This window comes from Pistacia vera, unplaced genomic scaffold (genome assembly GCF_008641045.1).
Source record: "Pistacia vera cultivar Batoury unplaced genomic scaffold, PisVer_v2 Contig124, whole genome shotgun sequence".
Classification (NCBI taxonomy): Eukaryota; Viridiplantae; Streptophyta; class Magnoliopsida; order Sapindales; family Anacardiaceae; genus Pistacia; species Pistacia vera.
The window spans coordinates 328,816-400,904 of record NW_022195293.1 but is presented as its reverse complement, the minus strand read 5'-3'; the positions used below and the strand labels follow the sequence as shown (position 1 = coordinate 400,904).

The 72,089-nt window shown below is 37.3% G+C and overlaps 3 protein-coding genes and 1 non-coding gene across 4 annotated transcripts; 3 read left to right on the top strand and 1 right to left on the bottom strand.

The window, feature by feature from the left end:
- Positions 1-30,236: 30,236 nt before the first annotated feature.
- On the top strand, positions 30,237-33,181 carry LOC116118335 (serine carboxypeptidase-like 31). Its single transcript, XM_031404321.1, has 10 exons — positions 30,237-30,585; positions 31,115-31,222; positions 31,388-31,483; positions 31,578-31,670; positions 31,758-31,840; positions 31,930-32,217; positions 32,302-32,432; positions 32,521-32,616; positions 32,724-32,829; positions 32,935-33,181. Exons 1-10 carry the CDS (start codon positions 30,279-30,281, stop codon positions 33,085-33,087), a joined length of 1,461 nt encoding a protein of 486 aa, XP_031260181.1. The 5' UTR covers positions 30,237-30,278; the 3' UTR covers positions 33,088-33,181.
- A 2,177-nt stretch (positions 33,182-35,358) lies between these two features.
- On the top strand, positions 35,359-36,489 carry LOC116118176 (reticulon-like protein B17). Its single transcript, XM_031404144.1, has 6 exons — positions 35,359-35,385; positions 35,519-35,672; positions 35,771-35,845; positions 35,933-36,074; positions 36,167-36,237; positions 36,338-36,489. The coding sequence occupies exons 2-6, from the start codon at positions 35,521-35,523 to the stop codon at positions 36,441-36,443; spliced, it is 546 nt and encodes a 181-aa protein (XP_031260004.1). The 5' UTR covers positions 35,359-35,385; positions 35,519-35,520; the 3' UTR covers positions 36,444-36,489.
- Positions 36,490-44,860: 8,371 nt separating this feature from the next.
- Positions 44,861-45,241, bottom strand: LOC116117878. The gene has a single exon (XM_031403887.1). The coding sequence runs from the start codon at positions 45,239-45,241 to the stop codon at positions 44,861-44,863; it is 381 nt and encodes a 126-aa protein (XP_031259747.1).
- Positions 45,242-49,662: 4,421 nt separating this feature from the next.
- Positions 49,663-49,769, top strand: LOC116118497. Its single transcript, XR_004126162.1, has one exon. It is a non-coding gene; the product is annotated as a small nucleolar RNA R71 (small nucleolar RNA).
- The last annotated feature ends 22,320 nt before the right edge of the window (positions 49,770-72,089 follow it).

Below are 72,089 nucleotides of genomic sequence, written 5' to 3'. Positions count from 1 at the left end.
GGAAAGGTTGTTTGCTTCCATTGTTGCAAGCCTGGCTACTGGAGGAAACATTGCAAGGCTTTCCTGGCAAGCAAGAAGAAGAATTTTGCATCTTCTTCCAAAGGTATGTATATGATTGAAATTAATCTTTCTCCTATTACATCTTGGGTCATTGACACTAGATGCGGTTCTCATATTTGCACTTTTGTGCAGGGTCTGAGTAAGTGACCGAATTCACGTAGCGAAAAAACGTAATATTTAAAATGAATCGATCAATTACACGAACCAAGATCCGAGTACAGATTATAACGTTTTCATGCATAAACTGGAACGTAAAATAAAAATGTATTAAAAACAAATCCATACAAGGATTTAGTTCATACCGATGTTTGGAGGCTCCTCCAAATATCTTTAATTTCGAACACGAACACTGTTAACTGGTTACTGTTCACCGTCTACTATTCATGTGATTCTTCGCTAATCGATCCAATGTAGGATCGCACTGACGGAAGTCCACACGAAGATAATCTGAAGAACCGACAATTGTTTTGCTAGAACAATTGCTGACATTAAGAATCAAGAAAAATCAAAATCGAAAAATTTTTCTTCTTCACTTGAAGAAGAAAACGTGAGAGAGAGAGAACCTTTTGGGTGGCTAGGGTTTTTAATTGAATGAATAATTCCCCTTGTTTTAATTTTAAGTTGCACGTCTATAGTGCAACAATTAAAACCCTATTCCACTTAGGAATAGCCATGGGCTCCAACCCTAGTTCACCCTTGCAACCAAACACACCTTTATGGTATTTTAATTAATTAATTATTATTATAATTAAAATCAATTAATATATAATAATATATTAACATTTAACTAATAATAATAATAATTCATTTAAATATATAAATAGATATATTTAAATATAATCTCACTAATTGAATTTTAATATTAAAATAAAATACAGCAACAACCTTAGCAAATTTAATTGCACTGTAAGATAACCATTTTTCATCCTAAAAGAGGAGAATACCCTTCTCACAAATTGATTCTTAAATTATCTTCTAAGTGTGTGACCCATAGGCTCCTCATCATATCGGTAGTGTCTAGTATCGCGATTAACACCAATTAATCGTCTCACTACATACAGACCAAGATTGGCCCCTAGCAACGCATCATGGCCATCCGATAGATTCGGATTCAGCGAAACCGCAGCCTGTCAATGGTATATGGTTACGGTGCAACCCAATCCTTTCATCATCTTTTATCTCATCGAGACTGAGGTACATAAATAGTGTCAACCTCACATATCCTTAACATGTTTGTATTCAGTTACTGGACCAATGATAGGAATATTAAATTGGATTGAGCATCAACTCAATCCCACTGTGGCCACAAATTTAGTGCCATTGCCATTTACTGAATTACACAGTGAGATAACTTCTCTCGTACCCAAGAGTGATGAATCCTTTGTCGATCCCCATAGTCTCGATACATTTCTCAATGTAGCCAATCACTACCATATTGATAGCTATGAATAGAACTATGTTGGGCTAGTGTCAAACTACACCAATTGGTGCACAAGGCGCTCCAGTGATCTCAAGTCTAAGGATCACATGCACCACCATCTGTTAGAGGGTTTATTCCATAGACACTGGGGTTACCATCCATATGGAATCCTCTGGCGGGTCTGTCCAGTAAACTTGCCTCTAGCAAGCACCTATGCATTATACCAGGTTGTCGGCAAACAACCTTGACAAGCGAGATTAGTCACCGCCTTTTGACAGGGTCGTTCAACGCTATGATAGCCTTATCGCATTATCTGTGTCCTTGGTTAAAATAATACTGGGGCTACGAACATTTCTAGAATGGCCACCATATGTGATCATAGGGTTCTCACTATCAAGATTTAAAACATTTGATACCCTCGTCATGGTTTTACCATCCTAAGGACATATATCAATACATATAATATGATTTACGTGATATAATGGATAATGCCTTTTATTGATTAATAAACATTATTACAAAGAGTCAATTCCACAATAATTGATTGGCTCTAGGGCACCTACTCCAACACAGGGACTATGGTAGAGTAAATCGCTCGGTCGAGGAGAGGTGGACCTACAAGTTGGAAATGGAGTGCGAGTTGCTGCATTAGTCATAGGAATTTATTATTTATCTTTACCTTCGAACCTTATTTTAGAACTCTCAGATTGTTATTATGTTTCTTCAGTTTCTAAGAATATTATTTACGTGCCGCTTTGGACAATGTTGGATATTAGTTTTTCATAACTAATGGGTCAATATCTTTTAGTTTGGATGGTATTCAAAATGGAACTGCTAGATTACATAATGGTCTATATATTCTAGATTTAAGTAATAATGAAATATTCAATCTTGAAAATAAGAAAGCCAAGAACATGGCTTTAATCAAACGTATCTATGGCATTGTAGGCTGGGTCATGTGAACCAGACTCTCATCACAAAACTCTATAAGGATGGAGTTTTGGACCCATTTGACTTCCAGTCTTATGAGGTATGCAAGTCGTGCCTATTGTTGAGTAGGTGCCCTAGAGCCAATCAATTATAGTAGAATTGACTCTTTGTAATAATGTTCATTGATCAATAAAAGGCATTTTATTCTATATCGTGTAGATCATATCTGTATGTATTGATATATGTCCTTAGGATGGTAGAACTGTGACAAGGGTATCAAGTGTTTCAAATCTTGATAGTGAGAACCCTATGATCACATACAGTGGCCATTTTAGAAATGTCCGTAGCCCTAGTATTATTCTGACCAAGGAGACAGATAATACGATAAGGCTATCATAGTGTTGAACGACCCTATCGAAAGGCAGTGACTAATCTCACTTGTCAAGGTTGTTTGCCGACAACCTGGTGTAACACATGGGTGCTTACTATAGGCAAGTTCACTAGACTGACCCACTAGCGGATTCCATATAGATGGTAACCTTAGTGTCTCTGGAACAAATCCTCTAACGAATGGTGGTGCATTTGATCCTTAGACTTGAGAATACTAAAGCGCCTTGTGCACCAATTGGTGTAGTTTGACACTAGCCCAACACAGTTATATTCAAAGCTGTCAATATAGTAGTGATTAGCTGCATCGAGGAGTGTATCAAGATTATGGTGGATTAACAGAGGATTCATCACTTCAGGGTACGGAAGAAGTTATCTCACTGCGCAATTTAGTAAATGGCAATGACACTAAAGTTGTGGCCACAGTGGGATTGAGTTGTTGCTCAATCTAATTTATTATTCTATTCATTGGTCCAGTAACTGAATACAATCATATCGAGAGTAACTGAGGTTGACACTATTTCTATACCTCAGTCTTGTTGAGATAATAGATGATGAAATGATTTGATTGCACGGTAACCATATCGTTGATAGGTAGCTATTTCGCTGAATCTGAATCTATCAGATGACCATGATGCCTTGCTAGGGGCCAATCTTGGTCTATGTGTAGTGAGACGATTAATTAGTGTTAATCGCGATACTACTCAGTGCTGGTATGATGAGCCTACGGGTCACACAAATAGAAGATAATTTGAGAATCAGTTTGTGCAAGGGGTATTTTTGTATTTTAGGATGAAAAGGTATTTTGGTAATCTCATAGTACAATTAGATTTGCTAAGGTTGTTGCTTGGATTTAATATTAAATCAAGTATATTTAAATATATGTATGCATATAATTAAATGAATTCCTATTATTATTATTAAATGTTAATACATTTGATAAATATATTAATTGATTTTAATTTCAATAATAATAATTAAAATAAAATACAAATTGAGAGTGTTTGGACACAAGGGCTAATTTGAGTTGGAGCCCAATCCTATTCCTAAGAGGATTAGGGTTTTCACAAATGCATTATTTAAGTGCATGTGTGTTGAGAGAAAAGACATATCTCATCATTATTGTAACATCTACTGAAAACTAGTACAATGCATGCATAATAACAATAGAAAATTGGGCCCAAAGTTTTCTTTTCATTACAATACATGTGTCTTTTATACATAAAGAGTACTATTTACAAAAATGTATTTTAAAAGACAAAACAGGGGAACAGTGTAGCTATTGCTCCTCGCTCGCCGACGCCCCTCCAACCGCATCAACACCTAGAAACTGCATCCACAAAGGAAAATAACGGGGTGAGCACAAATAATGCTCAGTAAGTAAAACCCTCTAACTGTCTGTCCCCGTGTGTGACTCTTAATTCTTTCCTTTTCTAATTCTGTTTCTATTTCTGTTTCTACTAAATACCATGACCTCATCTTACCGGAGGTACGGCCGGATGGCGTTCACACAGCACCATCTCACTCTCCATAACTATCGGGTGGAATTCACATAGTACCAACCCGTTCTTAGTGACTACCAAGTGGGGATCACAAAGCTCCTACTCGGTTTTCCTAACTATCGGGTGGAGACCACTTAGCACCTACCCGTTCCTCATGACCTTTGGGTAAACCACACCAAGCATTAACCGTCTCTAGTCACTGTCGGATGATCACGCATCAGCCCACTTCTACTAACTGTTGATGATGATCACAAAGCATCACCCACTTATCTAATACTAATCGGATAGTGTCACAAAGCATTTACCCCGTTTCTATTGCTCATTGGGTGACGATCACAAAGCATCGACCCATCTCTCTAAGGCTATTCGATGATGATCACAAAGCATCAATCCGATCCCATAACGGTCGGGTGATGATCACAAAGCATCATCCCAACTATCTACTCTTCTAATTCATTCTATTGTAGAATTTTCAATGCTCTCTACCTTAGAGCATTTTACCCACTAAGCTCTCTACTCATAGGGTAATTGCAACACAATTTCCTTACACTTTCTTAGGTCCTTTTCCATATACAACTAGTGCCTATGGTTTTTCATCTTCACCAATGCACTTATGAGATGCCAATATGCATGTTGCAAGAATTAAGGTTCATTACTCACACCAAACCTTATTAGCATTTCATCAAACAACTCATGTGCACTATAAACTCTATCATAGCCATGAGTCTCAACTTTTCCTAACCATCCAAAATGGGGAAAAACCCCTTCACAAAGCCATAATAACCTGTCAAACAAACACTTCCCAAAAGGGTCCATAACACCCCTTCAAATCCATCTCAACTACCTTGCCAATCCAACAACCCATTTCTCATATTTGCAATGAATAAACTCACAAGGCATAAAAATCTCTATTTAATCCTTCATACATACATATTACTGCACACACATACATACATCAAGTCTATCAAAACCCTAATCAAGAAATTTCATAAATCTCAACTTGGGTGGGTTTTACTTACTTTGTTATAGAGAGCTCACCAAATCTTCCTTTCACTGGTTTGCTTGACTTTTTCTCTACTCTTAACCAAAAGAATAAAAACTCTCAAACTTCATATAAACCAAACTCACTATCACACAACTTAAGAAGGAATCCTTACCTTAGGAAGCCTTAGGTTGAATTTCCACCCCAAAACACTCCAAAAACCCCTTGAAACCCTTGATCAAAAGAAAGAGAAGTTGAGAGGAGTAAGAGGAGAGTGCGTTTGAGAAGAAGAAGAGAGGGTTTCTTTGATTCTAATCCTTTTAATGAAATATAAACACCTCATTCCCATTTTGCTCTATTCTTCTTTGGGAATCCATCCATATCCTTGATTCATTGCAAACTCACCCCTACATCAACATATTCTCCATGAAAAATCCTTACAAATACCTCCCCACTTTTCCTGCTAATTAGGGGTAGAATGGTCAAATTGTCCTTAGGAAGAAATATCTAAAACTCAACAACATTTTTTCGCTTCGCCGCGGCGAAGAAACTTTTGTCGCCGCGGCAAAATGTCCAGCAGCTCCCCCGTGGCTTCAACACCTCTTTGCCGCGGCGAAGATTCTTCTCGCCCCGGCGAAGACCGATACTAAACTTCTTCTATTTTCAACCATTTTTCAGGGCAAACATTGAACATAACACTCAACAACAAATAACAAAAACCAACTCGATTAAGGCGAAGAGGAAACAATACACGTACCTCAATGGGGGCGTTATTCATCTCTCCCCCCCTTAAAGAATTAGTCCCCAAAATTCCTGCAATAACTCTGGGAAACGATTCTGCATGTCTCGTTCTACTTCCTAAGTGGCCTCTTCCACTTTGTGATTCCTCCAAAGACCTTCACTACGGAACACTCTTGTTCCGAATTTCTTTGACCCTTCGATCTAAAATCTGAACTGGACGTTCTTCATAATCAGATTCTCTGCTACTTCAACGTCTTCTACGCTCAGGATGTGGAGGGGATCCTACATACTTCCGTAGCATCGAGACATGAGACATCATGCACCCTGTCCATACTAGGTGTTAGTGCCAATCTGTAGCCACTTTCCTACTCGTTGTAAACCTCAAAAGGACCTATATACCTCGTGCTAACTTCCCTTTGCTTCCGAAGCGCATTACTCGCTTGTAGGGGGAACTTTCAGAAACACTTTGTCGCCCACTTGGAATTCTACCTCTTTCCTCTTCAGATCGGCATAACTCTTCTGTCGATCTTGGCTGCTTTCATTCTATTTCTGATTAACTTCACATCTTCTACTGTTTCTGAGTCATCTCTGGCCCAAGAGCGGTACTCAACTCATCTCTTCGCCTACTTCATCACCAATGAAGCGGAGACCTACACCGTCTACCATATAAAGCCTCGTAAGGCGCCATTCTAATTGTAGACTGATAACTGTTGTTGTAGGCAAATTCCACTAAGGGTAACTCTCATGCCAGGATACCTATAATCCATGGCAACAGGCTCTCAACATATCCTCGAGCACCTGATTCGTTCTCTCGTGGTTTGGCCATCTGTCTGAGGTGTAGGCAGTATTGAATCTAAACGGGTACCCAAATTCCTCTGTAAACTTGTCCAGAAGGCTGAAACAAATCTGGAATCTCTATCTGACACTATGTCTTGGGCACCCATGCAATCTGACATCTCTCCTTGAGGTAAATCTGAGCCAACTGATCTGTAATGGTACTTTCCTTTACTGGGAGAAAATAGGCTGACTTGGTTAATCTATCCACAATCCCCATATTGCATTACACCCTTCTGCACTCTGGGAAGACCCGTGATAAATCCATTGAAATGCTCTCCCATTTCCACTCTGGGATATCAATGGTTGAAGCAATCCTGACGGCCGTTTATGTTCTGCTTCACTGCTGGCAAGTTGACATTTAGCCACAAACTCTGCAATGTCTTTCTCATACCTGACCACCAATAGCCTTTCTTATATCCTGATACATCTTGGTTGCTCCCGGATGAGCGGTGTACGGTGTGTCATGAGCCTCCATAAGAATTTTCTGTTTTAACTCCTCATTTGGAGGAATGCACAACCGATTCTGAAATAGAGGACATCATTTCTCACAAAGAACTCTGCTGTCTTGCCCTCATGCATTTGCTGAACTGTCTTCTGACACCCTCATCAACCATTTGCTTTTCTCTAATCTCCTCTAGTAAAGAGGACTGTACCTCAGGCTGGCAATTCTTCCCGAACCACCTCATCTGTTCCTTAGACATTCTTCTATTAACTCTTTCTGTCTGGTAAGCCGGAAATATGGGCTTTTCTACTCAAAGCATCGGCTACTACATGGCTTTCCCTGTTGTACTGATCTCACAATCATAATCCTTGACCAGCTCTAACCACCTTCTCTGCCTCATATTCAACTCCTTTTGGGTGAAGAAGTACTTTAGACTCTATGATCGTGTAGATATTCCTCTCACGCCATAAAGGTAATGCCTCCAAATCTTTAAGGCAAAGACCACGCTGCTAATTCAAGTCATGCATAGGGTATCTGGTTCTCGTACTCTTTCATTACGAGAAGCATAAGCTATAACCCTACCTAACTGCATCAACACAGCACCAAGTCCTGCAAAAAGGTGCTGATAAATGTCATAATCTACACCCTCCTGCGGTAACACTAGTACAGGAGCTGATGTTAACCTCTCCTTCAACTCTTGAAAGCTTCTTCTTCACATGCTGCTGACCAGACAAAGGAGTTTTCTGCTTAGTAAGAGTTGTCAACGGTTTAGCCACTGGGGGAATCCCGCTACAAATCGCCGTAGTAGCCTGCTAAGCCTAAGAAACTCCTGATTTCTTTCACTGTTCTCGGCTTCTGCCATTCCAGGATTGCTGCACTTTACTCGGATTTACCGAAATCCCTTCCTTTGATACGGTATGACCCAGGATATCACTTGGTTCAGCCAAAACTCACACTTGGAAAATTTAGCACACAACTCTTTCTCTCAGCCGTTGTAATACTAATCTCAAGTGTTTCTCATGTTCTTCTCTTGACTTTGAGTAAATCAATTGTCATCGATGAAGACAACAATGAACTGATCCAAGTACTCATGAATACCCTGTTCATCAGGTCCATAAAAACTGCTGGGCATTAGTCAAACCAAAGGCATCACTACAATTCATAATGCCCGTATCTTGTACGAAGGCAGTCTTAGCCACATCTGGCTCAACCACTCTTACCTGATGGTACCCGGACCTCAAATCATTTTGGAGAACACTGCCGCTCCTTTCAACTGATCGAAAAGTTCATCTATCCGGGGTAGCGGTACTTATTCTTCACTGTAACTTTATTCAGCTCCCTATAATCGATACACATCCTTAGTGATCCATCCTTCTTTTTCACAAACAGGATTGGAGCTCCCCAAGGGGAATGACTCTTGGTCGATAAAGCCTTTATCTAAAAGCTCTTGGAGTGCTCTTTTATTCTTAGAGCTCACTGGGGCCATTCGATAAGGGGCTTTGGTATTGGTGCTGTCCCTGGTGCTAGTTCGATACTAAATTCTACCTCCCTCTCTAGAGGCAAACCCGTAACTCTTCGGAAACACATCTAGAAAGTCTCGAACTATGGCACCCTTTGAATCTCTAACTTGTGACAATCACCACTCTGTACTACATGGGCAATATAACCCGAACACCCCTTTCTCAACATCTTCCTGCTTTCACATTACTAATCAGCATGCTCAACTGATGGCCTTCTCCAAAACTAAACTTATCTCCACATCAAGGTTAAACCTCGCCTTCTTTTTCCGACAGTCAATCTCTACTCCATACCTTCCTAAGAAGTCCATACCCAGAATCACACATCAAATCGGGCATGTCGAAACTATTAAGTCAACGTAACTCTCTACCCTGGATCACTAAGGACTCTCTTAACAAAGTTTCTTGGTCACGACACTAACCCATCGGTAGTTCATTTTATTGGGTTGTGTCGTTCTAGTAGGTTTCAAACCTAATCTCTCAAGCACCCATAAGATATAAACGAATGGGTAGCACCTGAATCAATTAAAGCATATAAAGGGACTCATGAAATAATAACTGACCAGTAACGGCTGATGGACTGCCTTTGCTTCCCCTTGTGCCACAGTAAAAACTCTGGCATTCGCAGTGCCCCTGAACCCGAGTGGTTGTGGAAGAGGAGCTTTCCAATCTCTCATCATGTGCCCTGGCTGCCGGCACCTATAGCACACTCTCTGATCCCTCAGACACTCTCCCGGGTGATTCTTCCCACTTATTGCAAGGAGGAAACCCCTCTGTCCGAGGTCGTTTATTCTTCCACCTTTTCTATTCTGTTTATACTGAAACTTCTCTTCTGGTTCTTCATTTCTTTGCCTCTTACACCCTCATGCTTCTCTATTGGAGTAGAGGGTAGCCCTTTGGTCCTCCTGTCGAGGATCCTACGGGAAGATTTTATTCTCAAAAATCTCCCCCTTTATTGCCCGCCTCAAAGCCTCACTATAATTCCGAGAGGGTTGGAGCTTGTCATAATATCCGCTATCTCCGGCTTCAATCCATGCACGACTTATCCCTTCCAAGCGCGAAGTACTAACTATTCCCGGTGCAAACCTCGCAAGGGCGTTGAATTTCACTGTACGTCCTTTCACAGCGCTCGTCCCTTGCGTAAACTGATAATTCTTGGACCTTCTCATAAACTTGGTCCTCTGTTCTATACTCAGCCTCAAACTCTTGCCTGAACCTTCCAACGTCATTACTGTCACATCATGAGTTTCTTCCATTAATTCCCACCAAATTCGGGCATCACCCCGAAACAAGAAACTCGCATACCGGATCTTCTCCCGGTCTGACATGGGAAATAAACCTGGGCTCGTTCTACTGCACCAAGCCACTCTTCTGCTATCACTGGATCTGTAGTACCCTTAAAATCTAGGGTTGATGCTGACTAAAAGACCGTAATCGGTTCCACTCTGTTCGGTACTGGGGGGGGTACCGTTTGCCCTCTTTCGACAGGCGTAACTGCGGTGTCTGTACGGGGGGTACAACTCTCCCCTGAGTTTCAGCCATAACTGGCTGTATAATTCCCCGGATTCTAGCTTCATCCAAGGAGGGGGCGTAGACTCTGGTGGGTTAGAAGTTTCTCCTTCATTCCCCCACCTTTACCGCGGTTTCGATAACTACGCCCTCACTACAAAATAATCACACTAATGAACTAAAGAAACAATTACTGTAAGGAAAGAATTACTCACACGTCGGTTAGAGGACGTCGTGGCGATGAGAATAGTACACTGTTCAATCCCAAAATCTTTGCTCTGATACCAAAAATGTAACATCTACTGAAACTAGTACAATGCATGCATAATAACAATAGAAAATTGGGCCCAAAGTTTTCTTTTCATTACAATACAGTGTCCTTTATACATAAAGAGTACTATTTACAAAAATGTATTTTAAAAGACAAAACAGGGGAACAGTGTAGCTATTGCTCCCGCTCGCCGACGCCCCTCCAACCGCATCAACACCTAGAACCTCATCCACAAAGGAAAATAACGGGGTGAGCACAAATAATGCTCAGTAAGTAAAACCCTCTAACTGTCTGTCCCCGTGTGTGACCTCTAATTCCATCCTTTTCTAATTCTGTTTCATTTCTGTTTCTACTAAATACCATGACCTCATCTTACCGGGTACGGCCGGATGGCGTTCACACAGCACCATCTCACTCTCCATAACTATCGGGTGAATTCACTATTACCAACCCGTTCTTAGTGACTACCAAGTGGGGATCCAAAAGCTCCTACTCGGTTTTCCTAACTATCGTGGAGACCACTTGCACCTACCCGTTCCTCATGACTTTTGGGTAATGATCCAAGCAAGCATTAACCCTCTCTAGTCACTGTCGGTGATGATCACAAAGCATCAGCCCGCTTCTACTAACTGTTGGATGATGATCACAAAGCATCAACCCACTTATCTAATAACTAATCGGATAGTGATCACAAGCATCTACCCCGTTTCTATTGCTCATTGGGTGACGATCACAAGCATCGACCCATTCCTCTAAGGGCTATTCGGATGATGATCACAAAGCATCATCCGATTCCCATAACGGTCGGGTGATGATCACAAAGCATCATCCCAACTATACTACTCTTCTAATTCATTCTATTGTAGCATTTTTCAATGCTCTCTACCCTTAGAGCAATTTTACCCACTAACTCTCTACTCATAGGGTAATTGCATACACCTTTCCTTACACTTTCTTAGGTCACTTTTCCATGTACAACTAGTGCCTATGGATGGTTCATCTTCACCAATCACTTATGAGATGCCAATATGCAATGTTGCAAGAATTAAGGTTCATTACTCACACTCAAACCTCATTAGCTTTCATCAAACAACTCTGTGCACTATAAAACTCTATCATAGCCATGAGTCTCAAACTTTTCCTAACCATCCAAAATGGGAAAAAACCCTTCACAAGCCTAATAACCTGTCAAACAAACACTTCCAAAAAGGGTTCCATAACACCCCTTCAAATCCATCTCAACTACCTTGCCAATCCAACAACCCATTCTCATATTTGCAATGAATAAACATCACAAGGCATAAAAATCTCTATTATCCTTCATATGACATATTACATGCACATCACATACATACATCAAGTCTACAAACCCTAATCAGAAATTTCATAAATCCTAACTTGTTTGGTTTTACTTACTTTGTTATAGAGAAACTTCACCAAATCTTCCTTTCACTTGGTTTGCTTGACTTTTTCTCTACTCTTAACCAAAAGAATAAAAACTCTCAAACTTCAATATAACCAAAACTCACTAATCACACAACTTAAGAAGGAATCCTTACCTTAGGAAGCCTTATTTTGATTTCCACCCCAAAACACTCCAAAAATGAAAAACCCCTTGAAAACCCTTGATCAAAAGAAAGAAGTTGAGAGGAGTGGATGGAGAGTTGCGTTTGAGAAGAAAAATGAGGGGTTTCTTTGATTCTTCTAATTTCCTTTTAATGAAATATAAACACACTCATTCCCATTTTGCCCTTATTCTTCTTTGGGAATTCCATCCATATCCTTTGATTCATTGCAAACTCACCCCTACATCAACATATTCTCCATGAAAAATCCTTACAAATAACTCCCCACTTTTCCTGCTAATTAGGGGTAGAATGGTCAAATTGTCCTTAGGGAAGAAAATATCTAAAACTTTATCAACATTTTATTCGGCCTGTCGCCGCGGCGAAACTGTCCAGCAGCTCCCCCGTGGCTTCAACACCTCTTCGCCGCTGCGAAGATTCTTCTTCGCCCCGGCGAAGACCGAAATACTAAACTTCTTCTATTTTCAACCAATTTTCAGGGCAAACATTCAACATAACACTCAAACAAACAATAATAACAAAAACCAACTCGATTAAGGGCGAAAGAGGAAACAATAACAACGTACCTCAAGTGGGGCGTTACAATTATTCAATCATTGAAAAGCAAAAGGCTGCCCTCTATCTCCCTTTTACCCTCTCACACCACCCTTGGTTATTGAATCAAATATTTCCTTTGATTCAATAACCAAGTGATGTATGTGGACCACTAACAGTACAAGCCAGAGGTCGATATCCTTACTTTATCACTTTATACTGATGACTTCAGTAGATTTGGTTATGTCTATTTAATGAGACATAAATTTAAGTCATTTGACAAGTTCAAAGAATTCAAGAATAACGTATAGAATCAATTGGGCAAGAATATCAAGGTTCTTCGATCCGATAGGAGAGGAGAATACTTAAGCTCAGAGTTTGATGCATACCTAAAGGATTGTGGGATAGTATCTCAACTCACACCTCCCTATACACCTTAACACAATGGAGTGTCTAAAACTAGGAACCGTACCTCGTTGGATATGGTTCGGTCTATGATGTGTTTTACTGATCTACCTATATCATTCTAAGACTATGCCCTAGAGGCTGCCACTTATACACTAAATTGTGTACCATCTATCTATAGATAAGACACCATATGAACTATGGAATAGACAAAAGCCCATTTTATCTTATCTAAGAGTTTAGGGTTGTGACACTTTTGTTAAGAAATTGACTTCAAACAAGCTTGCCTCAAAATATGAGAAATGTAATTTTGTAAGGTATCCTAAGGAAACTAGAGGATACTATTTCTACCATCTAGTTGAGCAAAAAGTTTTCATTGCTCAAACTAGGGTCTTCTTGGAGAAGGAATTCCTTCTAAAGGAGATAGTGGGAGGAAGATAGAACTCAATGAAGTTCTAAGTTCACAAGATACATTAGATGATAGACAAGATGATGTGCCAAGCAAAATGGTTGAACATCGTGAAGAGGTTACTCCACACATAGTTGAACAAAGTGTACCACTTCAAACAACACAAGAGCTTTCGTAGATTTGGAAGAGTACGTCATGAGCCCGAGAGATATGGTTTTCTTGTGACTTAGCATAGCGACGTACTAGTCTATCAAGACAATGAACCTAGAACTTACGACGACATTATGTTGGATCCAAATTCTGCAAAATGGTTAGAAGCCATGAAATCCAAGATGGACTCCATGTACTAGAACTAAGTATGGGCTCTGATGGATCCACCTGAAGGGGTAAAACTCATAGGGTATAAATGGGTCTTCAAGAAGAAGACTAACATGGATGGTAACATGCAAACCTATAAAGCACAATTGGTTGCTAAAGGTTTTAGACAAAAACATGGCATTGACTATGATGAAACCTGTTCTCCAATTGCAATGTTAAAGTCCATCCAGATTATGCTAGCGATTGTTGCATACCACGATTATGAGATTTGGCAGATGGATGTCAAAACTACTTTTCTAAATAGAAACCTTGAAAAGGACACCTATATGACGCAACCTGATGGTTTTGTTCTTGATGGACAAACAGAAAAGGTGTGCAAGTTGAAGAGATCCATTTGTGGACTCAAACAAGCATCAAGGAGCTGGAATATTCATTTTGATGAAGCATAAAGGAATTTGGATTCATCTAGAACGAAACGAGCCTTGTGTATACATGAAATTTAGTAGGAGCGTAGTAGCATTCCTAATATTAAATGTTGATGACATATTAATCATTGGAAATGACATACCAAACTTGCAAATAGTAAAGACTTGGTTATCCAAGTGATTCTCCATGGAGGACTTAGGAGAAGCAACCTATATCATCGGTATAAAGATTTATCGTGATGGATCTCGTGGATTGCTTGGCCTAAGTTAGAGTATGTATATAGACAAAGTGCTGAAAAGATTCAATATGGAAGAATCCAAGAAAGGGTTTCTTCCAATGTCACATGGCATATTTCGCTCAAAGAATATGTGTCCAAGGACATAAGATGAGAGAGATAAGATGAGTAAGATTCCATATGCCTCGACAATATGATCTATCATGCATGCCATTTTGTGTGCTATGATTGATGTCTCATGTGCCTTGAGCATTTGTAGTAGACATCAATCAGATCGACATAGGCAATACTAGACAGTTGCCAAGAATATCCTCAAGTACTGAAAAGGACTAAGGATGCATTCTTGGTTTATGGAGGAGAAGATGAGCTCACTGTAAGAGGATACAGTGATGCTAGTTTCCAGACCAACAAAGATGATTTTTTATCACAGTCAAGATATTTTATCTGTCTAAATGGAGCTGCAGTGAGTTGGAAAAGTTCAAAACAAAGCATTGTGGCATATTCTATAACAAAAGCTGAGTACATAGCATTATTTGATGTAGCCAAAGAGGATGTTTGGATCAACAAGTTCGTTACTGAACTTGTAGTGGTTCCAAGCATTATTGATCTAGTCGAGCTATTCTGCGACAACAATGGTGCCATTGCTCAGGCTAAGGAACCACGGTCTCACTAGCGATCTAATCATATACTTAGAAGTTATCACCTGATTAGACAAATCATTCAGAAAGGTGATGTGCAAATTAGCATAGTACCTACCGATGACAATATAGCAGACTCACTAACGAAATCTCCATCACAGCATAAGCATGAATTTAGCATCATTTGGTATTAAATATATGAATGATTGACTATAGTGCAAGTGGGAGATTGTTAGGATAGGTGCACTAGAGCCAATAATATTAGGACATTTGTAATAAAATTATTGAATATCAATAAAGGCATAACTTCTATATCATAGCATTCATTTATATATGTGTGTGTGTGTGTGTGTGTGTGTGTGTTTAGAAGGGTTGAACTATGACGAGGAAATTAAGTGTTTTAAATCTTAATTGTGAGGACTCTATGATCAAATATAGTGGCCATTCCAGAATTGTCCGTAGCCTCAGTACTAATTTGACCAAGGACACAGATTATACGGTAAGGTTATCATAGCGTTGAACGACCCTACTGAAAGGTAGTGACAATTCTCACATGTCAAGGTTGTTAGGTGACAACCTGGTGCAATGCATTGGTGCTTGTTAATGACAAGTTCACTAGATCGACCCACCGGAGGGTTCCACACAAGATGGTAACGCTAGTGTCTATGGAATACATTCTCCAACAGATGGTGGTGCATGTGATCCCTTGACTTGAGATCACCAGAGAGCAGTGTGTAATTATTGACGTAATTTGACACTAGCCTAACGTGATCCTATTTAGGGTTATTAGTTCGATAATCGTTGGTTACATCAAGAAGTACACTATGGCTATGGTGGATCAACAATGGATTCATCACTCTACAAGAGAAATTATCTCGCTAAGATATTAGGTTAGGAACTACGACAACAAAATCGGTGGTCACAGTGGAATCGAGTCGGTACTCGAATCCAATTTATATGGTCATTGATTTGACAATCGAATATAAACACATCAAGGTACATTCATTGAAGTTGACACTACTTCTGTACTTCAAACCTTGATGAGATAAATGATAATGAAATGATTGGAATTGCACGGTAACCATATTGTTGAAAGGTAGCTACTTTAATGAATCTTTATTTGTTGGGTAATCATGATGTCTTGCTAGAGGTCAATCTTGATTGGTGTACGAAACACTAATTAGTTGATGCTTACTTATAAATCTGGTTACTGCCAACATAACAAAGAGCATACGGGTCATACACATTAAAGGAAATTTTATTGAGAATGAAAATGAAGGGTAATTTCATCTTTTAGATGAAAAGGGTATTTTGGTAATTTTGTTGTGCGATTAAATTCGCTGAAGGTCATTGCTAACATTCAATATTTATATTGAATTTAATTTAGCAAAGTTGTAATTATATTAATATTAATATAAAACATTATAATGTGGATTAAATATATGGAATAAATATATCTAATATATTTAAATATCCTATTAACTAAATATATGGATAAATAAATATTCATATTTATTTATTAGGAATATATATTTAATAGGGAAATATCCTATTGAAAAATAGGAAGGTATATTTAATTGGGAAATGTCCTATTGCAAAATAGGAAGGTGTATTTAATTGGAAACATCCCATTCCAAAAGAAGGAATAGACATATTCCTATTCTTAATGGGGAATATTTTATACTCCACTATATAAGAAAAGGAATGGGACAATTAAATAACAAGAAGTTCATTATTTTCTCCCAAGCAAAAACCCTAGCCGCCTATTAGTTTTTGAGAGAGAATTCATTCTCTCAATTGCGTGTTCTTTCTTCTTGCACCCAAGGATTCTAGCAAACTTCCTTGCGTGTGGATTAGCCTCCCTACCTTTTTGTGGACTTCTTAGGAGTGATTCCATCTTGAATCGACTAGCGAAAAGCAAATCAAATAAACCCGAAGGAGCCTCCAAACACAGGCAATAACAACAAACCTTGTGCGAGTTGTTTTGTTTTATAAACGGATTGCATATATCAATCTTGATCGTGGGATTAATGGGTTAATTGAATAAAAATTTTGTTTTATATTCCGCATATTATTTAGCCATAACCTAACATCTTTTGGGACCCTTCGATTGCAGACCGATGGGCTTGGGTAAAGCTCATCACAACCTATACTATTTGGAGCCATTTTCTGATTTTTCCTGTAAAAATTAAAGAGTTCATTACTTGTATTACACAAAATAAACAATATCTTTGTAATACAAACATTAATACGTGCTCATTTATTTTTCATCAAAGAATGGGTCACAATGCCTCCATACCTATTCCTAATTGTCCAGTTTGCCCTATTGCAAAACAAGCCAGGGTCAAATTGCTCACCAACACTTCCTCCAAAAACATCCCATTTGCCTTGATTCACATTGATATTTGGGGACCCTATCCCATTCCTAATCATGGTGGATCAAGGTATTTCCTCACCATAGTTGATAACTTCTCTTGGGGAACATGGGTATTTCTTATGCACTCAAAATCTCAAGCATTTTCCCATATTCAACATTTTTTATCCATGGTCCAAACACAATTTCACAAAAAGGTTCAATGAGTCTGCACTGATAATGCCCTAGATTTTTTCAATAATCAGTGTTCCTCTCTATTCCTTTCTAATGGGGTTCTTCTTGAGAGTTTCTGTACCTACATGTAAGTAAATCGATCGGTTAAATGCAACCAAAAATGAAATTTTTTCCATCGATTAATTTGTTGAACCCAAGATCAGGGTCTGTTATGTATATATTTTATATGCTTAAATTGAAATAACACAAATCCAAGCAAGGATCAGATCATACCAGCGTTTGGAGGCTCCAACAATATCTCTAAACGTGATCTCGCTACCAATCCAAGTGTAGGATCGAATTCACGTCGTCTGCACGAAGACAGTACAACAAAGACCAGAGATTGGTTTTGCTAGAACCAATCCTTGGCTTTAAGGATTCAAGGTTTGGAAGGATGAAGTGAAGAGAAGAGAGAAAAATTCTCTCTCAAAAACTCCTACGGCTGAATAATGAAATTCCATGTGAAAACCTATTTTGTTTTTCTTTATATAGAAAGCCAAATATCAATTTCACCCCCAAAGTTTAGCAACAATCGAACTTAAGTGGAATCGCACATAGGTCCCTGTTAATTATTTAATTAAGTATTAATATTAACTTCAATAATTAAACTCATAATAAATAAAATTGGACACAGATAACAACCTCAATAAATTTAATTACACAGCAAAATTACTAATATGCTCTTTTGTCCAAAAGATGAAAATACCCTTCCATAGTTAACCACCCTTAAATTATCTCCTTAGTGTGTGACCCATAGGCTCCTTATCATACCGGTAGTGAGTGGTATCGCGATTGACACCAATCAATCATCTCACTACACACAGACCAAGATTAGCCCCTAGCAAAGCATCATGGTCACCCGATAGATTCGGATTCAGCGAAATAGCTACCTGTCAATGATATAGTTACTGTGCAATTAAATCCTTTCATCATCTGTTATCTCATCGAGACTAAGGCATAGAAATAGTGTCAGCCTCAATTATCCTTGATATATTATATTTAGTTACTAGACTAATGACCAGAATAATAAATTATATGATCATAAGTTTACTGTCATTGTCATTAACTGAATTACGCCGTGAGATAACTTCTCCCATAACCGGGAGTGATGAATCCTCTGTTAATCTACCATAGTCTTGATACACTCTTCGATCCAGCCATCATTACCGTATTAACAGCTCTGAATAAAACTGCATTGGGCAAGTGTCAAACTACACCAATCGATGCATAGGGTGCTCTGATGATCTTAAGTCTAAGGATCACATGCACCACCATTCGTTAGAGGATTTTTTCCATAGACACTGAGGTTACCATCTATATGGAATCTTCTGGTGGGTCAGTCCAGTGAACTTGCCTACATCAATCACCCATGTGTTGCACTAGGTTGTTGGCAAACAATCTTGACAAGTGAATCAATCACTGCCTTTCGACAAGGTCATTCAACACTATGATAGCCTTACCGTATTATCTGTGTCCTTAGTCAGAATAATACTGTAACAACTGCTTGAAAACTAGTATAATGCATGCATAATAACAATATAAAATTGGGCCCCAAAATTTTCTTTTCATTATAATTCATATGTCTTTTATACACAAAGAGTACTGTTTACAAAAATTCGTTTTAAAAGACAAAACAGGGGAAACAGTGTAGCTATTTCTCTTCACTTGCCGACGGCCCTCCGACTGCATCATCACCTAGATCCTGCATCCACAAAGGAAAATAACGGGGTGAGCACAAAATAATGCTCAGTAAGTAAAACCCTCTATCTGTCTGTCCCCGTATGAATAACTCTTAATTCTTTCCTTATACCATTTCTGATTCTATTTCTGTTTCTACTAACATCACGGCCTCATCTTACCGGAGGTACGGCCGGATGGCGTTCACACAGCACCATCTCACTCTCCATGACTATCGGGTGGAATTCACACAGTACCAACCCGTTCTTAGTGACTACCGAGTGGGGACCACAAAGCACCAACTCGGTTTTTTCCTAACTATCGGGTGGAGATCACCTAGCACCTACCCGTTCCTCATGACTTTTGGGTAACGATCACCAGGCATTAACCAGTCTCTAGTCACTATCGGGTGATGGTCACAAAGCATCAACCCACTTCTACTAAATGTCGGATGATGATCACAAAGCATCAACCTACTTATCTATTAACTAACCGGGTGGGGATCACAAAGCATCCACCCGTTTCTACTACTTATCGGGTGACGATCACAAAGCATCGACCCATCTCTAAGGGCTATTCGGGTGGTGATCACAAAGCATCAACCCGATTCCCATAACTGTCGGGTGATGATCACAAAGCATCAACCCATCACTTCTACTCTTCTAAACCACTCTATTCTAGCATTTTTATTCTCTCTACCCTTAGAGTAGTTGCATTCACCAAGCTCTCTACTCATAGAGTAATTGTATACACAAAGTTTCCTACTCTTTCTTAGGTCACTTTTCAATGCATATAATAATGCATATGGATGGTTCATCTCCACTAATGCACTTATGAAATGCCAACATGCAATGTTGCAAGAATTAAGGTTCACTACTCAAACTCAAACCTCTATTAGGCATTTCATCAAACAACTCAAGTGCATCATAAAACTCTACTATAGCAATGATTCTAAATCTTTCTCTAACCATCCAAAATGGGGAGAAACCCCTTCACATAACCATAAAACCTGTCAAAGAAAGCACTTCCAAAAAGGGGATCCATACACCCCTTCAATTCCATCTCAAACTACCTTTCCAACCCAACAACTCATTTCTCATATTTGCAAGATATTAACATTCACAAAGCATAGAAATCTCTATTTAAACTTCCATACATGGCATATCACATGTATATCACATACATACATCATTTCTATCAAAACCCTAATCAAGAAAATTCTTAAATCTCAACTTGGGTTGGGATTTACTTACCTTGTTATGGAGAGACTTCACCAACTCTTCCTTTCACTTGTTTTGCTTGACTTTTTCTCTACTCTTAACCAAAAGAACAAAAACCCTCAAACTTCAATATAAACTAAAACTCACAAATCACACAACTTAAGTAGGAATCCTTACCTTAGGAAGCCTTAGGTTGATTTTCTACCCCAAATCACTTCAAAAACCCCTTGGAACTCCTTGATCAAAAGAAAGAAAAGTTGAGAGGAGCAAGGATGGAGAGTTGCGTTTTTGAGAAGAAGAATGAGGGGTTTGCTAACTCTTAATTCCTTTTAATGAGATTTATACACAATCATTCCCATTTTGCCCTTACTCTTCTTTGGGAATTCCATCTATATCCTTTGATTCATTACAAACTCACCCCCATATCAACATATTCTCTATGAAAAATCCTTACAATTAACTCCCCACTTTTCCTGCTAATTAGGGGTAGAAAGGACAAATTGCCCTTAGGGAAGAAAATATCTAAAACTCAACAAACATTTTAAACGGCCTGTCGCCGCGGCGAAACTGTCCAGAGAGTTTCCCCGTGGTTTCAACACATCTTCGCCGCGGCGAAGATTCTTCTTCGCCCCGGCGAAGCTTAGTACACTAAACTTCTTCTATTTTCAACCAATTTCAGGGCAAGCATTCAACACAACACTCAGTCACACTATAATACCAAAAACCAACGCAAATAAGAGCGAAAGAGGAAACAATAGCTACGTACCTCAAGTGGGGCGTTACACATACTAGGGCTACAGACATTTATAGAATGGCCACCATATGTGCTCATAAGGTTCTTACTATCAAGATTTGAAACACTTAATACCCTCGTCACGGTTCTACCATCCTAAGGACATATATCAATACATATAACTATGATTTACATGAACAGTAGATAATGCCTTTTATTGATTAATAAACATTATTACAAAGAGTCAATTCCATAATAATTGATTGGTTTTAGGGCATCTACTCCAACACTACAATCCACAACAAAATGAGGTTATAGAACGTAAACACCGTCATCTTGTAGAAGTAGCCCGAGCCCTTAAACACTAAGCCAATATACCCTTAACCTTTCGAGGAGATTGTGTGATCACTACTACCTATTTAGCCAATCATATGCCTACACAAGTCCTTGGGGAAAAAACACCCTATGAGCTACTTTTTGGGAAGAAACTCGACAACACCCACTTGCGGGTTTTTGAGTGTCTTTGCTATTCCACCATAGTTGGTCCACATGACATATTTGACCCAAGGGCCACTAAATGCATCTTTATGGGATATCCAATGTTGAAAAAGGGGTGCCGCTTATATGATCCCAAGTAACGCAAATTCTTGATTAGTTAAGATGTCATATTTCATGAAGAGATCTTCCTATTCATTGATCTAGAAAAAGAATCTTCTTCAAGTTTGCTCACACCCACACGTGCTCCACCTTATCTTGAACCATCAAACGGACTCCTTTTACAGTAGTTTCCATTCCAAACACTCAGTTATCTTCAACAACAGACAACATAGTCAATGTTCCTTTGACAACAACAAGGGAAACTGAAAATGGTCCAATATCTAAGACATCTCCATCCAATTCAGAAAATGTTCCAACCAATGATGGTGTCATTGAATCTCCGACCACTCACAGACCTAAACCACTCAGACGCCGACCACTCACAGACCTAAACCACTCAGACGCTCCTCCCGGATTTCAAAACCACCTGTGTGGACTATAAATTACATTTGTTCCAACACCACAAGTATCCTATACCCCACATCTAATTATATCAGTTTAGATCGTTTATCTTCAGAACACAGGGCATTTATGAGCAAAATTTCAGTAGACCGTGAACTCTACTCTTGCTCTGACACCATCAAACATCCATAATGGCATCTTGCTATGAGGTCGAACTTAATGCTCTTGCTTCAAATGAAACTTGGGATTTGGTTCCTCGACCCATTCATTGTAGACCCATTGGCTGTAAATGGGTGTACAAAATAAAATATCGCGCTAATAGATCAATGGATCGCTACAAAGTCTGTCTTGTCACCAAAGGCTTCATTCAGTGAGAAGGTTTTGACTATCAAGAAACTTTTTCTCTCGTTACCAAACATATCACAGTTCATGCCTTTCTTTCTAAAGCATCACATTGCAATTGACACCTCCATCAAATAGACATCCATGATGCATTTCTTCACTGAGACCTTGAGGAAGAAATATATATGGACCTTCCACCTGGTCTTCACAATCAGGGGGAGAATCTTGTTTTTAGATTGCAAGAGTCTTTATATGGTCTGAAACAAGCATCTCAACAATGGAATGCTAAATTCATCGAGGCCCTCACTGCCATAAGCTTCTCTCAGTCAAAACATGATTATGCTCTTTTTACTCGACATCAAGGTGAGTCTTTCATCAGTTTGATAGTATATGTCGATGACATACTTATTACAGGAAACAATGAAATTTCCATTAAGACATTAAAAGAGCAATTACACAAATCATTCCACATCAAGGCCTTAGGAGCACCAAAATATTTTTTGGGAATTGAGATTGCAAGATCTCCAGTTGGCATTTCTCTCAGTTAGTGGAAATACGTGTTAGAACTTATCTCAGATTTAGGATTGTCTGCCTACAAACCAAGCATTATCCTTGTGGAACAGAATGCAAAACTTACTGTGCAAGACTTAGAAGCATATCCACTCTTAGAAGATAGTTCTAGTTATCAATGCCTTGTCGGTCGACTCATCTACCCGACAATGACACGACCTAACATATGCTACACAGTTCAAATTCTCAACTAATTTATGCATGCACCAAAACAATCCCGTAAGGAAGCAACAGTTAAAGTTCTCAAGTACTTAAAGGAATGTCTAGGGCTAGGACTTCTCTTGCCTAGAGAAGAAAACTTGAGTCTCACAGCATATTGCGATTCAGATTGGGAATCATGTCCCATGATGAGAAGGTCACTCACGGGTTTTTGCATCAAAGTAGGAGGATCATTAATATCATGGAAAACAAAAAAGCAGTCAACAGTATCCCTTTCATTGACAGTGGCAGAATACAGAGCTATGGCCAAGACTACATGTGAAATCACCTGGATTCTTAGGTTGTTAAAGGATCTTGATATTCGAGTAGAGAGGCTAGTCAAATTATACTATGACAACAAAGCGGCAAATGACATTGCAGCTAATCTAGTATTCCATGAAAGGACAAAACACATAGAAATCAATTGCCACTTCATTAGAGACAAGATACAAGATGGGTTGATCAAAACTAAACACATTCAAACCATGGATTAACCCACTGATTTCTTTATGAAACCACTATGTTTCAAACAACATTCACATCTCTTAAGCAAGCTCGGAGTTTATGACGTATACAAACCTCTAGCTTGAGGGAGAGTGTTGACATATGAAGATTATTAGCATTTATCATAGGATATGATTGAGCTCAATCACAATGATTGAGCTCTATTACGGGACTAATTCTGCTCTCTAATTGATGAGATTATTACATTACAGCTGAAATCATGTAATTAAATACTTTCCTTGCATACTTTATTTTTTCTGTATAAATTGATGTAATTATGTACAAACATAATCAATGAAATATACGTTTCCTCTCAAAGTCTTCTTTCTCTCTCGCGCTTTCTTTGGCAGCTTGGTTGCCTCTTTTGCCTCTTTCTGACAACGCCTACTTATTAGTGATTGGGACGAGGGAAAATTTATTTTTCAATGAGAAGTTGTGAGGAAAAGATGAAAAAAGTAGTCAGCTAGAGACGGGTGGCTATACTTTTGGCCCGAAAATCTTAAGTGTACTTAAATTATGTTTTGATGCAAAACGTGGAATAAAAGATGCACATACAGCACGAGCCCTATGGATATCTTCCATAAGCAATAAAGTGAGAATAGTTTTTTCATTTCTTTGTTGTGACAGATTGAATTATATGGATTATGTTGAAGGGGCGAAAAATAAAACATGTTGAAGATCAGAAAAATACGCAACTCTAGATAAAGAGCTTCTTGCTGAGTCTGCCTACAGGAAAAAGTTTATAATTAGGCAGTTAACAATGTCTCCCTTTAGCAGAAAGAAAAAGAAAGATCACATATAAATATCACTTGGCTCAAAAATATAATTAATAAACCTTTAGCTTGCTTGACTAGATAATTGAGAAGGGAAGATTTTTCGCCAGTTTTTGTTCGTATGAGTGTGAAATTAGGATTTGTTATGACCCATATTTCACTTTAGTTAGTGGCGACAGAACTAAGAACCTTTAAGAAAACAAAAGGAACATAATTAGGCCAGGTTCCGATATGGTATCATTTCAATTATACCGGTAATTAAATTATCAATTTACTCTTTCTAAAAAAACAATCTTCAGCTTCCTTAATACATATAGGTCAAGGTTAATGGTGATGAGAAAGAGATTCTTCTGGTACATATACATATATTAGACTTCATACTTATCTATGATCATGAAAACTTCTTTAGATTACAGTGAAAGTTATGGTGTATATATCTAACCGTAGATTAAAAATCTCGTTCTAATGTTAGAAGCCAAAATGCGGGTAAGCTAACTTTAAATAGTTATAACTTTTGATTCGAAAAGAGTTATAAGGCTCATAATACATCAACGGAAAGTTCGTTTCAAGCTCTATGAAGTGACAATTGGTTCTCTAGTTGGAGGTCTTTTTCAGTCCCAAAATCCACCGTTTTAGTGTGTTTCGAAGCCGTTTTAGTTTTCTATGCGTTTTTTTCCTATTTTATTTAGGGTTTTCTTTTTTAATTAATTTGGATTTTTAGTTCCTTGTTTATCGGGAGTCTTGTTAGAGTTGGTTACCACCCTATATAAACATATTATTCGTTTTTGGATATATTCAATGATTATTTAGATTTTACTTCAAACTTTATGATCTAAATTTCTGTAATTGATCAGACTTGTTTATCAATTTTAAAGGTATAGTCGAGTGTTATCCTTATTATTACACTAACTCGCTACGTCACAATTAACTTAGGAATTAAAAACCTTCTTTTAAAACAAAATTAATACATGACATTTCTTGATTTCTCAAATTTATGTATTAAATATTAAATATTATTATCATAATCTTGACGGAGTGTATATGATATACATTAAAATTTTCTCGAATTTTATGGAGCATAATATGCGGATTTCACCTTAATTTTCCTGTAAGATATATATACATTGTTATTTCCATTTAGTAGCACACAGCCAATTCTTGTATGGCAAATTTAATTGTCTTTGTATCAAATACTCCTACCAGTTGTCTTTTCTTGATGAAGTACCTAATTCAAAACGAAGATGATAATTCTTGCACCCACCAAAACGAGAAGGAACTTCGAAAATTCGGTGCTCTTTATTTCAATTTAAAGGTCACAGGTTCAATCAGTAGGTGCAAATTTTTCAAAGGATAAACATAAGCAAAGATCAATCAAGGTGATGAGATGAGGCTTATCAGAATCTGGTTTTTGGTCAATGCGGAATTTATTCACAGTGTGTTCCACATGCTAATGTGTCTTTTCATGCCTCCGATTGGTCAGACAACTTCCACTGAAAAACATACAAACGCCAATGTCACTGATCCTCTTGACTCTTGTAAGTGCCTTCTTGGCAAATTATGGATTATAGATTAATTGGATATGAATGGCTGAACCACTTACCATTATATTAATATAGTTTAACCATAATCCTTATATGTTCCATCCAGAGGGTTTTATATTATTTGATGAATAATTAATTCATTTAAGCAATCATTAGGTTTAAGATAAATATATATGTATATGGATTATTCGTTCCAACTTCTAACAGAGATTTTGAATGTGAGTCATTAATTATGCCTTCTCTTTCTTTCTTCAATGGAATTAATAGCTCCCGATAAGATAAGTTTCTTCTCTACCAAAGAAAATAAGACAACAAGAATATCGATCAAGTCGTTGCTCTTTGTCGTTGCTCTTTCTTTATTTCTTCAATTCCCAATAGCGGATGAGTAGATAATAATTTGGTTAATTATCCTCGTAACTGTGGCATTTTGGATTCCTTAGTTGCACTTAAGTGACGATGTTTTACATCATTCGTTAGACATGGAATAATGCTATTTCTCTTTGCTTTAATCATGTATTGGTACTTTGACAGTGTGTTTTGTATAGTTGGAATACATTCAAAAGTTTAGTTAGCATACATATGCTTTTTAACATAGACCACTCTAGGAAAATTCCATGGAAAATTTAAGTATTTTTAAATACCTAGATTTATCAGAACAAATGACCCTAATTAATAACGAGATTTTACAACAACGGCATGCCACATTCTTTTTAAGGCCTATCCATTCAGTATATTATATATGTTTATTCCAGAGGCATCTTCTGTGACGTCTCACTGATATACACTTTTTCTGGAATTAATGAATTCTAACAATTATCAATTTATGTTACAGGAGGACTTAATTATTTCTCAATTATAAGGGGTATTAGTATACATCTAATTAAAATATTAATGGATCGAGTAACATGTTAGATTAATAATCCGTGATTCAATATTCCCCCGTGGAGATGCGAACCCTCGTACGCCTGAACCTGAAATTCAAGGCCGACGACGGATGACTGAAAAACTGTACTGAGATTCCTCTACTATTTGGCTGCATGGAACTTTTCTACTGGTGAATTGAAGCTGATTTGATACTTTGACTCTTCATTTGCAGCTTTCTTTAGTGGTGCGCTCTATCTTAATTCTAATGATCATGTTATTGACTTGATACTTTCTTACCAATTAAAGTACAAAAGTGAAAAGAGTTGAAGATGAGGAAGATGGAGTTTATCACATTTCAGTAAGTTTTGTCTTGGCACAAAAAGCTACACAGTAAAGCCTTGATGCTCGATTTGTCACATAAGCTAACGTGTCTCCTTGCAGTTCAGATGAATTGCGCAACAACCAAAATGGAGCACCAAAGTCAGAAATCGAACATGGACTTGCTGTGTTACACAGTAGATGAAATGTAAACTATATATTAAATATTAAGCTATATCCTAACAAATATTGGCACGTAGATATATAAATTTTGCACTTTACTTAAGTTCTATCATTAAAATTGTAGAGAATCCTACTTAGTGGCAGTGAATCAAACAATAAAAGGAATGACCTAAGGAGTTAACTAAGTGAATGGGTGGAAATCTATTGGCCAATACAAAGTTTGTTTTGTTGAAGACAAGAAAGATGTGGTGGGCAGTTTCCCAGTTGAGTGCAATTTTTATTTTCTGGTGCTAAAACGATGACGCATATTGATACTTTAGAGCATAGTCTTAGTCACTAAGAGAATACTATAACATGTGAATGGAGACAAGAAGAACTTTTTTCTTTCTTTCTTTCCTTAATTTTTTATTTTTTTATTTTATTTTTCATTCCCTTTATATTGTCTAAAAATCCTGGATCATCCAAGTGACATATACGGTCCACAAGAACCGATTAATTTCGTCATGTAATGCCCATACATTGTACCCTACCAAGACGTACCCACCATCTTCATAACTAGATAAATATTTGTATACATATAATTAACATGTTTAATTATGTGTATACTAATAATCTTTAAAACTAATTAAATAAAGCATCATATGACTCTAGCAATCAACTCCAAGGAAGATATTCATATTCTAGAGTAAACATAAATGATGTATTGATGTTAGATAAGTTCGCGCATATTATATCCAGTAAGAAATAAACTAAAGTAAGCTTCTCTTAACATCAGCTTATAGGAAACGAAAGAATTCCTTTCTATCAAGATATCAAATATGTTCTGGTTAATTATTGAGAAGAATATTTTAGTTTAAAGATATACGTAAAATAATCCAAATAGAAATAACTAATAAATATACTGAATGATGAATAGGCGATTTCCAATTCATTATTCAACTATTAAAGCTGGAATCCAAGTCATTGTTCAACAACCAAGTTGGTTGGGTTTGTTTGTTTTAGCATTTGATAACCTTTTCTGGAGGTCATCAGATTGTCACAACCCACAAGGTTCGCCACAAAACTCCATCTTTCAACTTTGTGATGATGAGATTCCTAAAAACAGTTTCCTTTTTGTATATTATAGAGGAGCCACCAATTTCGAATATATACCCAAAATTAATATTGCCTTCCCACCTTGTAACTTTATTTATTGACATTGACAATTGACTGTCCACATTATGGTCAATCTCTACAAAATTATCGCCACGTGTTGCACCTTGTTCAACCTTTCTTCTTATAATCATGGAAAATATTTCTGTGGAATTTCGGATGGTGGACTTTGTAACAGTAGATTTGATGATTCAAATCAAATGATGTAATTGTCTTTAGTTCAGGATAGTGATGTCGGCCCTAGTTATTCGAGATTTCAGGGCATTCCAATTAGATAATGTATTTTTGTAGATCTCACTAATTATCTTCCAATTCTACAAAATTGACTAACGGATACCAGGTATTCAGCTTTTAGATAAAAAAAACCACCTCCTGATATTCTTTTTAAATTGATCACGAGTGCCTTTATGTTTTATGACTGGTGCACGTTATCTTAATAGCTATAACTAGTAATAGATTTGTCCATTTGTCTATTGAGATGTACGCTAAATCTAATAATTACCGAAGACATGTAAACTTCTACGTTAGCAAGCACATAATATATTATCTTTGGTAATTACTTGATCAATAAATATTCTTTACTTAATATATATATATATATATATATTCTTTACTTAATATTACATTGATAAGGGTGCGCATTTCCTTTATATTTCAACATTTTTACTTGCTGACGTAAATTCAAAAAGCCACATGCTAACTAAACGAGTATCTTTAGAAATCAAACTTTATTGCATTTGTATTCAATATATGACTGACAAAATGGAACCCAAGTTCATTTAAAAATTAGAGAAACATATCAACATGGTCAAATCAAATCAGATTCTTCCGACTTTTTTACCAAAATTCTTAAACTCTGCCTTAAATATATTTGATTAGATATATGGTTATCAGTATATATATATATATATATTCTCTTTCATTTTAAATGCTTCCTTAGTCGGTTGGTTCTCTTCTTGTTTCCCCATTAGTAATAAAGAAATCTTTAAAATAAGCCCAAATTAAGCAATCTGTTCGACTTTATGTCCATAATTTATCTAGATATGGAATTTAAAAAATATATGATCAACCAAGAATCAAGAAAATATATATGTGAAAGGACATGATCATGATATAGATAGTAATCAAAATATAATATAGAGATTAATATGAATGAGCAACGTAGTTCATGTGACTATGAATCAACAACAATTATCGCAATTGGAGGCTCCACCAAGCCTTAATGTTCATGCAAGAATTGTCTACAAGCTGCCTAATATCCATGTCAGATGCCATAAAGTTGCCAACCGATCGAAATCAAGGTGCCACGTAGGACCTTTTACCAATACCTCTCAATAATATTCTAATTTTATCTTAATTAATTACTCTTCTATGAGTATAAATACACAAGTGATGTTTCTTGAATTCCATCCTGTTTTGTATTGAAAATTAAGGCTGTGTTCAACCATATACGGTTTCTTGTTTCAGTATGGATTTTGCATTGAAGGCAACAGTGTATGGTTCTTTGCTACTTAACATTCTAGTATCCGCGGCGGCTGAGCCTCCAGTTCTGGGTAGACGTTGGCGAGGGGACAGTGGTAAGCCATCAATGAACTCGTTGAAAAATGGGGATGGTGATCTTGTGACTAACTTGCCTGGTCAGCCCGATGTGGACTTCCGCCACTATGCTGGCTATGTCACTGTGAATGAAAAGAATGGAAGAGCTCTCTTTTACTGGTTCTATGAGGCCACGACTCGCCCTGAAGAAAAACCATTGGTGCTGTGGCTTAATGGAGGTAAAAGCTTACATATTATGATCGTTTTTAATTATTTGGATATTCATGACGTTTAAAGCTTGTTACAAATTTCTTTTGGGGATTGACCGGAAAAAAGAAATTGACGTCTATTGGAGGAGCTTTTGCCGGAATTATGTGACAGGATTGAAGAAATTTTGATTTAACATGTTGTAGGGTTTTCTAAAACAAGCACCTTCCACTATTTTTTATGCCATTCGGATTCTGATCTAACCAATAGGGAAGAGAGAAGACCAACTACAAATTGCTCACTATTGATTTCAATATTGGCCGTTCCCTAGAGCGAACCTACCACTCTATATGGACAGACTTTTGCTAATAAAAAAATTAATTAATGGTGTCCTTTAAGGATGTATATGATCATCCCTTTTCCTTATCTCTTAATCGATGCCATTTTATTTTTAATCATTTGCAAGGCATCCAACTAAATCTCATTCAATTGCTCATGATAGTAGTTAATTTCTTATATTCAATGTTGTCTTCTAAGGTGACAAGATTTTTTATGTTTCAGGTCCCGGGTGTTCTTCTGTGGGATATGGAGCAACACAGGAGATTGGTCCTTTTATAGTGGACACTGACGGGCAGGGACTTAAATTTAATCCTTATTCATGGAATAAAGGTATTAGCTATTTATTTATTTTTTTTAGATTTTTCACACGTCATAAAGAATAGTGCATCTATGCTCTTGATTATTGTTCCCAATTACAAGATCAGTGATGCTTAGCATATAATAATTATTAGATTGTATTAACAATAATTCCTAATAATGTCCATGATGATGCAGAAGCCAACATGATATTCTTGGAGTCACCAATTGGAGTTGGTTTTTCTTACTCCAATACAATTAGTGATTACCATAATTTGGGAGATGACTTAACAGGTGAGCTTGCGCAGACTATGTATGAAAACTACTGTCCTTTCTCTGATGAGATAAATTAAAATTTTGAATCTAATGTTTTGCAATTTTTTTTTAGCAAATGATGCTTATACCTTTCTGCACAAGTGGTTCCTGAAGTTCCCATCATACAGAAAGAGAACCTTTTACATTGCCGGGGAGAGCTATGCAGGTATATATATTCAACCTTAGTAACCTTTTTGTTTTCAATTATATTGATTATTGAATTGCCATCTATACAATGTATATATATTTACAGGAAAATATGTCCCACAGCTAGCTGAGCTTATCAATGACAAGAACAATGACCCTTCCCTTCATATTGATCTCAAGGGTATTTTGGTATGTTGAAAAAAAAAATCTAAAAACAGTGCTACCGTATGTTTATGAATTCAGTAAAAAACAGTGCTAATTAACTGTTGTCTATAAAGTTGGGAAATCCTGAAACATCTTTTGCTGAGGACTGGAAAGGTCTGGTGGATTATGCTTGGAGCCACGCGGTGATTTCAGATGAAACACACGGAATAATCAGAAGAAGCTGTGATTTTGACAGCAATAATACATGGAGCAACGATGATTGTTGTGAAGCGGTGGATGAAGTACTCAAACAATACAAGGAGATTGATATCTATAGCCTCTACACCTCAGTTTGCTTCAGCAATTCGGCGGATTCAGATGACAAATCATTTCAAGTTATGATGTCCCGTACTTCTAACACGGTAAGCAAATCTTCATATTAATTCTCCAAATTTAGCCTCCCTTGAACTTTTACTATTGATACTCATGGATTTTGTTTTCTGCAGATGCCTAGGATCCTTGGTGGTTACGATCCATGCCTGGATGATTATGCAAAAGCTTTCTACAACAGACTGGATGTTCAAAAGGCCTTACATGTTAGTGATGGTCATCAGCTGAGGAACTGGAGCATCTGCAAGTAATTAGTGCCTAGATGATTTATGAATTATTCAACCTTGTATTCAATTGTGCTAACTGAGCTTTTTATTATACTTTTGTGGATGAAGTTATACTTTATTTCACAAGTGGTCATATTCGACTCCATCTGTTCTTCCTATATACACCAAGCTTATCCAAGCGGGACTTAAAATATGGGTTTACAGGTAAACATTCCCTTCTTCACATCAATTTTAATTTTTTTTAGAAAAATCTTGTGATAAAATATAATACAAAGCTTATTGACATAATTGCTTTGTTTTTGTTCGTTCAGTGGCGACACAGATGGAAGAGTTCCTGTACTATCCACAAGATACAGCTTAAATTCTCTGCGACTCCCCATCACCAAATCCTGGAGGCCATGGTATCACCAGAAGCAGGTTAATTTGATAGCCAAAAAATTAATGACAATGATATATGAACCAAAACATGAATTAGTATTCAGATTTAGTTTTATTGATGTCCGTGGATTATTTTTGGATCAGGTAAGCGGTTGGTATCAAGAATATGCAGGGCTTACATTTGCGACATTTAGAGGGGCGGGCCATGCAGTGCCGTGCTTCAAACCAAGTGAATCACTAGCACTCTTCTCATCCTTTTTACTTGGGGATTCTCTGCCTTCTGTACGAGGACAATAAATTAAAGCAAGTGCTCCAAACTCCAAAGGTTTTGTTGTAGAATGCAGAAAAAAAATTAGCAAATAATAAGAGCTCAAAAACGAGAGCTGTTCCTGTACGAAATTGCACTGCTTTCTTCCTTTCTTAATTTTGGCATCTGTATGGTTAAAAAAAAAAAAAATTTAGAGAGGAAATATTTAGATATGGAAGCTATCTCATGCTTTTAATTTTTCAAACAATTTTCTCTTGCTCTAAAACAAGTTTACAGGAAACTTAATTCTTAAAAGTTTTAATCACTTTACCAAGTTGATTAAACTTAGGAAGAATGGGTTAGCATGTTCCTTTGTGCGTTTTGTGTTGGCTTTTTAACATGAATATAAACAATGTATCAAAGACAAAAAATAAAGCACATAACACATTTTTACATGGTTTGACAACCTATCTACATCGATGAGACCACGTTTAGATAAAGCTAATCTACTATAATAAACATTTATACTTCAATTATAAAGGCAAAGTTAAACATCAGTTGCAAAATCACTACAAGAAAAAAAGCTTTTCTTAATAGAAAATTTGACAGAATTTCTTGACTGTTCTAAAAAATGGTTAAGAAATTTAATCCTGGCCAAATTCTTGACCGTTTATGAACTGTCAAAGATTTGAGATAATCCTTGATTGTTTTACCAAATCTCTAACTGTTATTAACTGTCAAGAATTTTGTAAAAATGAAGTTGTATAATTTCATTCCTTGACTGTTATAGGGGGTGTTTGTCTAAGCTTATAAGCTCGTCAAACTAGTTTATAAGCTCTCAAATTAAACTGATATGTTTGTTTATAACTTTTTTGAGCTTATAAGTTGAGTTTATAAGCCAAAAAAGCCAAAAAAAAAATAAGATGGGGGGAGGTACTTTTTTTTTTTTTTGGCTTATAAGCATTCTGCTTATAAGTTAGTTTGATCAAGTATATTACTACATTATCCTTATTTAATTTTAAAATTCTATAGTATACCTTTATTTAATGTAGTATATTTTTTAGTCATTTTATAATAAAATGTATTTATAAGCCACATTTTACCAAACACGTCAATTACTTATTAGTCACTTATAAATACTTTAATCAAACACGTAATTGCTTAAATTTCAAATGTTTATAAACTAATTTTAGCTTATAAACACTTATTGCTTATAAACTAATTTTCATAAGCTCAGACAAACACCCCTATCGTCTTAATCTTTGATAGTTTTTAACTTTTATTTTGTAAAAATAAAATTATTCTTTTAACGGTTATAATCTTAATCATTGTAGTGTTTAACGGGGAAGGATTAAGTTAAAAAAAAAAAAAAAAAAACTGAAATTTGCACTAAGACCGCCAAATTTCCGCCAAGGCAAATTGGTTTCCGCCAAAAACACAAAGTCTCACAAAAAACACATTTTCCATTAAGTCAAACCTAGGGTAAGAAAAAGCCCATTTCTTCCGCAAAAAACCCATTCTCGCCCAAGTCTCTTCCACTCAATCAGATCCCGTAAACCCTAATTCTTTCTTTGTCTTCTGCCACCTGACATTATCACATTATCACGTGAGATTTTTACACTATCCAGTGTGAGATTGAGAAGGACAGAATCAGGCAAGAAATAATTGCTGAAGAAAAAATACGTCGGCGAATGGTTGAAGAGGAAGTGAGGAGGGAGTTGATGATGGAAAGAGAGATGGCAATGCATAGAGAAGCCAAAATGGGGCTGTCAATTGAAGAAAGGCTCACAATGCGGCTTGATTCAAGGTTCTCATTCATGCACCAGTTCAACAATCGCTGGCTACAGGATCGGCTAGCATTTCCTGGGAATCGCAGCTTGGGACTGGGAATGGAGGTGTTACCTCCTGTCTTCCCACAGTTGGGGGATGCCATGACAGATGAGAATAAGATTGCCTTGGAGGTTGACAAGAAGGATAAGTTGATTATACTGGTCAGTGTTTGGTTTTGCTTAGAAAAAGTTAATTCATGCTTTTATGTTTTTGGTGTGAATTATTTTCTTTTCAATTTTGGTTGAAAAATGTATTTGTGTTTGTTTTGCTGGTGCTACTATTATGCTGTTGGGACAATCAGGCGCTTAAGTAGGAAGCATGTGTATGATATTGTTTAATGTAGCTCTTTTATTTCCTATTTCAAATATTTTGGGCTTACTGCAAATTTGGTCAATTTTCTTGGAGACTAGTACGCTCTAATAATTCCTTGGTAGAGTGTTTTCTTTCTCTGTTGACTGCGTGTTTCATGAGGCGAGATTTTGTTTTAGGTCCCGTAATAGGAAGCGTGCCATCAACAGGTTTACAATGTTTTATGGCTTTTCTTGTTTCTTCATGTAGCCTCTTAAATATTTATTCTCTTGATATTCTTTACTTTTACTTTTTATTCTGCGTTTATTTATGATTGGTTTGATGGTGATGTGGTGGATTTAGAAATGGATGAGGGTGGTCACGGGAATCTTGATCGAATCGGGCATTTGTTTGCTGATTTGATAACGTGGAGAGATGTTGCAAAGTCGAACCTTTGGTTTGGTCTGGGCTGTTTATGTTTCTTGTCTTCTTGTTTTACAAAAGGAGTTAGCTTTAGGTGTGTATTTCTAATTATCTCTACTGTCTTTTCATTTACATTCTGTTTTGTGTTTTGATTAATTAGATATCTAAATCTTTCCACTTCCATGATATAAGCATCTTTTCAGTGATTTCGCAACTTGGTCTTCTGTTCTTGGGTGCTTCATTCTTCTCAAATTCAATTTTGCAAAGGTACAAATCCAATTTGTCTTATCATGTTATCTTCACATACATTCTCTTTTGTTTTTCTTCTGAGTTTTGGAATTGGGAAATTTACAGAAATAATGATGAAAAGAAGCGTGAGTTTAAGGTCAAAGAAGAGGACATTTTGAGATTCGGTAGACTAATTCTTCCAGCCACCAACCTTGCAATTTCAAAGACAAGAGAGCTTTTCTCAGGAGAGCCATCAAAGATCCTCAAAGTAAGAACAAATATCACTGTTCATGCGTTTAAAGACTCTAACATGCCTATAATTTGCTTCTTATATGAGCTTTGTGATGCTTCTGGTTACAGGTAGTTCCATTTTTGCTTCTAGGAGCTGAGTATGGCCATATTATAACAATGCTGAGGCTTTTTGATCTTGGTATGATCACTACAATACTAATACCCATCTCATAATTTGCGGTTCTCAATGATTTTAGCTCCTGATGCAAATGTTCTTGTTGGTGCGAATTTGGGCAGGGTTTTTTTTATCAGTTTCACTTTCCCAAAACTTTACTCATGCTATTCTAATAGGATAAACCAAAAAGGTATGTGTTTTAAGTTACAACTCAGCAATATGATACTCTGATGATCTCTTTGATGAAATGTAACAAAAAAGAGTGAATATTACCTCATATTGGATACGGGGAAGAATCTCTTAGAACTCACTTCGTATTTAACATTGCAATTCATATGATTTCTTTGATATAAAATTGGAGGTGTGTAAAGCAAGAGTGAATTTATCAATGACTAATTTTCAGCATACTGTCTATCTCTGCTCGCGCTGTCTTAAATACAATTACGTTGTTGGTTGTCTCATCTTGGTCATAGTTTTTCCTTGGTTGATATGTCTCGTGCACAGAGGACTGAGCCTCAACATTTTTGCTAGTTGATCAAGAAGAGACAACTTCTAGTTAAGAAGAACATAAAGTTCTCTCAGTATGATTTGGCTTTTCTTTGAAAGCATATTTATGGCCTGAAATAGAATTTTATGTGTTCAAGAGTACAATATAGACTTAATGACATTGAAAATTATGCTATGTACTACCTTGTGAAAGTATCATTGGTGGTGGGGACCAATTCAATTATAATATTGTTTTATCTTTTGAATATTAATGCTTACTTTTGAATTAATTTTGTGTAGAGACCCATTCAATCGGGAAGCGTTGAATGTGGGTTTTATATAATGAGATATATGAGAGATATAGTTGATTAGTCTTATTGTGTTTACTTTTATAGTTCATGGGGAAAGAAATATACGAAGATGTAGAGGTCGATGAAGTTAGGGGAGAATGGGCGATGTACGTATCAAACTTTTTTAGTTATTGTTGTTTTAGTGATGTTAAAGGCTAATGAGGGCAAAAACTATGTATCAAACTTTTCATTACTAAAATAATTACTTTTTATTGTTGTTTATGCAATATTGTAAAATTTATACTGTTGTTCAATTTTGTTTACTCAGAGTAATAGTAATATATGTACCATTACTCAGAGTAATAGTAATATATGTACCATTCGATCAATTGTTTGATGTCTCATTATATATTGTTAAATGGTGATAATTGTTGGAAGGATAAATATTATGAAGCATTTCATTCGACTATTTTATAATTTAATTTGTAATTAAAGAAATTGTACTAATTTAAAAAAAAATAACAAAAGAAATACATGAGAGATATAGTTGAGAATGAGTTGACATTACTCAAAAACAATGTAATTTTTTTTTTTTTTTGAATAATAAAATATAGTTGATATTTGTTGATTAGTCTTATTGTGTTTACTTTATAGTTCATGGGGAAAGAAATAAACGAAGATGCAGAGGTCGAAGAAGTTAGAGGAGAATGAGTGATGTACGTATCAAACTTTTTTAGTTATTGTTGTTTTAGTGATGTTAAAAGCCAATGAGGGCAAAAACTATGTATCAAACTTTTCATTACTAAATTGATTATTTTCATTGTTGTTTATGCAATATTGTAAAATTTATACTGTTGTTCAATTTTGTTTACTCAAATAACAGTAATATATGTACCATTCGATCAATTGTTTGATGTCTTATTATATATTGTTAAATGGTGATAATTGTTGGAAGGATCAATATTATGAAGCATTTCATTCGATTATTCTATAATTTAATTCGTAATAATAAAGAAATTTTACTAATTCAAAAAAAATAACAAAAGAAATATTGACAGTGTGAAGACTGTCAACAATTTGGCTAAAATTCAAAAAAAAAAAAAAAAAAAAAAATCCTTGAAAATTCGGCTAAATCCTTGACGGTTCGATAAGTGTCAAGGATACCGTCAAGGATTTAGCTAACTATCAAGGATTTGGTTAAAATTCTACTAAACCCTTCACAGTTATTGAACTATTAAGGATCTGTTAAGAGGTCCTTGACAGTTCGAAAACTGTCATGACCATTCCTTGATAGGGCCTACAATGATAGTTCAAAAACTGTCATTGTATCCCTTTCTTGACAGGTAATACCTGTCAAGGAAGGGCTTTTTTCTTGTAGTGAACACTCCCTGTTATGACAATGCTTCAAACTTCACCCTTTGGTTGAACTTCGAACTACGACGCTAGCTTCACTCCATGAGACCACCTAGTCACCCTTGAGCTCCTCTCAAGGTTCAACCCCAAAGACATACTTCAGCTTTGTTAGCTTGAAATCCCATCAAGCATCATCTATGGAATACCCACGTTCTACCTATGAACAACACAACATAACAAGGTATTTGTAAGCCAACCTAAAGCATATGAAACCTGATTCAAAACAAAAGAAACCTCAAAGAATATGTAGAGAACTTTTAGAGGTATATTTAGGCTTGAAATAAAATGCATTGGAGAAGACGAATATAAAGAAACAAGCACACCAATGCAAGGGGACAGCTAGCCAACATGATTTTTTGTGTTTAGCCATTTTGGAAAATTTTTCACCAAACTTGCTATGGACCACAATAAAGCAAAAGGAATTTTTTGATCCACCTAATGAGCTAATTTCAAGTGTACTAGGATCGTGATAGACCTCCCATTAAAAATGTCTATCAATACAAAGGGCATAAAGGGCATTTGGGGTAGTAAGTCATTAGGAGTGTGAGGTGCATCTTTGTTGTGAGAATTGGTTATTACTGTTCAGGTGTTTGTGGGGAATCAAGTTGTTAGTGGAGGGAATATTTTAGTTAAGGAAATAGTATATATAGTGAGGTCAATTTTAGGGAAGGGCATGATAATTTCTATAGAGTCATTGAGGGAGGCCCCTAGCTCCTCGAATTGTTGGGAACTATTTGTTTGAGTTCTTACTGTGCAGTTACTTTCTCTAATTTCATTATCTAGAAATATAATCCACTTTATCCTTGATTTGGTGAAACTTTTTTCTCTGCTATTTTGGGTTGTTTATGCTATTTTGTGGTGATTGTTGCAGGGTGTCTCATCAAATTGGTATCAGAGCCTTGATTGGGTGATGGTTAAATCGAAGATGGAGAACAAAGTAGAAGGTTTGGAAAAGGAAATGGGGAACGTAGAGAAGGAAATGGGAAATGTGAAGGAAGAGCTAGGGAGCATCAAAGGCTACCTCCTTGAGCTTTGCGAATGGATGAGGTTGAAGGAAGAAAGGGATGCAAATCTAAGCTGCGATAAGGGAAAAACATCCAACAGTGGTGACAGCCCCGGGGGTGGGGGGTGGGGGCGCGGTCTATAGGAACAAGGAAGTACAGAATTCGAAGGATGAGAGGAAGGGGAAGAAGTTGGAGCTACCAATATTCAATGGGGAAAATCCTTATGGTTGGACATTCAGAGCTGACCGATATTTCTCAGTGAACCAATACGAAGAGAGAGAAAAGGTGGCAACGGCCGTTGTGTGTATGGAGGGTTGTGCCTTGAACTGGTATTAGTGGGTGAAGTCTAGGGCACCAATTAGTTCTTGGAAAGATTTTAAGTCTGCCGTGGTTGAGAGATTCAGACTGTCATTTAAAGGATCAGCTTATGAAGCTCTCGTAGTGCTGAAGCAGACTGGTACAGTAACAGAATACAGGGAGAACTTTGAAGCTCATGCGGCTCCCTTACGCGAGGTAGGAGAAGATCTCCTAATGGGGGTCTTTACGAATGGGCTAAAGGAGGAAGTAAGAGCTGAATTACGTTTAACTCAGCCCACTTCTCTTTTTGCGCTAATGGATCAAGCCTATCGCGTGGAGGAAAGAAACTGGGTTCTAGAAAAGAATAGACCCAGGTTTGCTAAGGCCCAAGTTAATAGAATAGACACTTATAGTTGGGTCACCCCAAGCCTAGAACCCAGGCGCCCAAACTCATGGGTAAATCCACCACGAAATCTAAAGTTAGGTTCGAATTTGTTACCAAATCGATTTCACGACAGAAGTTGCTAAGTCAAATCCATGACGCCAAACTTTCACGGTGAAACTTTTTGGCGAATGTCCGATGTTGAATTGCAACACAAGCAAGACAAAGGCCTCTGTTTTTGCTGCGATGACAAATTTGGGCCGAATCATAGATGCAGGAGCAAGTCGCTCTAGATCCTGTTAGTGACCGACGACGACGAAACGGAAAAAGATGAAGTCAGTCCTGAACCCATCTCGGAAGGTTTCAACGAAGGTAACCCATTGGCTTTATCTATGCATTCAATTGTAGGGGTAACCACAGATAAAACTCTAAAACTCAAAGGGATGATTGGTGATTGGAGGGGAGGAGGTGATTGTTTTGGTTGACAGTGAGGCTTCCCACAATTTTATTTTGCATGATTTGGTGCGAAAATTAGGTCGGGCAATTGAGAGAGGGAAATTGTTAGGGGTTATGATAGGGAATGGCTTTACGGTCCAAGGGGAGGATATTTACAGAGGAGTGAATTTGAGGATATAAGGGATTAAATTGAGGCGGGATTTTTTTCCATTTGAATTAGGAGGGGTAGATGTGGTGTTGGGAATTTCTTGGTTAAGTACACTGGGCGATGTGTGTGCCAATTGGAAAAATCTGACAATGACATTTATCAGTGAAGGGAAGAGGGTAATTTTACAAGAGGATCCTTCTTTAGTCAAGACGGTCGTGTCACTTAAAGCAATGCTAAAATTATGCAGAGAGAGGATGCTAGGTATGTGATTGAATTTTGTTCCATCGACATTAAAGGAGAGGAAACAAAGGAACCTGTTGATCTTGCAGTTGCTGTAGTTGTAGATGGATTTAGCCACCTGTTTGAATAGCCTACCAAGCTACCACCTAAAAGACCCACTGACCACGCAATAGTCATAGAAACTAATGCCAAACCCCCTAACATTCTCCCATACAAATAGTTATATTCCCAAAAAAAATGAAATAGAAAGGTTGGTGGGTGAGATGCTGGTGGCAAGAATTATATAACCCAGTACCAGTCCTTTTGCTAGCCCTGTGTTGTTGGTTAAGAAGAAAGATGGTAGTTGGCATTTTTGTGTCGATTACAGGGCACTCAATAACCTCACTATCCCAGACAAGTTCCTTATCCCCTCAATTGATGAATTGCTGGATGAGCTGTCAGAGGCAACAATTTTTACAAAGCTGGATCTGAAATCAGGTTACCACCAGATATGGATTAAGGAGGAGGATGTACCCAAAACAGCCTTTCGGACTCACGAAGGGCATTATGAATTCCTGTTTATGCCCTTTGGATTAACCAACACCCTTTCCACCTTTCAAGCTTTAATGAATATCATCTTTAAACCGGTTTTGAGGAAGTTCATACTCGTATTTTTTGACGATATCCTCATTTATAGCCCTGATTTGGAGACTCATCTGCTCCACATGAGACAAGCCTCTCAAATCCTCACCAAGCATGAATTAGTAGTAAATTACAAGAAGTGTCGGTTTGCCTGTTAGAGATTGGAGTATTTGGGTCACTTAATTTCATCAAAACGGGTAGAGGTTGATCCACAGAAGATTGAATCAATGCTGTCTTGGCCAATTCCATACATAATCAAAGGATTAAGGGGATTCTTGGGGCTAACTGGCTATTATCACCGCTTTGTACATAATTCTGGTTTAATCGCACAGCCTTTGACATAGTTGCTGTGAAAGGACTTTTTGCATGGAATGACTAAGCACAGCGAGCTTTTGAAGCCTTTAAAACATTAATGACATTGGTCCCTGTTCTGACAGTCCCTGATTTTACCCTTCCATTTGAAGTTCACATGGACGCTTTGGAACAAGGTACAAGAGTTGTCCTGGTCCAGAATCATTGCCCTATAGCATTCCTTAGCCAAGCCTTCTCCAGCCAGTCCCCAAAAAAATTGGTGTATGTAAGGGAATTGATGGCAACTGTGTTTGGTGTCTACAAATGGAGCCACTACCTTAGTGGGCAAAAATTTATCATTAAAACTGACCAACTGGTAGCGTGCCGAATGCTCCAAATTAATAACCTTACTAACCTAACTACTAAATTGTTTATAGGGTGAGCAAGGGTCGATCCCATAGGGAATGATTCGATTAAATCCTATATTCTAACCAATAACCACAACGAAACAACAGAAAAATAAAATAAAATAAGATCCTAAACAGTAAACATGACAACAAAATAATGAAAGGGGTTGTAGACAATGCGATCTTAAGTGAAACGAATAAATCTCCAATGGTAGAGAATATCAGATTAAAAACAACCAGTTCTCGGTTCAAGATCCACCTAAACATGCATTGGACATGAACTAACCGTAACATTATTCTATCTCGTTATTATGGAATTATTGATCCTAGGAAACAACAAGCTCTGTTACTCGAATTTTCCCTTAATTGTCACTACTGAAATAAGCTCTTCAATGAGATCCTAACCCTTGAATAACCTAGAATAAGCTATCTAAGTTTAATTCAATGGCAGCCTTAAGAATTAGGAAAATAGATCAATCCTAGCAACAATCACGCAAGATCGGATTATTTAACTTAGGTTATGTTATTCAAGGTGACAGATTGAGAACTTGTCCGTAATCATCTATCATAATGTGTTACTCTTTGAATAGAAAGAGGACAATTACGTATCACAATTCCTAATTCTAACAGATAAAATTTCGATTAAACAATTTAGCAGGCCATTACTAAATCACCCAAACAAAAATCATAAACACTTAAAACAGAATAACATAAACAATTCCAATAAGAACGAGATTAAGAACAATGTTACTAAAGTTAAGTTACACCAATGACATGAATTCAGGCTTCAAAATCCCCTTGAACTGAAGAAGAAAGATTAGCCGCACATATTGACGTAGAAAGTAAAAAAAAAAAAAAAAAAAAAAAAAAAAAAAAAAAAAAATTCCACTGCCGTTCTTCCTCCCCTCATTTAACCTAACAACTCATAAATAAATAACGTGTTTTTCCTCAATTCTGCCCCAAGAAAAACAGAAATTACTTTCCTAGACCTTTCCTAAATGACAGACTTCCAAAGCTGTCAATTCCTTATCAAATATGGAAAACAGAATTCGTAATCCAGCTTGCACCAGGATTCTCACAATGTAAAAGAACTTTTCTGGGCTTGGTCACTTCATAAAAGTTGTAGTCCTGGATGTGTAGATGAATTTAGGAATTTGAATCACCTGCTTTCGATATCTGAAGCTCTAGTTAGGCCCATTCGACGACTCAATACTCAGCCAGGAATTCCTTCCGCGAATAGGATTCCAGGTCCGATTTTGCAACAACTAATGAGGGCCCAAACGAACTCAGATTCTCGCCCATAATACCTTCCTGGAAGGCTTGATTCGTCTACTTTACTTTTTCTGAGGAACACTTTTGCAATCAAGAAATCCGACTCCATGAAAAACCTAGAAAACGAAGCACTGGTCAGAATAACAAAAAATCTAGAATTTCCTAATCTTTTCTCAATTATTTCATAAAGTCTATCCAAATATGCCAAACTTACAAAATATACTCCAATCAACTCAACTAGGCATAAAACATAACAAAAAACATAATATGGAAGGAATAAAAAAAATATATAAATTACACTCTTATCAAATTCCCCCACACTTAGCTTTTGCACGTTATCAGGCAAACTAATTCAAACACTAAAAAAAAACTACACTCAAGTCATATCAAGAACACCATCATGATGCATAAGCAACAATATTTAATCCATGCATATTCATACCTAACTGAGGAAGCAACAAAATAAAATAAAGTAGAGTTAAGGACATTCATCTCTCTTCATCATTTTCCACAATTACTCTTAATCAGTCAATGCAAACAAGGAAACTAATCACAACCAATTCATGTACAACTCACCTCTCAACTTTTTCCTCAACTGTTTCTCTTTACTACTACAAACTAGGTAGCAAACAAAGGAATTTTTTTTTATAATTTTCTGTTTTGAAAAAATGAGTGCATTTTATGCTCCATCTCATTTTCATGGTTGTTTTTATGAGTGAGTGCGTTTTACGCTCCATCTCGACTCACCACATACCTTTCTTTTTTTTTTTTTTTCCTTTTTTCCTATTTGCTTAAATCCAAATTTAGGACTAGCTTAAGAGAAACAATTTTTTTTTTTTTAAGGGTTGTTATACACTCCTCAATCATGCTTTGTCACCAAGTTCACACAACTTATCAAGACATATTCTTTCAAAACTACAAAGATTCAAATATGATTAACTCTATTTTATGAAATATTGCTAACATCCTAAGTCAAGGAATATGCTCAATAACAAAGTCAAGTTACTATTTCATGCATCACTAGACGTTCAAAGACATGACTTAAAGCATAAACCTTCCTAAAAACAAAAACTCCTTTTTTTTGTTTTTTTATTTTATAAAAAAAAAACATAACATACACCTAAAGCCTAACTTCTCCCCCACACTTAAAACTTACATTGTCCCCAATGTAAGACCCAAATGTAGAGACAGGCAAATAAAACAAAACAAATAAAATAAAATAAAATAAATATGGCAAATAAAAAAAAAAAAAAAACCTAAAATCAAATATGAATTCTTGGGTTGCCTCCCAAGCAGCACCTTTGGTTAAAATCGTTAGCCCGACTCTCTGCATGGTCATCATTACTCATGTATCGACTCCTCCAATCCCACCTCCTCAATATTGCAAACTTGGAACCTTTCATAGTAAGGCTTAAGCCTATGTCCATTGACCTTAAACACCTTATTTGTTTTCAAACTTTGGATTTCTACTGCACCATGACGAAAAACATTAGTCACAATAAAAGTTCCCACCCAACAAGAACGTAACTTACCCGAAAATAACTTCAGCCTTGAATGAAAAAGAAGGACTCTCTGTCCAACAGAAAAATTCTTCCTAGAGATCATCTTGTCATGAAAGGCCTTAGTCTTTGTTTTGTAGATGTGTGAACTCTCGTAGGCATCATTCCTCAACTCCTCAAGTTCTTGCAATTGCAACTTCCTGTTAACGCCAGCTTCCTTCATTTTCGTAGTGCAATGCTTGATTGCCCAATAGGCCTTGTGCTCTAATTCTACTAGAAGATGACACGACTTACAGAACACTAATCTGTATGGGGACATGCCAATAGGTGTCTTATATGTTGTTCTGTATGCCCATAATGCATCATCTAATCTCAAACCAATCCTTCCTATTTGGGTTCACTGTCTTTTCCAAAATGGACTTGATCTCTCTATTTGACACCTCAGCTTGGCTATTGGTTTGTGGGTGGTACGATGTGGAAACCTTGTGTGTGACATGGTATTTCTTAAGCAATGCCTCCATTGTCCTGTTGCAAAAATGAGTGCCCTTATCACTGATTATGGCCCTTGGTATCCCAAACCTGACAAAAATGTTAGTTTTAATAAAATCTGCAACAACCTTTGAAGTGTCAGTTTTGGTGGCTTTCGCCTCCACCCATTTGGAAACATAATCAACAGCTAAAATAATATAAACATTACCAAAGGAAATAGGAAATGAACCCATAAAATCAATGCCCCAGACATTAAAAAATTTCAACAATTAATATAGGAGATTATGGCATTTGATCTCTACGAGAAATGTTTCCTATTTTTTGGCAATTATCACATGACTTACAGAACATGTAGGCATCCTTGAACAATGATGACCAATAAAAACCGCATTCCAATACCTTAGGAGCTGTCCTCTGTGGTCCAAAATGTCCTCCACATGCATAGGTATGATAGAAGGTTAAAATGGAATAAATTCATGTTCAAGTACTCACCTTCTTATCACTTGGTCAGCATAATGCTTCTAGAGATATGGATCGTCCCAGGTATAATACTTAGCATCACTCTTGATCTTGTCCTTTTGAGCTCTAGTCAAATCCTTTGGCAACATGTTAGTAACTAAAAAATTTACAATATCGGCATACAATGGTGACACCATTTCAATGGAAAACAATTACTCATCCGGAAATGTTTCTTACAAAGGAAGCTCATCTTTGTCACGAACCAAACGGCTAAGGTAGTCTACTACAACATTCTCTACTCCCTTTTTACCTTTAATCTCCAAATCAAATTCCAAGAGTAGAAGAATCCATCTAATTAGCCTTGGTTTTGCCTCCTTCTTTGTGAGAAAGTACCTAAGAGCTGCATGATCAGAAAAAACAATGACTTTAGCACCCAACAAATATGACTGAAATTTTTCTAAAGCAAAAACAACAGATAAAGGTTCTTTTTCAGTCGTAGAATAATTGAGCTGGGCGCCATTCAAGGTCTTGGATGCATAATAAATGGCGTGACAAGCTCTGCCAACTCTTTGACCCACGACAACACCTGATGCGTAGTTGCTCGCATCACACATAATTTCGAAAAGTAGATCCCAATTAGGTGGTTGTATCACCGGTGCTGTCGTCAACAATGTTTTCAACTTGTCAAATGCCTCCTTGCACTGCTCATCAAACTGAAAAGCCATATCTTTTTGTAACAGTCTGCATAAGGGCAATGCGATTTTTGAAAAGTCCTTGATAAATCTCTGATAGAAACTTGCATGGCCAAGAAAAAATAGAACTTCACGCACAATGGCAGGGTAAGGTAAAGCTGTAACCAAATCTATCTTAGACTTATCAACCTCTATTCCCTTGGATGAAACAATATGCCCCAAAACCATACCTTGCTCTACCATAAAATGACATTTTTCCCAGTTAAGTACAAGGTTAGCTTCCATGCATCTGTCTAGAATTAGTGTAAGGTTATGTAAGCACTGATCAAATGAATCACCATAGACACTAAAATCATCCATAAAAACCTCTATAATTGACTCAACATATTCTGAAAAGATGCTTACCATACATCGCTAAAATGTGGCTAGAGCATTGCAGAGACCAAATGGCATTCAGCGATAGGCGAAAGTACCAAATGGACATGTGAATGTCGTCTTCTCTTGATCCTCTAGTGCTATGACAATCTGGTTATACCCTGAAAATCCATCAAGAAAATAATAATAAATATGACCAGCTAACCTCTCAAGCATTTGATCAATGAAGGGAAGTGGAAAAGGATCTTTTCGAGTTGTTGAGTTCAACTTCCTGTAATCAATACACACACGCCAGCCTGTCTGAACACGTGTAGGGACCAACTCATTGTCTTGATTTTTCACAACTGTAACACCAGATTTCTTGGGGACCACTTGCATTGGACTTACCCACTTACTGTCTGAAATCGGATAAATTACCCCAGCATCTAAAAGCTTTAGGATTTCTATTTTCACCACATCCATCATTGGGGTATTTAATCTGCGTTGCGCTTCCTGTGTCGGTTTGGCACCTTCTTTAAGCAAAATCCAATGCATGCATATGGAAGGACTAATCCCCTTAATGTCAGCTATGGTCCAGCCAATCGCTTCCTTATGTTCCCACAGCATTTGAACCAGTTTCTCTTCTTGATTGGGTGTTAACTTCTTCGACATAATTACCGGCAATGTCTCATTTTCTCCCAAGTACATATACTTCAAATGGGCCGGTAATGGCTTCAACTCTAGTGTAAGGGCCTGCAAAACAGAAGGCAATAATTTCTGGTGAGAATCAGACAGCTTTAGAAAAGAAACTCCATACCTTTCTAGAATCGGTTTCAAAGAACGTAAAGCTGCCACTGTCTTCTTCAATTCTTCACTGAGCTCTATCTCTCATTTCTCCTTTGATTCCATTTTAAAGAACGTAAAGCTGCCACTGTCTTCTTTAATTCTTCACTGAGCTCTATCTCTCATTTCTTGTCTGATTCCACATGTTTGGTAAGGGCAACCTCTAACTCATCTGCATTATTTAGCTCAAAGATCTCTTGTGCTATGGAATCAACATAATCAACAACATCAATAGCAAAAATAGAATGAACATCAGTTGGGTATTTCATGGCATCAAAAATATTAAAACGAATTACTTCACCATCAAATTCCATTGTGAGGTTACCATCATGAACATCTATTTTTGTCCGAGCTATATTTAGGAATGGTCTTCCCAGTAAGATAGGTGCAGGGTCAGGAGAAGAAGAATCATCCATATCCAGAATGTAAAAATCAGCAGGAAACACTAACTTATTGACCTGCACAAAAACATCTTCAACTACCCCTTCAGGGTATGCATTAGTACGATCAGCCAATTGGATAATAACACCAGTATCTTTCACAGGACCTAGATTTAATGAAGCATAAATAGATCATGGCATAACATTAATCGAAGCTCCTAAATCTGACATAGCTCTCTCAATTCTGGTGTTACCTATCTTACAAGGAATTGTAAACATACCTGGATCCTTACACTTGGGAGGAAGTTTTCTTTGGAAAATTGCTGACACATTCTCTCCCATTATTATCTTCTCATCACCGTTCAACTTCTGCTTATTGGTGCATAGCTCCTTAAGAAATTTTGCATACCTTGGCACTTGCTTAATTGCATCCAACAGAGGTATATTCACTTCCACCTTGCAAAACATCTCTAAAATTTCTTTATCCTTCTCTTCTTTCTTTGACTTCGCGAATCTACTAGGAAAAGGTAAAGTATTAGACTGAAGTTGAATTGAAGGGTTATGAATTACCTTTGATTCAGTCGTAGCCTATTCTTTCTCAATTTCATCTTCAATTTCTACTTCTTTTGCTACACTCGGAATGTTCAGCTTTGGTTCTTCCATTTTCTTGCCACTTCTTAGCGTCACTGCATTCACATTTTCCTTTGGATTCACCACTATTTGAGAAGGCAACTTCCCTCTAACTTGAGCCTCTAAACGACTTATAGTAGTTGCCATTTGACCCATCTGATTCTCTAGACTTTGAATATAGATCTTGTATCTTGTTGAAACTTTTTGGTATTCAAAGCAAGGGACTTAACTATATCTTCCAGGGATGAGTTTGAATCTGTGAGGCAGGTTGCTTTGGTTGAAAACCTTGTTGTTATCTATTCTAGAAGAATTTTTGTCCAACTCCTACTTGTCTATTTCCTCCATAATTGAAATTCGGATGATCCCCCCAACCTGGATTGTACGTGTTAGAGTAAGGATCACACTGCCTCAATGGTCCAGGAAAGTTTCCTGCTGCATTAAGCTGCTCAGCCCCTTCCTCCTGAAGTGTTGGGCACATGTCCGTTCGGTGTCCCATTATCGAACATATCCCACAAGCTTTTACCTGTTATGCATTCCCTACACCCAACTGTCTAACAAGAGAGGTAAGATCAGATAGTTGTTGTTCAATGGAAGATGTACTTACCTCATTCACCCTTTTGGGTGGTGCATCATGTCTTGTACCAAACTGTTGGGAATTGGCAGCCATGTTTGAGATTAAATGTTTGGCAGCTTCAGGAGTTTTATCCACCAACGCACCTCCACTTGCTGCATCTATCATGTTTCTTTCCATAAGTAGCAATCCTTCATAGAGATACTGAATTAACAATTGATCACTTATCTAGTGGTGAGGACAGCTTGCACATAGCTTCTTGAATCGCTCCCAATATTCATACAATGTCTCTCCATTATATTGCCTTATACCACATATCTCTTTCCTAATGGTGGCAGCTTTGGATGCTGGGAAATATCTTTCTAAAACAGCCTTTTCATCTCGTTCCATGTTATAACTGTCCCGATGGTAGATAATATAGCCAATCCTTTACATCATCCCCCAATGAAAAAGGGAAAGCTCATAACTTAATCTGCTCCCCTGTCACCCTTGTCGGTTTCATGCTTGAACAGACTACGTGGAACTCTTTTAGATGTTTATTTGGATCTTCACCTACACGACCACGAAATGTAGGCAACAAGTGAATTAGACCAAACTTAAGTTCAAAAGTATTAGAGTAGATGCCCTAGAGCCAATCAATTATTGTAGAATTGACTCTTTGTAATAATGTTCATTAATCAATTAAAAACATTTTATTCTATATCGTGTAAATCATTATTATTGCAATATGTATTGATATATGTCCTTAGAATGGTAGAACCGTGACGAGGGTATCAAGTGTTTCAAATCTTGATAATGAGAACCCTATGAGCATATATGGTGGCCATTCTAGAAACGTCCGTAGCCCCAGTATTATTCTAAAGTAAGGTCACAAATAATACGGTAAAGCTATCATAGTGTTGAACGACCCAGTTGAAAGGCAGTGACTGATCTCGCTTGTCAAGGTTGTTTGGTGACAACCTAGTGCCACACATGGGTGCTTGCTATAGGCAAGTTCACTGGACTGACCCACTAGAGGATTCCATATGGATGGTAACCCTAGTGCCTATGGAACAAATCCTCTAATGAATGGTGGTGCATGTGATTCTTAGATTTGAGATCATCGGAGTGCCTTATGCACCGATTGGTGTAGCTTGACACTAGCCTAACACAGTTCTTTTTAGAGCTGTCAATATGGTGGTGATTGGCTGCATCAAGGGGTGTATCAAGACTACGGTGGATAGACAGAGGATTCATCACTCCTGGGTGTGGTAGAAGTTATCTCATGGCGCAATTCAGTATATGGCAATGACACTGAAACTGTGGTCACAGTGGGATTGAGTTGTTGCTCTATCGAGATTATAATACAGGTCATTGGTCTAGAAACTGAATACATAATATCCAGAGTATTCGAAGGTTGACACTATTTCTATGCCTTCATCTCGTCGAGATAACGTATGATGAAAGGATCTAATTGTACGGTAACCATATCGTTGACAGGTAGCTACTTTGCTAAATCCGAATCTATCGGGTGGCCATGATGCCTTGTTAGGGGCTAATCTTGGTTTGTGTATAAGTGAGACGATTAATTGGTGTTAATCGTGATACTATACACTCTCGGTATGATGAGGAGCCTATGGGTCCCACACATAGAAGATAATTTAAGACTCAGGAAGTAAGAAGGGCGTTTTCGTCTTTTTAGGCGAAAGGGTATTTTGGTAATTTCACAATGCAATTAAATTTGCTGAGGTTGAGCCGTTTTATTTAATTTGTTAAAAAAATTAAATAAGTGAAATTACATTTAAATATGTCTTAGCATATATTTAAATAAATTATCATTATTGTTAAATGTTAATATATATATTAAATATGTATTAATGGATTTTAATTGAGATAATGATGAATTAAAATAAATATCTAATTGGGAGTGTTTGGAAACATGGGATGTTTGGGTTGGAGCCCAAGCCTATTCCATATGGGAATAGGGCAATTAAAATGTTACTATAAAAGAAATGTTTTAATTGTAAAAGGAAGAAGGTCATTCATTATTTCATTCATTGAAAAAAAAAAAAAAAAACACACACACACAGCCCCAAACTCTTTCCCACGCCAGATTCAGTTTTGATTGAAAATTAAAACACTCTTCATTTCTTCTTGATTCTTAAGGCTAAGGAGGATCTAGCAAATCCCTCCTTAGTTCCTTATGATTGTCTTCGTGTGGACTACGTCGGTTCGATCCTATACTTGGGTCGGTAGCAAAACACATTCAGAGACAAACTTGGAGGAGCCTCCAAACGTGCGTATGGTTTCTTAAACTCTAGATTAATTTTCTGCAGATTCTTATTGTGATATAAATTGTAAAATTGTACCCTGATCTTGGTTCTATGGAACAATCCTTGTCATTATTGATTTTGTTTTCCGCTGCCTCAATGGATCGTTTCCTAACAAAAAGCAACATCTAAAGTAGGGTATTAAATACACAAAGGCTGCTGACTAAAATCAGGGGCAGCCAACTCCTTTAATGTTATGCCAGCGGCCATCTCTTCTCCTATTTCTGAATCTGGATCACTTGATAAACTGTGGGATGCTGAACCAAGAGCTATATTGAGACCAGGAGATGAAGAACTTGCTTGACGTGCATCTTTTCGCAACTTCTGTAAACTGTGTTCGATTTTTGGATCAAATTCCAACTCTCCTGTAGGATTGGATCGAGTCATAAACCAACTAAAATCACCAAACTAAGCCTAAATAAATAAAAACTAATAAAAAAAATTATTAAATGATCGAATTTGACGACGAGAGGGTGAGGCTAGAAATTTCTAGTCTTGCTCAGAATTTCATTTCCTTCAAAACAAGTACTCACAGCACTCCTAATTCAACCAAAATTTCTCCCAAGAATAGTACCACTGTTCATTTTTTTTCTTTCAAGAATCTAAAAATCACAATTGAACAAAATGAAAAACACAACTAAACACTGATTAAATGAAATAACAAAAGAACATAGAACATAAAAAATCGACAAATAACATTCTCCGGCAACGGTGCCAAAATTTAGTAGCGTGCCGAATGCTCCAAATTAATAACCTTACTAACCTAACTACTAAAATGCATATAGTGTGAGCAAGGGTCGATCTCACAGGGAATGATTCGATTAAATCCTATATTCTAACCAATAACCACAACGAAAACAATAGAAAATAAAATAAAATAAGATCCTAAATAGTAAACATGACAACAAAATAATGAAAGGGGTTGTAGACAATGCAATCTAAAGTGAAACGAATAAATCTCCAATGGTAGAAAATATCAGATTAAAAACAACCAGTTCTCGGTTCAAGATCCACCTAAACATACATTGGACATGAACTAACCGTAACATTATTCTATCTCGTTATTATGGAATTATTGATTCTAGGAAACAACAAGCTCTGTTACTTGAATTTTCCCTTAATTGTCACTACTGAAATAAGCTCTTCAATGAGATGCTAACCCTTGAACAACCTAGAATAAGCTCTCTAAGTTTAATTCAATGGCAGCCTTAAGATTTAGGATAATAGATCAATCCTAGCAATAATCACGCAAGATCGGATTATTTAACTTAGGTTATGTTATTCAAGGTGACAGATTGAGAACTTGTCCGTAATCATCTATCATCATGTGTTACTCTTTGAATAGAAAGAGGACAATTACGTATCACAATTCCTAATTCTAACAGTAAAATTCCGATTAAACAATTTAGCAGGCCATTACTAAATCACCCAAACAAAAATAATAAATAATTAAAACAGAATAACATAAATAATTCCAATAAGAAAGAGATTAAGAACAATGTTACTGAAGTTAAGTTACATCAATGACATGAATTCAGGCTTCAAAATCCCCTTGAACTGAAGAAGAAAGATCAGTTGCACATATTGATGTAGAAAGTAAAAAACTAAAAAAAAAAAAAAAAAAAAAAAAAAAAAAAAAAAAAATTCCACTGCGTTTTCCTCCCATATTAACCTAACAACTCATAAATAAATAACGTGTTTTTCCTCAATTCTGCCCCAAGAAAAATGGAATTACTTTCCTAGACCTTTCCTAAGGATAAACTTCCAAAACTGTCGATTCCTTATCAGATAGGAAAATAGAATTCATAATCCAGCTTGCACCAGGATTCTCACAATGTAAAAGAACTTTTCTAGGCTTGGTCACTTCATAAAAGTTGTAGTCCGGGATGTGTAGATGAATTTGGGCTTTTGAATCACCTGCTTTCGATATCTGAAGCTCCAGTTAGGCCCATTCGACGACTCAATACTCAGCCAGGAATTCCTTCCGCAAATAGGATTCCAGGTCCGATTTTGCAACAACTAATGAGGGCCCAAACGAACTCAGATTCTCGCCCATAATACCTTCCTGGGAGGCTTGATTTGTCTACTTTACTTTTTCTGAGGAACACTTTTGCAATCGAGAAATCTGACTCTATGAAAAACCTGAAAAACGCAGCACTGGTCAGAATAACAAAAAATCTGGAATTTCCTAATCTTTTCTCAATTATTTCAGAAAGTCTATCCAAATATGCCAAACTTACAAAATAAACTCTAATCAACTCAACTAGGTATAAAACATAACAAAAAACATAATATGGAAGGAATAAAAAAATATATAAATTACACTCTTATCACTAACGAAGTCTACAGTTTTTGACAAATCAACGAGTTAAGACGCCCGACCAGCAAAAATGGATTTCTAAGCTCCTAGGGTTCTCTTTTGAAATCCATTACCAACCTAGAAGCTCCAACCAGGTGGTTGATGCCTTTTCTAGATGAGGAGAGGGGACTGAATTGGAGGCCATTTCGGTGGTCCAATTTTCAAAATTTGATGATTTAGTTGCTGAAGCACAACAAGATCCCAAACTCTAAGCCATCATCCAAGAACTTCTTTTTGACCCCTCCAGTCGACTCCATTATGGCCTTCGCCGTGGCTGCCTCCTTAACAAAAACAGGTTAGTCTTACCAAAAAATTCGAAGTTCATTCCTAAGCTGTTAGGCGAGTTTCACTGTAGCCTAGGAGGGGGCCATTCAGGTTTTTTCAAAACCTATAAATGACAGATGAATATAGTGTTTTGGGATGGCATTAAGAAGGATGTGCAAGATTATGTCCAACAGTGCTCCATTTGTCAATTAAATAAATATTTTTGCTCTAAAACCCGCAGGCCTCCTTTAACCCTTACCCATTCCCTCCCAGGTTTTTAAAGATATTAGCATGGACTTCATTAGAGGGTTACCCAAAGCAAAAGGGTTGGATACATAATGGTAGTGGTGGATAGACTCACTAAATATGGCCATTTCATTTCTCTGTGCCACCCCTACAGTGCTAAGGATGTTGCTGCTATATTTATCTCCGACATTGTGAAGCTCCGTGGTTTTCCAAAGTCAATTGTTTGGGACAGAGATAGGGTCTTTGTCAGTCACTTTTGGCAAGAACTGTTCAAGGCCGCTGGCACCTCTTTGAAGTTTAGTTCGGTATACCACCCTTAAATCGATGGCTAGACAGAGGTGGTCAACTACTGTTTGGAAACTTACTTATGGTGTTTCTATAGCTCGCAGCCTAAACAATGGCCTTGGTGGCTGCCCTAGGCAGAATATTGGTATAATACCACCTATCATAGCTCTATTGAAATTACCCCCTTCAAGGCTCTATATGGCAGGGATCCACCCACTCTCCTCAAATTCACATATTACCCTTCATTACTGGAAGAAGTAAACCAGCAAATGGCTGCATGAAATTCCATCTTGGATGAGTTGAAACATAACTTGTCTGTTGCTCAAGGGCAGATGAAGGAAACAACTGACCTACGCCGTCGAGATGTTAGTTTTCAAGCTGGGGACCAGGTGTATTTGAAGTTCCAACCGTATTGTTTCAAGTCATTGGCCAAAGAGCTGAATGAAAAGTTGAGTCCTCGGTTTTATGGCCTTTTCCCCATATTGGAGAAGATTGGGTAGGTTCTTATAGGTTGGAGCTGCCCTCTACGACAAAAATTCATCCAGTCTTTCATATCCCTCAGCTCAAACGTAGCCTGCACAACTTTGTCCCCATCCAGCCACTTCCATCTTTCCTCATCGAGGACATGGAACGTCTTGTTCAATGGAATCGGTGTTGGCTGTCCGCACTTTATCAGATGGCTCTCGGGAAGTTCTTATAAAATGGAAGGACTTGGCTTCATTTGAGGCTTTTTGGGAGGCTTACGAAGTTATCAAGATGCAATTTCCTCATTTCCACCTTGAGGATAAGGTGGCTCTCCTAGGGTTGGGGGGGGAAGAAGGGTGGCATTGATATAACTCCCATTAAAAATGTCTATCAATACAAAGGGCATAAAGGGCAGTAAGTCATTGGAAGTGTGAGGTGCATGTTTGTTGTGAGAATTGGTTATTACTGTTCACGTGTTTGTGGGGAATCAAGTTGTTAGTGGAGGGAATATTTTAGTTAAGGAAATAGTATATATAGTGAGGTCAGTTTTAGGGAAGGGCATAATAATTTCTATAGAGTCATTGAGGGAGGCCCCCAGCTCCTCGAATTGCTAGGAACTATCTGTTTGAGTTCTTACTGTGTAGCTACTTTCTCTAATTTCATTCTCTAGAAATATAATCCGGTTTATCCTTGATTTGTTGAAACTCTTTTCTCTGCTATTTTGGGTTGTTTGTGCTGTTTTGTGGTGATTGTTGCAGGGTGTCTCATCAGATCGCTTACACATGTCTCAGATAAGATTAAGATCCTAACATCAAATGGAGACACAACATGTGTATATAAAAATCTAGCTAGGCAGGTGTCATCAGACAGACAATGAGTGTGGTGACATTATAAAAACATAAAACGATTATGCATAAACAAAATGATGTTAATCTAGCTAGGCAAGTGTCATCACACGGACAATTTTTTTAATATAAACAAAATGATGTTACCACATAGAAAATCAGTGTTGCCATACTAAATTCATAATTTAACAAAAATACTTACAATCTCCCCCTTTGTTAAACTTATGAACAAAGCACAATCTTTTCACAAACACACCTGTCTCAAACACAACTTCAATTAATCAACAAGAGACAAGTGATAAACACAACATAAAAACATATCTCATAAGAGGCATAATCATCAAGGCATAGAGATGAGTTAGAAACAAAAACATCTAAGAGAACTTAAGAAAAACACAATCAATATCATCAATAAAAATCAGTTTTGCATTAAGTTAAATCAAACTAAATCGAATAAATCCCCCTCAATTAGTATACTCCCCCTGAGTAACTAAACCAAATCACTTCCAAGTGATTACCAATCAAATAGCAAAAATGGTTAGTTCAATTCACACAAACAAGGATTGAATTGTTCTTTGCACATGAAAGAAAAACTACATTAGCAAATGTAGTTCATAAACAAAACTTGGAAGAAAAAATCAGCAAACATAAAAGTGCAATTCTCTGCACAAACTCAAAGAAACAACTGCATAGCAATTAGTTCAAAACAAAGCATAGCAATATAATAAGAAGTTCTGCAAATCAAAGTAAAAACAGATATGAAATCAGTTCAACATGAATCAGGCAAAAAAAAAAAAAAAAAAAAAAATTAAATAATAATAATAATAAAAAATAAATAAATAAAACTTCATCAGCTTCTTCTTCTTTAGTGTCACCACATCAACAATCTGTAAGTAATTGATCTACCATACATAGCGGAAAACAAAAAATTTAATCGGTAACTCAATTACCTTTCTTTGCCTAGATCCAAGTATAGATTATACCGTTTACATGTTTATAAACAAAAATCTGTATAAAGTAAATCCATTCAAGGATTAGAATACTTACGTATGTTTGGAGGCTCCTTCGAATGTCTTTGATTTCGGACAAGAACACTATTCACATACTGTTCACGATTACTGTTTATTGTCCACTGTTCAAGGTTACTGTTCACCGTATACTGTTCACATGATTTTTCATCAATCGATCCAAAGTAGGATTGCACTCACGAAAGTCCACACGAAGATAATCCGTAGAAATCTTGATTATTTTGCTAGAACAATCAAGGGCTTCAAGAATTAAGAAAGAAGAACAAGAAAAGTTTTCTTCTTGAGAGAGAGAGAGAGAGAGAGAGAGAGAGAGGGCGGCTAGGGTTTTAATTGAATGAATAAATCTCTTGTTTTAATTTTAAGTTGCACTTATATAGTGCAACAATTAAAACCCTATTCCACTTAGGAATAGCCATGGGCTCCAACCCTAGTTCACCATTGCAACCAAACACACCCTTTATGGTATTTTAATTAATTAATTATTATTATAATTAAAATCAATTAATATATAATAATATATTAACATTCAATTAATAATAATAATTCATTTAAACATATACATAGATATATTTAAATATAATCTCATTAATTTAATTTTATTATTAAAATTAAATACATGCAACAACCTCAACAAATTTAATTACACTATGAGATTACCAAAATACCCTTTCGTCCTGAAAGACGAAAATACCCTTCTCACAAATTGATTCTTAAATTATCTTCCAAGTGTGTGACTCGTAGGCTCCTCATCGTATCGGTAGTGTGTAGTATTGCGATTAACACTAATTAATCGTCTCACTACACAAACCAAGATTGGCCCTTGGCAAGGCATCATGGCCACCCGATAGATTTGGATTCATGGAAACCGTAGCCTGTCAATGGTTTGGTTACAGTGCAATCAAATCCTTTCATCAACTGTTATCTCATCGAGACTGAGGTACAGAAATAGTATCAACCTCAGATATCCTCGACATGTTTGTATTCAGTTACTAGACCAATGATAGGAATATTAAAGTACCCAGTCCCACTATGGCCACAGATTTAGTGTCATTGCCATTTACTGAATTACCCAGTGAGATAACTTCTCCCGTGCCGAGAAGTGATGAATCCTTTGTCGATCCACCATAGTCTCGATACACTTCTCAATATAGCCAATCACTACTGTATTGATAGCTCTAAATAGAACTACGTTGGGCTAGTGTCCAACTACACCAATTGGTGTACAAGGTGCTCCGGTGATCTCAAGTCTAAGGATCACATGCACCACCATCCGTTAGAGGATTTATTCCATAGACACTAAGGTTACCATCTATATGGAATCCTCTAGTGATTCTGTCCAGTGAACTTGCCTCTATCAAGCACCCATGCGTTGCACCAGGTTGTCGGCAAACAACCTTGACAAGTGAGATCAGTCACTGCCTTTCGACAGGGTCATTCAACACTATGATAGCCTTACCGTATTATCTTTGTCCTTGGTTAGAATAATATTGGGGCTATGGACGTTTCTAGAATGACCACCATATGTGATCATAGGGTTCTCACTATCAAGATTTGAAACACTTGATGCCCTCGTCACGGTTCTACCATCCTAAGGACATATATCAATACATATAATATGATTTACGTGATATAGTAGAATATGTCTTTTATTGATAAATAAACATTTATTACATAGTCAATTTTACAATAATTGATTGGCTCTAGGGCACTTATTCTAACACAATCTCCCCGTGTCAAGACTTCAACAACTACTCCCCCTCTTTGTTCATAAGTTCTAACGCCTAGATAATCTTTCGACGGGAAGTTTCTTCTTTATTGCCAAGGTCTTTTACTTCTTCTCACGTGGAGGTGCAATAGGTTTAAAAATAGTAGGTTTTTGAGGTACATCATCAACTTGAATATCTGAAGGGATTTGTTGTGCTGCTACTTCTTCTCGTTGATTTACACTTTCTTGATTAGCTTTTTGAATAATTGCTAGAACAACAGCAACTTGTGTAGCCTCTTATTGATTAGCATCTTGTTGTTCCTCTTGATCTGGATCAATAGTGGAATGATCAACAGTAGGGGATGAATTCAAGTTAGCTTTGGTCTTCTTCACCAGTTTTTCCAAAAACATCCACTTTTGCTTGCAAAGTGGAGTAAAGGTCTGCAATTTGCTCAGATAGCTAATTGTGTCTTTAATCCATTTTTCTTTGTAGACCCTACAAAATATCAATAATCCTAGACTACCCTGTGTTAACTTCAACAGAACCACCATAAGAGGATGATGGAACATCTTGGGTAGGGGTAGTGCTCACAGTCTTGAAGGTCTTGGCAGTAATGAGTTTGATCTTCAAAAATGTCTCATTTGGTTGTCTTCTTGGACTGTAGTGGTTAACAATCCTATGGATCAAAGAAGGAAAGGACAAGGCTAAAGATTTTCCTTTAGCTAAGGAAACAAATTTGATATTGGAACATATGACAATCCTTAAATCAATTTTTTTTACCCTTGGCAATCCCATAGATGAACTGTGCTTTTTCTAGTCTAACTGAGGAGTTGTGAAGCAACGGTGACCAGTTTTTCAGTGCAATCTTGAACAAGGTTTTGTAAAATGATGTAAGCACATTAGAAGGGAGGTAGCCACACTTAGGCTGTTTGGTTATAGACCCAACAGATAGGTAATGTTCCATTTGATCTAGATCCTCAAGCTTCACAGACAACTCATCAGGATTCTCAATGAAAGGAAGACTCAGCATAGACCTAATCATGTCAACAGTAAACTCGATCCAAGAACCTCTAAAGTAAACACGATTTCTTTTAATCAATCCTTTTCAATGTTCTTCCTAAAGTTGGCATAAAATTCCTAAACAAATGCTTGACGGGGATGCGTTGGATTTTAACCATATTTTTCCCGATTTTTATCTTTCACAATAGATCTAATTTCTGGAAAATCATCTAGTTTGACATGTGACTCACATAAAATGGGTCTATGCACAACAAAATCATTAAATCTTGACTCAACAAGAGGAGTGTTAAAGGTTAAGCGTTTACCCGACTCCTCTGGTTCAGAGGCAATAGTCTTTGCCTTTTTCTTCCTCCTTTTGGAGATTTGGAAGCTTTCTTTGATGGTTTCGGGACGACATGAGACTTCTTCTTTTTCTTTACCCTCTCAATCAAGGGCTAATCTAATGATGGCAACTCAACAATGGGTGAGATCGAGGCTGATTGAGTCTTCTCCGAGGAGGAATTGGATGGTTTAGGTTCATCGGTTCGACTCTCTCTCGCTCATTACTTCGATTCTGATGCAAGAAGAACATCAACAATGAAAGATTCTTGATGCTCTATTATGCACAAATCAGCAAATGTTAGAAATAACAATGTGAAATTCAAAATGAATTTGAGAGCAAAGAGTTTTAGGCGGTACAATTTGGTTCAAAGTGAAAAATATGCGTTGTCACTACATTTATAAAGAAGCCCTAGAAAAAACTAGAGTTTTAATGTTGCATGTACACTTAAATTCCATGTGAGCACACCAAAAAGCAATGTGAGCACACCAACAAAACCAAAATAAAAAAACGACCTTTAATTTAGATGCGATGACACATGAGAAAAGACAATTATGAATCAAAATGAATAGCATTTAAGTGATGACATTCACATAGTCATGTAAGCACATTGGACAACAAGTGAAGTGTCGTGACATTGATAAATCAGGCCAGCACATGCATAAGAGATATCATAGAGAATGAACTTAAGAGAACTCATGTGGCAACATGTTCTCTCAATGTAGCAACATTGGCACAAAAACTATAGACTTTAAACACTTATTCCATTTTGAACAAAAACAAAAATAAGGCAAAAAGACATCATGAGATCAATAAAAAATTTCACAAAATTTTAAGGATGCAAGTAATACAGATATAAACATATGACAATCAAATCAATTCTCAATCATTAACAAAGATACAGAAGGAGAATCTCATCCCATGTAATTCAATAATTAAAGCTTTATAACCTTAGTTCATACATGAGTAAAAGACAAGATTTTGTATCATATGTGTGTGTTGTGTCCTCTAGGGGGGATTTATGACATATTGGTCAAATATTCAAAGAGAAATCTCCCCCTTCCCTCATGCCCTTTTCCTTTTTTCTTTTGTTTAATTCTTTTGAACATAATCTCAAAATTTTGAATTCTTTTCATAGCAACTGAAATTTAATGGGTAGAAACTCTCAAGAAGTAACCAAGTTTAGCTTTCACACTTGCAAGGAGTTAGCCCTCTATATGGTAGATTTTCCAAAGACATACGGGACTCTACATCCTAGAAAATTACTTCAATATAACTTTCACAGTACAAGCAAGGCAACTCTTTCAAATGTGACAAGAACTAGGCAATATACACTCAAGATGAAAGAAAGTCATCATATTTCAAGAGATGAAAACACATTGTGCTCACATCACTCACAACATAAATTTTTCAATAAAGAACATTCTTCATGTCATGACACAGATTAGCACACTTGGAAATTTAAAATAATGTAAACTTGCTTATGCATTTATTCAGAAAACAAAGACTTTACTCAAGTTGAATCAGTCTAATGGACTTCCTCAAGTTCACAAATGTTTGAAAATCTAAAGCCTTTGTAAACAAGTATGCCAGTTGAGAGTTTGTGTTTACATGTGCAAGTGAAATGATTTTCTCTTCATTTAAGTCTCTTATAAAGTGATGCCTAATGTCAATGTATTTGGTTCTAGAGTGTTGAACAAGATTCCTAGAAATGTTAATGGTACTTGTGTTATCACAAAACATAGTCGCACACCCTTGATCAAAGCCATAATTAGACAATATTTGTTTAAGCCAGAAAACCTGTATAGTAGCTTCCTGCAACAATGTATTCAGCCTCAGCAGTTGAGAGTGAAATGGAGTTCTGCTTCTTGCTATACCATGTCACTATGTTATTTCCAAGATAAAAGCATCCTCTTGAAGTGCTTTTTCTATCATCCAAGCTTTTAGCCCAATTTGCATCACAGTAACCAACCAAGGTAGAGTTAGTGTCATATGCAAACCACAATCCAAAATCACATGTACTTGAGACATATTTCATGATTCTCTTCACTACAGTTAGGTGGAGTTCAGAGGGGTCAGCCTGAAATCTAGAATAAATACCTACACTGAAACACAAGTCATGTTTGCTAGCAGTTAAGTACAAAAGACTTCCAATCATGCTTTCATAAAATTTGTTGTCTACATTTTTCCCATTTTCATCCTTAGATAATTTAAGGGTAGAACTCATCGGTGTTTTACATGTTTGGCATTTTCAAGATTAAACCTCTTAAGCATGTTCTTGGCATATTTAGTTTGGGACACAAACATACCATTATCAAATTGTTTTATCTAAAGTCCTAGAAACATGCTCAACTCACATACCATGCTCATTTCAAATTCATTTTTCATTAAGGCAACAAATTCATTCAAATGAATTTGAGATGTGGATTGAAAAACAATGTCATCAACATATATCTATGCACATAAAAACTCACCATCAAAATGCATAATGAAAAGTGTTTTATCAGTATTACCTCTCTTGTAGTTATGATCAAGGAGAAATGAGGTAAGCCTCTCATACTATGCTCTTGGGGCCTGTTTCAACCCATACAAGGCTTTCTTTAACTTGAAGACATGGTTTGGCTTGTAACGATCTTGAAAACCAGTAGGCTGCTCTACATACACCTCTTCCATCAACATCCATTCAGGAAGGCACTCTTTACACCCATCTGCTAAAGCTTTATGTTTAGGCAGCATGCAACAGCTAACAACAATCTTATGGACTCTAGTTTGGCCATGGGAGCAAATGTCTCATCAAAGTCAATGCCCTCCACTTGTGTGTATCCTTGTGCAACAAGTCTAACCTTGTTTTTGATCATGTTCCCAAACTTATTAGACATGTTCTTGAAGATCCACTTGGTTCCAATGATGTTTATTCCTTCGAGTCTAGGAACCAAGCTCCACACATCATTTCTCTTGAATTGCTCAAGCTCTTCATGCATTGCACATATCCAGCAATCATCCTCTAAAGCTTGCTTTGTATTCTTTGGTTCTACAAGAGAAACATAGCCGAAATGATTAACTTCACTCAACCTTCTTCTCTAAGTAACCATTACCTCTTCAGGATCACCAATCACAATGGATGGTGGATGTGCTTTCTTGATCCGTGATGGTGGTTCTTTCCTTGTGGATGTCCTTCTTTGAGTGATCTCATCAAAAAGATCAACAATTAATTTGAACCCATCACTACTAGAAGCTGATGCTAGTCCTTGTTGAGCTTTGGATGTGTTCACATCAGATGCAGGAGTCTTCACATTGGTTTGAGCTTCTAGGGAGTTCGATGTGGTCTTATCGTCTTTACTTGTGATCACATCATGTGGAACAGTTATGTCAACAATTTCATCTTCTTGAGAAAATTCTAAGTAATCTTCAGAATTAGAGAACACAACATTAAAAGACTCAGTAATACGTTCAGTTCTCATGTTGAAGATCCTATAAGCCCTACTGTTTGATGAGTAACCAAGGAATACACCTTCATCATTCTTATAGTCAAATTTGCCAAGTTTTTCTTTATCATTCAAGACATAATATTTACAACCAAAAACATGGGAGTATGAGAGATTTGGTTTCTTACCTTTCCATAGCTCATAGGGAGTTTGTCGTGTACCTTTTCTCAAGAACACCCTGTTTGAGATTTGGCATGCAGTGTTGACAGCCTCGGCCCATAGTCTCTTTTGTTAGAAAGCATCATACATGGCAGCGGAAACAAAATCATTTAAACATTATAGATCATTCCTTAGAACCAAGATCAGGGCACAAATTTACAGTTTATACAACATATTAAAATATGCAATAAAACAGTTCAAGGTTAAGAAACCATACCCACGTTTGAAGGCTCCTCCAATTTGTCTTGGAATAGATTTCAGTATTGACCCAAGTGTAGGATTGAACCAATGTAGTCCACACGAAGACAACCTCAAGGAACTAAAGAGGGATTTGCCAGATCCTCTTTAGCCTTTAAGAACCAAGATGAAAATCAAATGAAATATTTTCTTCAAGCAAAAGAAATCTGGCGTGAGAGAGAAGAAAAAGGGGCTGGAATATTTGTTTTCAATGAATGAATGAATGAATTAATTAAACAATTCACAAAGTATTGCACTTATATAGTGCACACTTTGCCTTATTCCATCATGGAATGGGCTTGGGCTCCAACCCAAACACCCCTTGTATCCAAACAGCCCCTTTAAGATATTTTAATTTTAATTATTATTGTTATTTCAATTAAATTCAATTAATATATATATTAGTTATATTAACATTTAACAATAACAATAATTCATTAAATATATGCGAACACATATTTAAATATAATTCCACTTATTTAATTTAATTAACAAATTAAATAAAGGCTACGACTTCAGCAAATTTAATTACACTGTGAAATTACCAAAATACCCTTTCCCCTAAAATGACAAAAACGCCCTTCTTACAAACTGGTTCTTAAATTATCTTCCCCTTCTTACAAACTGGTTCTTAAATTATCTTCTATGTGTGTGACCCGTAAGCTCCTTATCATACCGAAAGTGTGTAGTATCGCGATTAACACCAATTAATCGTCTCACTACACACAGACCAAGATTGGCCCCTAGCAAGGCATCATGGCCACCCGATAGATTCAGATTCAGCGAAGCAGCTACCTATCAACAATATGGTTACCGTACAATCTAATCCTTTCATCAAATGTTATCTCAACGAGACCGAGGCATAGAAATGATGTCAACCTCTCGATATGTATGTATTCAGTTACTGGACCAATGACCTGAATAATAATCTGGATAGAGCAACAACTCAATCCCACTATAGACACAGTTTTAGTGTCACTACCATTTACTGAATTGCGCCATGAGATAACTTCTCCCGTACCCGGGAGTAATGAATCCTCTATCTATCCACCATAGTCTTGATACACTCCTTGATACAGCCAATCACCACCGTATTGATAGGTTTGAATAGAACTATGTTAGGCTAGTGTCAAACTACACCAATCGGTGCAAAGGCGCTCTGGTGATCTCAAGTCTAAGGATCACATGTACCATGTAATAGCCGCTTTCTACTCAAATACTCATAAAAAAAAATACATAATGACAATACATGTAAAATAACATAAATAGTTGGGCCCAATTTTTTTTATTAAACATATACATTCTTTATACAAAAAGGTTATATCATGTACAAAAGCATCAAAAACAAGGCGGACAGTGTAGCCATTTCCCTTCACTTGCCGACGCCCATCCGACCGTGTCCTCACCTAGATCCTGCAAAACATGAAAAACAACGGGGTGAGCACAACTAATGCTCAGTAAGTAAATCCTCTACTCATCTATCCCCGTAACTATCTCTCTCTAATTCTTTCCTTACAATTCTCATTTACTCTCTCTCTCTCTTATACCTCTCTCTATTTTCTCTTTCTCATAACTCTTTTCTACTAACTCTTTTTAGTAGTCACAACCTCATCTTACCGGAGGCACGGCCGGGACTCGCTCCCGCTCTACGTGACTTCTACTCATTCTAGCCGATCGGACTCGGTTATGCATGGATTCGGAACCCTTGGCCATGTGAGTGTATAATCTCTCTCTCTCTCGGGTATAGCCCTCATTAGCATGCACTCTCACGGGCTACACCACTTCTCTCTCTCATACTCATGCCGCTCTCTCAATGCGGCGTACATGCGGGAATACTCTACCCATAACTCACGGGTTCCCCATCGCACAACCTACTCTATTCTCTTTTGTTTAGCACTACTTTCTCTTTGTTCTCTAGTGCTTATTCTCTCTTTCTCTCTCTACTCTGAAAGTAGCTTATACACATTCTCTACTATTTCTCAAGCTACTTCTTAAGTGCATAAATAATGCGTATGAATGGCTCATGCTCACTAATGCACTTATGAAGAGCATAAATGCAATGGTACATCAAAGACAGTCATTCTGCGCAGGTCACACTAAAAAGGGCATAACTTGAGTTATACACATCAGATTGCTACGGTTTTGGTCTCGTTTTAAAGCTTAGAGACAGGACTATAACTCTTATATTTGGGTCTAAACCCAGTTCAATCCGTAAAATGCCCAAAAATTACTCAGAAAGTCACAGCTGTGACAGGGCAGTTTCTCACTTAGGCAATTCATCAAACAACTCATGTGCAAACCAAAGCTCTACTTATCTATAACTTTGCTCTTCTCTTTAATCATCCAAAATGGGAGGAAAACTCCCTCATACAGTCATAATTCCTGCCAAGGAAAACACTCCCAAAAATATTCATACATAACTCCTCCAACTTCAACTCAATTTCACTCTCTCATTACACATCAAAAACACTTCTCATAATTTAAACATATCCAACAACTATGACTAAACACACATCTCATCTCAATTTTTCAGTAAGTATAACATATATATATAGAATTAAATAAATCTCTACTCATTTACTTTTCTTGAATCTCAACTTGATTGGATTTACTTACCTTTAATGGAGAGATCTCACTACTACTTTTCCTTTTCCTTAGTACCTTGTCCCTTCTCTACAACTTTAAACCATAAAACCATAAGACTTCAAGATACAAATATAAACAAATTTATATCTAAAGCAAAAATCTTTACCTTAGGATACTTTAGATGAAATCTCTACTAAAACTACCCAAAAGCTCCTTAAAACTCCTTAGAAATCTTGAAAGATTGAATGGAAGATTGAGAGAAATTAGAGAATGGATATGGCAGTGGAAAATGGGTGAAATAAAGGGTTCTCTACACTTAACCCTATTTAGCTCATATTATAATCAGCATTTCCCATTTTGCCCTTACTCTTCCTTGGAAATTCCATCTATATCCTTTGATTCTTTGCAAATACACCCTTATCTCCAACACATTCTCTACTAAATTTCCTTACAATTTACTCCCCACTTTTCCTACTAATTAGGGGTAGAAAGGTCATTTTTACCCCTATGAAGAATTCTTTAGAATCCTCAAGAAACTTTTCAACTGGCTCGTCGCCGTGGTGAAGAAACTTTCTTCGCCCTGACGAAAAGTTACAGAACCGACACCGCCTTACTCAAGCCAACGTCGCCGCGGCGAAGACTGCAATTTTAAGAGTCCTCAAAACTCAACCAATTTCAAGGCAAACACTCAACATACAAACTCAATTAAAACCGAATCAATGAATACAACAAATCTTAACTACATACCTCAAGCGGGGTGTTACAATTCTCCCCCTTAAAAGAATTTTGTCCCCGAAATTCACACGAATAACTCCGGGAAGCGAATCTGCATGTCTCGTTCTACCTCCCATGTCGCTTCTTCTACCTTGTGATTCCTCCAAAAGATCTTCACTAGTGGGATACTCTTGTTCCGGAGTTCTTTAATCCTTCGATCTAGAAACTGTACTGGACGTTCCTCATACACAAGGTTCTCTGATAACTCAACGTCCTCTATACTCAGGATATGGGAGGGATCACTTACATACTTTCGTAGCAGTGAGACATGGAACACATCATGCACCTTGTCCATACTAGGTGGAAGTGCCAATCTGTAGGCAACTTTACCCACTCGTTGCAATATCTCAAATGGACCTATGAATCTCGGTGCTAACTTCCCTTTGTTCTCGAAGTGCATCACTCGCTTGTAAGGGGAAACTCTCATAAATACTTTATCACCCACTTGAAATTCCACTTCCTTCCTCTTCAAATCGGCATAACTTTTCTATCGATCTTGGGCTTGCTTCATTCTTTTTCTGATTAATCTTACATCCTCTATCATCTTCTGAGTCATCTCTGGCCCAAGAGCGGTACTCAACTCATCTTTTTCACCTATCTCATCCCAGTGTAATGGAGACCTGCATCGTCTACCATACAAAGCCTCGTAAGGCGCCATCTTAATTGTAGACTGATAACTGTTGTTGTAGGCAAACTCTACCAAAGGTAACATTTTATGCCATGACATTCTATAATCCATGCAGCAGGCTCTCAACATATCCTCAAGCACCTGATTTGTTCTCTCTGTTTGGCCATCCGTCTGAGGATGATAAGTAGTACTGAATGCCAAATGGGTACCCAAATTTCTCTGTAAACTAGTCCAGAAAGCTGAGACAAATCTCGAATCTCTATCTGACACTATAATCTTGGGCACACCATGTAACCTGACTATCTCTTTCACATAAATTTGAGCTAACTGATCTGAGGTGGTACTCTCCTTTACTGGAAGAAAATGGGCGGACTTAGTTAGTCTATCCACAATCACCCATATAGCATTATAACCTCTCTGTACTCTAGGGAGACCTATGATAAAATCCATTGAAATGCTCTCCCATTTCCATTCTGGAATACTAAGTGGCTGAAGTAATCCTGATGGCCTTTGGTGTTCTGCTTTCACCTGTTGACATGTTAGACATTTAGCTACAAACTCTGCTATGTCTCTCTTCATACCTGGCCACCAATAGCCTCTCTTGACATCTTGGTATATCTTGGTTGCTCCAGGATGAGTAGTGTACGGTGTGTCATGAGCCTCTAAAAGAAGTCTCTTTTTCAACTCATCATTTGGAGGAATGCACAACCAATTTCTAAAATAGAGGACACCATCAACTAAGTGGAACTCCACTATCTTGCCCTCAAGCACTTGCTGCACTACATTCTGACACCACTCATCGGCCACTTGTTTTTCTATAACTTCCTCCAATAAAGTAGACTGAATCTCTAACCTGGCAATCCTTCCCGGAATCACTTCGATTTGCTCTCTACAAAACTCTTCTATCAACTCTTTCTGCCTAGTGAGCCAGGACAAATAAGCTTTTCTACTCAAGGCATTGGCTACTACGTTGGCTTTCCTCGGTTGATACTTGATCTCACACTCATAATCCTTAACCAGCTCTAACCACCTTCTCTGTCTCATGTTCAGCTCCTTTTGAGTAAAGAAATACTTTAAACTCTTATGATTGGTGTAGATATTACTCTTGGCACCATAAAGATAAGAACTCCAAATCTTTAACGCAAAGACCACTGCTGCTAGCTCTAGATCATGCGTAGGGTATCTCATCTCATACTTTTTCAATTGCCGAGAGGCATATGCTATCACCCTACCTAACTGCATTAACATAGCACCAAGTCCTTGCAAAGAGGCATCCGTATAAATGTCATAATCAACACCCTCCTGTGGCAACACTAACACTGGAGTTGTTGTTAACCTCTTCTTCAACTCTTGGAAACATTCCTTACAAGCTTCTAACCATACAAAAGGAGTCTTCTATTTGGTAAGAGCTATCAATGGTTTAGCCAACTGGGCAAACCCTTCAACAAATCGTCTGTAGTAACCTGCCAGGCCTAAGAAACTTCGGACCTCTTTTACTGTCTTTGGTCTCTGCCATTCAAGGATTGCCTTTATCTTACTCGGATTTACTGAAATCCCTTCCTTCGACATAGTATGGCCCAGAAATATACTTGATCGAGCCAAAACTCACACTTCGAAAATTTAGCATACAACTGCTTTTCTCTCAACCGTTGCAACACTATTCTCAAGTGTTTCTCATGCTCTTCTTTCGATTTGGAATAAACCAGAATATCATCAATGAACACCACAATGAACTGGTCTAGATAGTCATGGAATACCCGGTTCATCAAATCCATAAAAACTGCTGGGGCATTAGTCAAGCCAAACGGCATCATTACAAACTCATAGTGCCCATACCTTGTACGAAAAGCAGTCTTAGCTATATCTTGCTCGGCCACTCTCACTTGATGGTACCCTAACCTCAAATCAATCTTGGAGAATACTGCTGCTCCCTTTAACTGATCAAACAAATCATCTATCCGAGGTAGCGCGTACTTATTCTTTACTGTCACCTTATTCAGCTCTCTGTAATCAATGCACATTTGTAGTGACCTGTCCTTTTTCTTTACAAACAGAATTGGAGCTCCCCAGGGAGAATGACTCGGTCGGATAAAGCCTTTATCTAAAAGCTCTTGGAGTTGCTTCTTTAATTCCTGAAGCTCTACTGGGGCCATTCGGTAAGGGGCTTTAGATATGGGTGTTGTTCCTGGTGCTAGTTCAATACTAAACTCAACCTCTCTTTCCGGTGGCAAACCTGGTAAGTCTTCTGGAAACACATCTAAAAATTCTCGAACTATCGGCACCCTCTGAATTTCTGACTGTGGAACATCACCACTCTGAACTACATGAGCAATGTATCCAGAACACCCCTTTCTCAACATCTTTCTAGCCTTTACACTACTAATCAACATACTCAACTGATGGCCCTCTCTAAAACTAAATTTATCTCTACTATCGAGATTAAATCTCGCTTTCTTCTTCCGACAATCAATCTCTACTCCATACCTCCCTAGGAAATCCATGCCCAAGATAACATCAAAGTTGGGCATATTAAAAACTATTAAATCAACTGCTAGCTCTTGTCCATGGATCACTACGGATTCTCCTAATAACATTTCTTGAGTCAACACACTCACCCCATCAGGTAACTCTATCTTAATAGGTTGACTCACTCTAATAGGTTTCAAACCTAATCTCTCGATCATTCCATGAGAAATAAAAGAATGGGTAGCCCTAGAATCAATTAAAGCATATAAGGAAACATCATGAAATAACAATTGACCAGTTACAACTGATGGACTGGCCTCGGCTTCACCTTGTGCCACTGTAAAAACTTTGGCATTGGTAGTACCTCTAGAACTCTGTGTTGGTGGTGGAAGAGGAGCTTTACAATCTCTCATCAGATGCCCTAGCTGTCGGCACTTGTAACATACATTTCTGTCCCTCAAACACTCTCCTGAATGGTTCCTCCCACATTTAGCACAAGGGGGAAACCCTTCTGTCCTGGGCCGCTTGTTCTGCCAATCTCTTCTATTCTTTCTTGGTTGGAACTTCTTCTTGGCCCTTATATCTCTGTTCCTTGTAACCTCTACTCTCTCCCGCTGTACGGTAGTGGATGGCTCACTAGATACTGTTAAAGCCAACCCTTCTGCAATATGTTTATTTACATAAATCTCTGCCCTTAAAGCCCTTGCTGGAGCATCACTGTAGGTATGAGGAGGTTTGGCTCCTGTCATTACATCTCGAGCAATATCTGATCTCAACCCTTGCACAAACTTATCTCTCCTTAACTCCGATGTATACACTATTCCGGGGGCAAAACGAGCAAAGGAGTTGAATCTGACTGAATATTCTTTCACAGTACTAGTCCCCTGCCTCAGATGAATAAACTCTTAGACCTTCTCATGTACTCGATCTTCTGTTCGGTACTCGGCCTCAAACAATCTTCTGAATTCTTCCCAGGTCATTGAGGTCATATCATGAGTCTCCTCCGTTAGTTTCCACCAAATTCGGGCATCTCCCTTAAATAAGAAACTGGCATATCTGATCCTCTTTCTATCATTCAGGGGAAACAGTGCCGCAGTCCGCTCTACGGACTTAAACCACTCCTCTGCCTCTAACGGGTCCCCAGTACCCCTGAACGCTGGCGGCTGGTACTGGTTTGCAAGGCCCTGAATCGGATCAACCCGAGTCTGTACTGTCTAAGGTACCAGCCCTTCTCGCTCTTGTCTGGTGGGTGGTACTCTACTGGGGGTCTCGGTTCTCTCCTAAACAACTCTCGCCTGACTCTCCGCTAATACCTGCTGGACAATTGTTCGAATCATTGTCTCATCAAGGGTAGGGGGAGTTGGTTCTGGTGGGTTAGAGGATTCTCCCTCGTTCATCACACTCTTACCCTTCCTCATGTTACTACGCCTCATCTACAAAACAACCATACTTGATCAATTCAAGAGAACTCT

Coding starts and splice junctions, on each gene's coding strand:
- LOC116118335 (XM_031404321.1), top strand. CDS start 30,279: ATGGATTTTGCATTGAAGGCAACAGTGTATGGTTCTTTGCTACTTAAC. Junction 31,484..31,577: donor TTTGGGAGATGACTTAACAG/GTGAGCTTGCGC, acceptor ATTTTTTTTTAG/CAAATGATGCTTATACCTTT. Junction 32,830..32,934: donor CATGGTATCACCAGAAGCAG/GTTAATTTGATA, acceptor TTTTTGGATCAG/GTAAGCGGTTGGTATCAAGA.
- LOC116117878 (XM_031403887.1), bottom strand. CDS start 45,241: ATGAAGGAAGCTGGCGTTAACAGGAAGTTGCAATTGCAAGAACTTGAG.
- LOC116118176 (XM_031404144.1), top strand. CDS start 35,521: ATGGATGAGGGTGGTCACGGGAATCTTGATCGAATCGGGCATTTGTTT. Junction 35,673..35,770: donor ACAAAAGGAGTTAGCTTTAG/GTGTGTATTTCT, acceptor CCATGATATAAG/CATCTTTTCAGTGATTTCGC. Junction 36,075..36,166: donor AGCCATCAAAGATCCTCAAA/GTAAGAACAAAT, acceptor TTCTGGTTACAG/GTAGTTCCATTTTTGCTTCT.